This window comes from Symphalangus syndactylus, chromosome 14 (genome assembly GCF_028878055.3).
Source record: "Symphalangus syndactylus isolate Jambi chromosome 14, NHGRI_mSymSyn1-v2.1_pri, whole genome shotgun sequence".
Lineage (NCBI taxonomy): Eukaryota > Metazoa > Chordata > Mammalia > Primates > Hylobatidae > Symphalangus > Symphalangus syndactylus.
In genome coordinates, this window is record NC_072436.2 from 5492728 (window position 1) to 5564816 (window position 72089).

Genomic DNA, 72089 nt, shown 5'->3' on the forward strand with positions numbered 1-72089 from the left:
TATTTTTCCCAATAGATGCCACTTCGCGCTCAGAATGTCCAATTGCTGTTTCTACAGAAAGAGTGTTTCAGAAAGGCTCAATCAAAAGTAAGGTTCAACTCTGTTAGTTGAATGCACAGAACAGAAAGAAGTTTCATACAATGCTTCTGTGTAGTTTATATTTGAACATATTTTTTTTCCACTATTACCCACTTAGCGCTACGAATGTCCAGTTGCATTTTCTACAGACAGAGTGTTTCAAAACTGCTCAATCAAAAGTATGGTTTACCTCTGTTAGCTGAATGCTCAGATCAGAAAGAAGTTTCACAGAATGCTTCTGTGTAGTTTATATTTGAATATATTCCTTTTTCCACTACTACTCTCTTAGCGCTCCAAATGTCCAGTTGCATTTTCTACAGAAAGAGTGTTCAGATCTGCTCAATCAAAAGTATGGTTTAACTCTGTTAGCTGAATGCACAGATCAGAAAGAAGTTTCACAGAATGATTCTGTGTAGTTTATATTTGGAGACATTCCTTTTTCCACTATTACCATCTTAGCGCTCCGAATCTCCACTTGCATTTTCGACAGAAAGAGTGTTTCAGAACGGCTAAATCAAAACTAAGGTTCAACTCTTTTAGTTGAACAAACAGAACAGAAAGAAGTTTCACACAATTCTTCTGTGTAGTTTTTATTTGTAGATATTCTTTTTCCCAATATAGGCCTCTTAGCGCTCAGAATGTCCAATTGCAGTTTCTACAGAAAAAGTGTTTCAGAACGGCTCAATCAAAAGTAAGGTTCAACTCTGTTAGTTGAATGCACAGAAAAGAAAGAAGTTTCACAGAATGCTTCTGTGTAGTTTATATTTGAATATATTCCTTTTTCCACTACTACGCTCTTAGCGCTCCAAATGTCCAGTTGCATTTTCTACAGAAAGAGTGTTCAGATCTGCTCAATCAAAAGTATGGTTTAACTCTGTTAGCTGAATGCACAGATCAGAAAGAAGTTTCACAGAATGATTCTGTGTAGTTTATATTTGGAGACATTCCTTTTTCCACTATTACCCTCTTAGCGCTCCGAATCTCCACTTGCATTTTCTACAGAAAGAGTGTTTCAGAACGGCTCAATCAAAACTAAGGTTCAACTCTTTTAGTTGAACAAACAGAACAGAAAGAAGTTTCACACAATTCTTCTGTGTAGTTTTTATTTGTAGACATTCTTTTTCCCAATATAGGCCTCTTAGCGCTCAGAATGTCCAATTGCAGTTTCTACAGAAAGAGTGTTTCAGAACGGGTCAATCAAAAGTAAGGTTCAACTCTGTTAGTTGAATGCACAGAACAGAAAGAAGTTTCATTCAATGCTTCTGTGTAGTTCATATTTGAACATATTCTTTTTTCCACTATTACCCACTTAGCGCTACGAATGTCCAGTTGCATTTTCTACAGACAGAGTGTTTCAAAACTGCTCAATCAAAAGTATGGTTTAACTCTGTTAGCTGAATGCTCAGATCAGAAAGAAGTTTCACAGAATGCTTCTGTGAAGTTTATATTTGAATATATTCCTTTTTCCACTACTACGCTCTTAGCGCTCCAAATGTCCAGTTGCATTTTCAACAGAAAGAGTGTTCAGATCTGCTCAATCAAAAGTATGGTTTAACTCTGTTAGCTGAATGCACAGATCAGAAAGAAGTTTCACCGAATGATTCTGTGTAGTTTATATTTGAAGACATTCCTTTTTCCACTATTACCCTCTTAGCGCTCCGAATCTCCACTTGCATTTTCTACAAAAAGAGTGTTTCATAATTGCTCAATCAAAAATATGTTTTATCTCTGTTAACTGAATTTACAGATCAGAAATAAGTTTCACAGAATGCATCTGTGTAGTTTTTATTTGAAGATATTCTTTTTCCCAATGTAGGCCTCTTAGCGCTTAGCATGTCCAATTGCAGTTTCTACAGAAAGAGTGTTTCAGAACGGCTCAATCAAAAGTAAGGTTCAACTCTGTTAGTTGAATGCACAGAACAGAAAGAATTTTCACAGAATGCTACTGTGTAGTTTATATTTGAATATATTCCTTTTTCAACTATTACCCTCTTAGCGCTCCAAATGTACACTTGCATTTTCTACAGAAAGAGTGTTCAGAAGTGCGCAATGAAAAGTATGGTTTAACTCTGTTAGCTTAATGAACATATCAGAAATAAGTTTCACACAATGCTTCTGTGTAGTTTTTATTTGAAGATATTATTTTTCCCAATATAGGCCTCTTAGCGCTCAGAATGTCCAATTGCAGTTTCTACAGAAAGAGTGTTTCAGAACGGATCAATCAAAAGTAAGGTTCAACTCTGTTAGTTGAATGCACAGAACAGAAAGAAGTTTCATACAATGCTTCTGTGTAGTTTATATTTGAAAATATTCTTTTTTCCACTATTACCCACTTAGCGCTACGAATGTCCAGTTGCATTTTCTACAGACAGAGTGTTTCAAAACTGCTCAATCAAAAGTATGGTTTAACTCTGTTAGCTGAATGCTCAGATCAGAAAGAAGTTTCACAGAATGCTTCTGTGTAGTTTATATTTGAATATATTCCTTTTTCCACTACTACGCTCTTAGCGCTCCAATTGTCCAGTTGAATTTTCTACAGAAAGAGTGTTCAGATCTGCTCAATCAAAAGTATGGTTTAACTCTGTTAGCTGAATGCACAGATCAGAAAGAAGTTTCACCGAATGATTCTGTGTAGTTTATATTTGAAGACATTCCTTTTTCCACTATTACCCACTTAGAGCTCCGAATCTCCACTTGCATTTTCTACAAAAAGAGTGTTTCATAACTGCTCAAACAAAAATATGTTTTATCTCTGTTAACTGAATTTACAGATCAGAAATAAGTTTCACAGAATGCATTTGTGTAGTTTTTATTTGAAGATATTCTTTTTCCCAATGTAGGCCTCTTAGCGCTTAGCATGTCCAATTGCAGTTTCTACAGAACGAGTGTTTCAGAACGGCTCAATCAAAAGTAAGGTTCAACTCTCTTAGTTGAATGCACAGAACAGAAAGAATTTTCACAGAATGCTACTGTGTAGTTTATATTTGAATATATTCCTTTTTCCACTATTACCCTCTTAGCGCTCCAAATGTCCACTTGCATTTTCTACAGAAAGAGTGTTCAGAACTGCGCAATCAAAAGTATGGTTTAACTCTGTTAGCTTAATGAACATATCAGAAATAAGTTTCACACAATGCTTCTGTGTAGTTTTTATTTGAAGATATTATTTTTCCCAATAGAGGCCTCTTCGCGCTCAGAATGTCCAATTGCAGTTTCTACAGAACGAGTGTTTCAGAAAGGCTCAATCAAAAGTAAGGTTCAACTCTGTTAGTTGAATGCACAGAACAGAAAGAAGTTTCATACAATGCTTCTGTGTAGTTTATATTTGAACATATTCTTTTTTCCACTATTACCCACTTAGCGCTACGAATGTCCAGTTGCATTTTCTACAGACAGAGTGTTTCAAAACTGCTCAATCAAAAGTATGGTTTAACTCTGTTAGCTGAATGCTCAGATCAGAAAGAAGTTTCACAGAATGCTTCTGTGTAGTTTATATTTGAATATATTCCTTTTTCCACTACTACGCTCTTAGCGCTCCAAATGTCCAGTTGCATTTTCAACAGAAAGAGTGTTCAGATCTGCTCAATCAAAAGAATGGTTTAACTCTGTTAGCTGAATGCACAGATCAGAAAGAAGTTTCACCGAATGATTCTGTGTAGTTTATATTTGAAGTCATTCCTTTTTCCACTATTACCCTCTTAGCGCTCCGAATCTAAACTTGCATTTTCTACGAAAAGAGTGTTTCATAACTGCTCAATCAAAAATATGTTTTATCTCTGTTAACTGAATTTACAGATCAGAAATAAGTTTCACAGAATGCATCTGTGTAGTTTTTATTTGAAGATATTCTTTTTCCCAATGTAGGCCTCTTAGCGCTTAGCATGTCCAATTGCAGTTTCTACAGAAAGAGTGTTTCAGAACGGCTCAATCAAAAGTAAGGTTCAACTCTGTTAGTTGAATGCACAGAACAGAAAGAATTTTCACAGAATGCTACTGTGTAGTTTATATTTGAATATATTCCTTTTTCCACTATTACCCTCTTAGCGCTCCGAATGTCCACTTGCATTTTCTACAGAAAGAGTGTTCAGAACTACGCAATCAAAAGTATGGTTTAACTCTGTTAGCTTAATGAACATATCAGAAATAAGTTTCACACAATGCTTCTGTGTAGTTTTTATTTGAAGATATTATTTTTCCCAATAGAGGCCTCTTAGCGCTCAGAATGTCCAATTGCAGTATCTACAGAAAGAGTGTTTCAGAAAGGCTCAATCAAAAGTAAGGTTCAACTCTGTTAGTTGAATGCACAGAACAGAAAGTAGTTTCATACAATGCTTCTGTGTAGTTTATATTTGAACATATTCTTTTTTCCACTATTACCCACTTAGCGCTACGAATGTCCAGTTGCATTTTCTACAGACAGAGTGTTTCAAAACTGCTCAATCAAAAGTATGGTTTAACTCTGTTAGCTGAATGCTCAGATCAGAAAGAAGTTTCACAGAATGCTTCTGTGTAGTTTATATTTGAATATATTCCTTTTTCCACTACTACTCTCTTAGCGCTCCAAATGTCCAGTTGCATTTTCTACAGAAAGAGTGTTCAGATCTGCTCAATCAAAAGTATGTTTTAACTCTGTTAGCTGAATGCACAGATCAGAAAGAAGTTTCACAGAATGATTCTGTGTAGTTTATATTTGGAGACATTCCTTTTTCCACTATTACCCTCTTAGCGCTCCGAATCTCCACTTGCATTTTCTACAGAAAGAGTGTTTCAGAACGGCTCAATCAAAACTAAAATTCAACTCTTTTAGTTGAACAAACAGAACAGAAAGAAGTTTCACACAATACTTTTGTGTAGTTTTTATTTGTAGACATTCTTTTTCCCAATATAGGCCTCTTAGCGCTCAGAATGTCCAATTGCAGTTTCTACAGAAAGAGTGTTTCAGAACGGCTCAATCAAAAGTAAGGTTCAACTCTGTTAGTTGAATGCACAGAACAGAAAGAAGTTTCATACAATGTTTCTGTGTAGTTTATATTTGAAAATATTCTTTTTTCCACTATTACCCACTTAGCGCTACGAATGTCCAGTTGCATTTTCTACAGACAGAGTGTTTCAAAACTGCTCAATCAAAAGTATGGTTTAACTCTGTTAGCTGAATGATCAGATCAGAAAGAAGTTTCACAGAATGCTTCTGTGTAGTTTATATTTGAATATATTCCTTTTTCCACTAATACGCTCTTAGCGCTCCAAATGTCCAGTTCCATTTTCAACAGAAAGAGTGTTCAGATCTGCTCAATCAAAAGTATGGTTTAACTCTGTTAGCTGAATGCACAGATCAGAAAGAAGTTTCACCGAATGATTCTGTGTAGTTTATATTTGGAGACATTCCTTTTTCCACTATTACCCTCTTAGCGCTCCGAATCTCCACTTGCATTTTCTACAGAGAGAGTGTTTCAGAACGGCTCAATCAAAACTAAGGTTCAACTCTTTTAGTTGAACAAACAGAACAGAAAGAAGTTTCACACAATTCTTCTGTGTAGTTTTTATTTGTAGACATTCTTTTTCCCAATATAGGCCTCTTAGCGCTCAGAATGTCCAATTGCAGTTTCTACAGAAAGAGTGTTTCAGAACGGCTCAATCAAAAGTAAGGTTCAACTCTGTTAGTTGAATGCACAGAACAGAAAGAAGTTTCATACAATGCTTCTGTGTAGTTCATATTTGAACATATTCTTTTTTCCACTATTACCCACTTAGCGCTACGAATGTCCAGTTGCATTTTCTACAGACAGAGTGTTTCAAAACTGCTCAATCAAAAGTATGGTTTAACTCTGTTAGCTGAATGCTCAGATCAGAAAGAAGTTTCACAGAATGCTTCTGTGAAGTTTATATTTGAATATATTCCTTTTTCCACTACTACGCTCTTAGCGCTCCAAATGTCCAGTTGCATTTTCAACAGAAAGAGTGTTCAGATCTGCTCAATCAAAAGTATGGTTTAACTCTGTTAGCTGAATGCACAGATCAGAAAGAAGTTTCACCGAATGATTCTGTGTAGTTTATATTTGAAGACATTCCTTTTTCCACTATTACCCTCTTAGCGCTCCGAATCTCCACTTGCATTTTCTACAAAAAGAGTGTTTCATAACTGCTCAATCAAAAATATGTTTTATCTCTGTTAACTGAATTTACAGATCAGAAATAAGTTTCACAGAATGCATCTGTGTAGTTTTTATTTGAAGATATTCTTTTTCCCAATGTAGGCCTCTTAGCGCTTAGCATGTCCAATTGCAGTTTCTACAGAAAGAGTGTTTCAGAACGGCTCAATCAAAAGTAAGGTTCAACTCTGTTAGTTGAATGCACAGAAGAGAAAGAATTTTCACAGAATGCTACTGTGTAGTTTATATTTGAATATATTCCTTTTTCCACTATTACCCTCTTAGCGCTCCGAATGTCCACTTGCATTTTCTACAGAAAGTGTGTTCAGAACTGCGCAATCAAAAGTATGGTTTAACTCTGTTAGCTTAATGAACATATCAGAAATAAGTTTCACACAATGCTTCTGTGTAGTTTTTATTTGAAGATATTATTTTTCCCAATAGAGGCCTCTTAGCGCTCAGAATGTCCAATTGCAGTTTCTACAGAAAGAGTTTCAGAAAGGCTCAATCAAAAGTAAGCTTCAACTCTGTTAGTTGAATGCACAGAACAGAAAGAAGTTTCATACAATGCTTCTGTGTAGTTTATATTTGAACATATTCTTTTTTCCACTATTACCCACTTAGCGCTACGAATGTCCAGTTGCATTTTCTACAGACAGAGTGTTTCAAAACTGCTCAATCAAAAGTATGGTTTACCTCTGTTAGCTGAATGCTCAGATCAGAAAGAAGTTTCACAGAATGCTTCTGTGTAGTTTATATTTGAATATATTCCTTTTTGCACTACTACTCTCTTAGCGCTCCAAATGTCCAGTTGCATTTTCTACAGAAAGAGTGTTCAGATCTGCTCAATCAAAAGTATGGTTTAACTCTGTTAGCTGAATGCACAGATCAGAAAGAAGTTTCACAGAATGATTCTGTGTAGTTTATATTTGGAGACATTCCTTTTTCCACTATTACCCTCTTAGCGCTCCGAATCTCCAGTTGCATTTTCTACAGAGAGAGTGTTTCAGAACGGCTCAATCAAAACTAAGGTTCAACTCTTTTAGTTGAACAAACAGAACAGAAAGTAGTTTCACACAATTCTTCTGTGTAGTTTTTATTTGTAGACATTCTTTTTCCCAATATAGGCCTCTTAGCGCTCAGAATGTCCAATTGCAGTTTCTACAGAAAGAGTGTTTCAGAACGGCTCAATCAAAAGTAAGGTTCAACTCTGTTAGTTGAATGCACAGAACAGAAAGAAGTTTCATACAATGCTTCTGTGTAGTTCATATTTGAACATATTCTTTTTTCCACTATTACCCACTTAGCGCTACGAATGTCCAGTTGCATTTTCTACAGACAGAGTGTTTCAAAACTGCTCAATCAAAAGTATGGTTTAACTCTGTTAGCTGAATGCTCAGATCAGAAAGAAGTTTCACAGAATGCTTCTGTGAAGTTTATATTTGAATATATTCCTTTTTCCACTACTACGCTCTTAGCGCTCCAAATGTCCAGTTGCATTTTCAACAGAAAGAGTGTTCAGATCTGCTCAATCAAAAGTATGCTTTAACTCTGTTAGCTGAATGCACAGATCAGAAAGAAGTTTCACCGAATGATTCTGTGTAGTTTATATTTGAAGACATTCCTTTTTCCACTATTACCCTCTTAGCGCTCCGAATCTCCACTTGCATTTTCTACAAAAAGAGTGTTTCATAACTGCTCAATCAAAAATATGTTTTATCTCTGTTAACTGAATTTACAGATCAGAAATAAGTTTCACAGAATGCATCTGTGTAGTTTTTATTTGAAGATATTCTTTTTCCCAATGTAGGCCTCTTAGCGCTTAGCATGTCCAATTGCAGTTTCTACAGAAAGAGTGTTTCAGAACGGCTCAATCAAAAGTAAGGTTCAACTCTGTTAGTTGAATGCACAGAAGAGAAAGAATTTTCACAGAATGCTACTGTGTAGTTTATATTTGAATATATTCCTTTTTCCACTATTACCCTCTTAGCGCTCCGAGTGTCCACTTGCATTTTCTACAGAAAGAGTGTTCAGAACTGCGCAATCAAAAGTATGGTTTAACTCTGTTAGCTTAATGAACATATCAGAAATAAGTTTCACACAATGCTTCTGTGTAGTTTTTATTTGAAGATATTATTTTTCCCAATAGAGGCCTCTTTGCGCTCAGAATGTCCAATTGCAGTTTCTACAGAAAGAGTTTCAGAAAGGCTCAATCAAAAGTAAGGTTCAACTCTGTTAGTTGAATGCACAGAACAGAAAGAAGTTTCATACAATGCTTCTGTTTAGTTTATATTTGAAAATATTCTTTTTTCCACTATTACCCACTTAGCGCTACGAATGTCCAGTTGCATTTTCTACAGACAGAGTGTTTCAAAACTGCTCAATCAAAAGTATGGTTTAACTCTGTTAGCTGAATGCTCAGATCAGAAAGAAGTTTCACAGAATGCTTCTGTGTAGTTTATATTTGAATATATTCCTTTTTCCACTACTACGCTCTTAGCGCTCCAAATGTCCAGTTGCATTTTCTACAGAAAGAGTGTTCAGATCTGCTCAATGAAAAGTATGGTTTAACTCTGTTAGCTGAATGCACAGATCAGAAAGAAGTTTCACCGAATGATTCTGTGTAGTTTATATTTGAAGACATTCCTTTTTCCACTATTACCCTCTTAGCGCTCCGAATCTCCACTTGCATTTTCTACAAAAAGAGTGTTTCATAACTGCTCAATCAAAAATATGTTTTATCTCTGTTAACTGAATTTACAGATCAGAAATAAGTTTCACAGAATGCATCTGTGTAGTTTTTATTTGAAGATATTCTTTGTCCCAATGTAGGCCTCTTAGCGCTTAGCATGTCCAATTGCAGTTTCTACAGAAAGAGTGTTTCAGAACGGCTCAATCAAAAGTAAGGTTCAACTCTGTTAGTTGAATGCACAGAAGAGAAAGAATTTTCACAGAATGCTACTGTGTAGTTGATATTTGAATATATTCCTTTTTCCACTATTACCCTCTTAGCGCTCCGAATGTCCACTTGCATTTTCTACAGAAAGAGTGTTCAGAACTGCGCAATCAAAAGTATGGTTTAACTCTGTTAGCTTAATGAACATATCAGAAATAAGTTTCACACAATGCTTCTGTGTAGTTTTTATTTGAAGATATTATTTTTCCCAATAGAGGCCTCTTAGCGCTCAGAATGTCCAATTGCAGTTTCTACAGAAAGAGTGTTTCAGAAAGGCTCAATCAAAAGTAAGGTTCAACTCTGTTAGTTGAATGCACAGAACAGAAAGAAGTTTCATACAATGCTTCTGTGTAGTTTATATTTGAAAATATTCTTTTTTCCACTATTACCCACTTAGCGCTACGAATGTCCAGTTGCATTTTCTACAGACAGAGTGTTTCAAAACTGCTCAATCAAAAGTATGGTTTAACTCTGTTAGCTGAATGCTCAGATCAGGAAGAAGTTTCACAGAATGCTTCTGTGTAGTTTATATTTGAATATATTCCTTTTTCCACTACTACTCTCTTAGCGCTCCAAATGTCCAGTTGCATTTTCTACAGAAAGAGTGTTCAGATCTGCTCAATCAAAAGTATGGTTTAACTCTGTTAGCTGAATGCACAGATCAGAAAGAAGTTTCACAGAATGATTCTGTGTAGTTTATATTTGGAGACATTCCTTTTTCCACTATTACCCTCTTAGCGCTCCGAATCTCCACTTGCATTTTCTACAGAAAGATTGTTTCAGAACGGCTCAATCAAAACTAAGGTTCAACTCTTTTAGTTGAACAAACAGAAGAGAAAGGAGTTTCACACAATTCTTCTGTGTAGCTTTTATTTGCAGACATTCTTTTTCCCAATATAGGCCTCTTAGCGCTCAGAATGTCCAATTGCAGTTTCTACAGAAAGAGTGTTTCAGAACGGCTCAATCAAAAGTAAGGTTCAACTCTGTTAGTAGAATGCACAGAACAGAAAGAAGTGTCATACAATGCTTCTGTGTAGTTCATATTTGAACATATTCTTTTTTCCACTATTACCCACTTAGTGCTACGAATGTCCAGTTGCATTTCCTACAGACAGAGTGTTTCAAAACTGCTCAATCAAAAGTATGGTTTAACTCTCTTAGCTGAATGCTCAGATCAGAAAGAAGTTTCACAGAATGCTTCTGTGTAGTTTATATTTGAATATATTCCTTTTTCCACTACTACGCTCTTAGCGCTCCAAATGTCCAGTTGCATTTTCTACAGAAAGAGTGTTCAGATCTGCTCAATCAAAAGTATGGTTTAACTCTGTTAGCTGAATGCACAGATCAGAAAGAAATTTCACCGAATGATTCTGTGTAGTTTATATTTGAAGACATTCCTTTTTCCACTATTACCCTCTTAGCGCTCCGAATCTCCACTTGCATTTTCTACAAAAAGAGTGTTTCATAACTGCTCAATCAAAAATATGTTTTATCTCTGTTAACTGAATTTACAGATCAGAAATAAGTTTCACAGAATGCATCTGTGTAGTTTTTATTTGAAGATATTCTTTTTCCCAATGTAGGCCTCTTAGCGCTTAGCATGTCCAATTGCAGTTTCTACAGAAAGAGTGTTTCAGAACGGCTCAATCAAAAGTAAGGTTCAACTCTGTTAGTTGAATGCACAGAACAGAAAGAATTTTCACAGAATGCTACTGTGTAGTTTATATTGGAATATATTCCTTTTTCCACTATTACCCTCTTATCGCTCCGAATGTCCACTTGCATTTTCTACAGAAAGAGTGTTCAGAACTGCGCAATCAAAAGTATGGTTTAACTCTGTTAGCTTAATGAACATATCAGAAATAAGTTTCACACAATGCTTCTGTGTACTTTTTATTTGAAGATATTATTTTTCCCAATATAGGCCTCTTAGCGCTCAGAATGTCCAATTGCAGTTTCTACAGAAAGAGTGTTTCAGAAAGTCTCAATCAAAAGTAAGGTTCAACTCTGTTAGTTGAATGCACAGAACAGAAAGAAGTTTCATACAATGCTTCTGTGTAGTTTATATTTGAACATATTCTTTCTTCCACTATTACCCACTTAGCGCTACGAATGTCCAGTTGCATTTTCTACAGACAGAGTGTTTCAAAACTGCACAATCAAAAGTATGGTTTAACTCTGTTAGCTGAATGCTCAGATCAGAAAGAAGTTTCACAGAATGCTTCTGTGTAGTTTATATTTGAATATATTACTTTTTCACTACTACTCTCTTAGCGCTCCAAATGTCCAGGTGCATTTTCTACAGAAAGAGTGTTCAGATCTGCTCAATCAAAAGTATGGTTTAACTCTGTTAGCTGAATGCACAGATCAGAAAGAAGTTTCACAGAATGATTCTGTGTAGTTTATATTTGGAGACATTCCTTTTTCCACTATTACCATCTTAGCGCTCCGAATCTCCACTTGCATTTTCGACAGAAAGAGTGTTTCAGAACGGCTAAATCAAAACTAAGGTTCAACTCTTTTAGTTGAACAAACAGAACAGAAAGAAGTTTCACACAATTCTTCTGTGTAGTTTTTATTTGTAGACATTCTTTTTCCCAATATAGGCCTCTTAGCGCTCAGAATGTCCAATTGCAGTTTCTACAGAAAGAGTGTTTCAGAACGGCTCAATCAAAAGTAAGGTTCAACTCTGTTAGTTGAATGCACAGAACAGAAAGAAGTTTCATACAATGCTTCTGTGTAGTTCATATTTGAACATATTCTTTTTTCCACTATTACCCACTTAGCGCTACGAATGTCCAGCTGCATTCTCTACAGACAGAGTGTTTCAAAACTGCTCAATCAAAAGTATGGTTTAACTCTGTTAGCTGTAAGCTCAGATCAGAAAGAAGTTTCACATAATGCTTCTGTGTAGTTTATATTTGAATATATTCCATATTCCACTACTACTCTCTTAGCGCTCCAAATGTCCAGTTGCATTTTCTACAGAAAGAGTGTTCAGAACTGCTGAATCAAAAGTATGGTTTAACTCTGTTAGCTGAATGCACAGATCAGAAAGAAGTTTCACCGAATGATTCTGTGTAGTTTATATTTGAAGACATTCCTTTTTCCACTATTACCCACTTAGCGCTCCGAATCTCCACTTGCATTTTCTACAAAAAGAGTGTTTCATAACTGCTCAAACAAAAATAGGTTTTATCTCTGTTAAGTGAATTTACAGATCAGAAATAATTTTCACAGAATGCATCTGTGTAGTTTTTATTTGAGGATATTCTTTTTCCTAATGTAGGCCTCTTAGCGCTTAGCATGTCCAATTGCAGTTTCTACAGAACGAGTTTTTCAGAAGGGCTCAATCAAAAGTAAGGTTCAACTCTCTTAGTTGAATGCACAGAACAGAAAGAATTTTCACAGAATGCTACTGTGTAGTTTATATTTGAATATATTCCTTTTTCCACTATTACCCTCTTAGCGCTCCGAATGTGCACTTGCATTTTCTACAGAAAGAGTGTTCAGAACTGCGCAATCAAAAGTATGGTTTAACTCTGTTAGCTTAATGAACATATCAGAAATAAGTTTCACACAATGCTTCTGTGTAGTTTTTATTTGAAGATATTATTTTTCCCAATAGAGGCCACTTCGCGCTCAGAATGTCCAATTGCAGTTTCTACAGAAAGAGTGTTTCAGAAAGGCTCAATCAAAAGTAAGGTTCAACTCTGTTAGTTGAATGCACAGAACAGAAAGAAGTTTCATACAATGCTTCTGTGTAGTTTATATTTGAACATATTTTTTTTCCACTATTACCCACTTAGCGCTACGAATGTCCAGTTGCATTTTCTACAGACAGAGTGTTTCAAAACTGCTCAATCAAAAGTATGGTTTACCTCTGTTAGCTGAATGCTCAGATCAGAAAGAAGTTTCACAGAATGCTTCTGTGTAGTTTATATTTGAATATATTCCTTTTTCCACTACTACTCTCTTAGCGCTCCAAATGTCCAGTTGCATTTTCTACAGAAAGAGTGTTCAGATCTGCTCAATCAAAAGTATGGTTTAACTCTGTTAGCTGAATGCACAGATCACAAAGAAGTTTCACAGAATGATTCTGTGTAGTTTATATTTGGAGACATTCCTTTTTCCACTATTACCCTCTTAGCGCTCCGAATCTCCACTTGCATTTTCTACAGAGAGAGTGTTTCAGAACGGCTCAATCAAAACTAAGGTTCAACTCTTTTAGTTGAACAAACAGAACAGAAAGAAGTTTCACACAATTCTTCTGTGTAGTTTTTATTTGTAGACATTCTTTTTCCCAATATAGGCCTCTTAGCGCTCAGAATGTCCAGTTGCAGTTTCTACAGAAAGAGTGTTTCAGAACGGCTCAATCAAAACTAAGGTTCAACTCTGTTAGTTGAATGCACAGAACAGAAAGAAGTTTCATACAATGCTTCTGTGTAGTTCATATTTGAACATATTCTTTTTTCCACTATTACCCACTTAGCGCTATGAATGTCCAGTTGCATTTTCTACAGACAGAGTGTTTCAAAACTACTCAATCAAAAGTATGGTTTAACTCTGTTAGCTGAATGCTCAGATCAGAAAGAAATTTCACAGAATGCTTCTGTGAAGTTTATATTTGAATATATTCCTTTTTCCACTACTACGCTCTTAGCGCTCCAAATGTCCAGTTGCATTTTCAACAGAAAGAGTGTTCAGATCTGCTCAATCAAAAGTATGGTTTAACTCTGTTAGCTGAATGCACAGATCAGAAAGAAGTTTCACCGAATGATTCTGTGTAGTTTATATTTGAAGACATTCCTTTTTCCACTATTACCCTATTAGCGCTCCGAATCTCCACTTGCATTTTCTACAAAAAGAGTGTTTCATAACTGCTCAATCAAAAATATGTTTTATCTCTGTTAAGTGAATTTACAGATCAGAAATAAGTTTCACAGAATGCATCTGTGTAGTTTTTATTTGAAGATATTCTTTTTCCCAATGTAGGCCTCTTAGTGCTTAGCATGTCCAATTGCAGTTTCTTCAGAAAGAGTGTTTCAGAACGGCTCAATCAAAAGTAAGGTTCAACTCTGTTAGTTGAATGCACAGAACAGAAAGAATTTTCACAGAATGGTACTGTGTAGTTTATATTTGAATATATTCCTTTTTCCACTATTACCCTCTTATCGCTCCGAATGTCCACTTGCATTTTCTACAGAAAGAGTGTTCAGAACTGCGCAATCAAAAGTATGGTTTAACTCTGTTAGCTTAATGAACATATCAGAAATAAGTTTCACACAATGCTTCTGTGTAGTTTTTATTTGAAGATATTATTTTTCCCAATATAGGCCTCTTAGCGCTCAGAATGTCCAATTGCAGTTTCTACAGAAAGAGTGTTTCAGAAAGGCTCAATCAAAAGTAAGGTTCAACTCTGTTAGTTGAATGCACAGAAAAGAAAGAAGTTTCATACAATGCTTCTGTGTAGTTTATATTTGAACATATTCTTTCTTCCACTATTACCCACTTAGCGCTACGAATGTCCAGTTGTATTTTCTACAGACAGAGTGTTTCAAAACTGCTCAATCAAAAGTATGGTTTAACTCTGTTAGCTGAATGCTCAGATCAGAAAGAAGTTTCACAGAATGCTTCTGTGTAGTTTATATTTGAATATATTCCTTTTTCCACTACTACTCTCTTAGCGCTCCAAATGTCCAGGTGCATTTTCTACAGAAAGAGTGTTCAGATCTGCTCAATCAAAAGTATGGTTTAACTCTGTTAGCTGAATGCACAGATCAGAAAGAAGTTTCACAGAATGATTCTGTGTAGTTTATATTTGGAGACATTCCTTTTTCCACTATTACCATCATAGCGCTCCGAATCTCCACTTGCATTTTCGACAGAAAGAGTGTTTCAGAACGGCTAAATCAAAACTAAGGTTCAACTCTTTTAGTTGAACAAACAGAACAGAAAGAAGTTTCACACAATTCTTCTGTGTAGTTTTTATTTGTAGACATTCTTTTTCCCAATATAGGCCTCTTAGCGCTCAGAATGTCCAATTGCAGTTTCTACAGAAAAAGTGTTTCAGAACGGCTCAATCAAAAGTAAGGTTCAACTCTGTTAGTTGAATGCACAGAAAAGAAAGAAGTTTCACAGAATGCTTCTGTGTAGTTTATATTTGAATATATTCCTTTTTCCACTACTACGCTCTTAGCGCTCCAAATGTCCAGTTGCATTTTCTACAGAAAGAGTGTTCAGATCTGCTCAATCAAAAGTATGGTTTAACTCTGTTAGCTGAATGCACAGATCAGAAAGAAGTTTCACAGAATGATTCTGTGTAGTTTATATTTGGAGACATTCCTTTTTCCACTATTACCCTCTTAGCGCTCCGAATCTCCACTTGCATTTTCTACAGAAAGAGTGTTTCAGAACGGCTCAATCAAAACTAAGGTTCAACTCTTTTAGTTGAACAAACAGAACAGAAAGAAGTTTCACACAATTCTTCTGTGTAGTTTTTATTTGTAGACATTCTTTTTCCCAATATAGGCCTCTTAGCGCTCAGAATGTCCAATTGCAGTTTCTACAGAAAGAGTGTTTCAGAACGGGTCAATCAAAAGTAAGGTTCAACTCTGTTAGTTGAATGCACAGAACAGAAAGAAGTTTCATTCAATGCTTCTGTGTAGTTCATATTTGAACATATTCTTTTTTCCACTATTACCCACTTAGCGCTACGAATGTGCAGTTGCATTTTCTACAGACAGAGTGTTTCAAAACTGCTCAATCAAAAGTATGGTTTAACTCTGTTAGCTGAATGCTCAGATCAGAAAGAAGTTTCACAGAATGCTTCTGTGAAGTTTATATTTGAATATATTCCTTTTTCCACTACTACGCTCTTAGCGCTCCAAATGTCCAGTTGCATTTTCAACAGAAAGAGTGTTCAGATCTGCTCAATCAAAAGTATGGTTTAACTCTGTTAGCTGAATGCACAGATCAGAAAGAAGTTTCACCGAATGATTCTGTGTAGTTTATATTTGAAGACATTCCTTTTTCCACTATTACCCTCTTAGCGCTCCGAATCTCCACTTGCATTTTCTACAAAAAGAGTGTTTCATAATTGCTCAATCAAAAATATGTTTTATCTCTGTTAACTGAATTTACAGATCAGAAATAAGTTTCACAGAATGCATCTGTGTAGTTTTTATTTGAAGATATTTTTTTTCCCAATGTAGGCCTCTTAGCGCTTAGCATGTCCAATTGCAGTTTCTACAGAAAGAGTGTTTCAGAACGGCTCAATCAAAAGTAAGGTTCAACTCTGTTAGTTGAATGCACAGAACAGAAAGAATTTTCACAGAATGCTACTGTGTAGTTTATATTTGAATATATTCCTTTTTCCACTATTACCCTCTTAGCGCTCCAAATGTGCACTTGCATTTTCTACAGAAAGAGTGTTCAGAACTGCGCAATCAAAAGTATGGTTTAACTCTGTTAGCTTAATGAACATATCAGAAATAAGTTTCACACAATGCTTCTGTGTAGTTTTTATTTGAAGATATTATTTTTCCCAATATAGGCCTCTTAGCGCTCAGAATGTCCAATTGCAGTTTCTACAGAAAGAGTGTTTCAGAACGGCTCAATCAAAAGTAAGGTTCAACTCTGTTAGTTGAATGCACAGAACAGAAAGAAGTTTCATACAATGCTTCTGTGTAGTTTATATTTGAAAATATTCTTTTTTCCACTATTACCCACTTAGCGCTACGAATGTCCAGTTGCATTTTCTACAGACAGAGTGTTTCAAAACTGCTCAATCAAAAGTATGGTTTAACTCTGTTAGCTGAATGCTCAGATCAGAAAGAAGTTTCACAGAATGCTTCTGTGTAGTTTATATTTGAATATATTCCTTTTTCCACTACTACGCTCTTAGCGCTCCAATTGTCCAGTTGAATTTTCTAGAGAAAGAGTGTTCAGATCTGCTCAATCAAAAGTATGGTTTAACTCTGTTAGCTGAATGCACAGATCAGAAAGAAGTTTCACCGAATGATTCTGTGTAGTTTATATTTGAAGACATTCCTTTTTCCACTATTACCCACTTAGAGCTCCGAATCTCCACTTGCATTTTCTACAAAAAGAGTGTTTCATAACTGCTCAAACAAAAATATGTTTTATCTCTGTTAACTGAATTTACAGATCAGAAATAAGTTTCACAGAATGCATCTGTGTAGTTTTTATTTGAAGATATTCTTTTTCCCAATGTAGGCCTCTTAGCGCTTAGCATGTCCAATTGCAGTTTCTACAGAACGAGTGTTTCAGAACGGCTCAATCAAAAGTAAGGTTCAACTCTCTTAGTTGAATGCACAGAACAGAAAGAATTTTCACAGAATGCTACTGTGTAGTTTATATTTGAATATATTCCTTTTTCCACTATTACCCTCTTAGCGCTCCAAATGTCCACTTGCATTTTCTACAGAAAGAGTGTTCAGAACTGCGCAATCAAAAGTATGGTTTAACTCTGTTAGCTTAATGAACATATCAGAAATAAGTTTCACACAATGCTTCTGTGTAGTTTTTATTTGAAGATATTATTTTTCCCAATAGAGGCCTCTTCGCACTCAGAATGTCCAATTGCAGTTTCTACAGAACGAGTGTTTCAGAAAGGCTCAATCAAAAGTAAGGTTCAACTCTGTTAGTTGAATGCACAGAACAGAAAGAAGTTTCATACAATGCTTCTGTGTAGTTTATATTTGAACATATTCTTTTTTCCACTATTACCCACTTAGCGCTACGAATGTCCAGTTGCATTTTCTACAGACAGAGTGTTTCAAAACTGCTCAATCAAAAGTATGGTTTACCTCTGTTAGCTGAATGCTCAGATCAGAAAGAAGTTTCACAGAATGCTTCTGTGTAGTTTATATTTGAATATATTCCTTTTTCCACTACTACTCTCTTAGCGCTCCAAATGTCCATTTGAATTTTCTACAGAAAGAGTGTTCAGATCTGCTCAATCAAAAGTATGGTTTAACTCTGTTAGCTGAATGCACAAATCAGAAAGAAGTTTCACAGAATGATTCTGTGTAGTTTATATTTGGAGACATTCCTTTTTCCACTATTACCCTCTTAGCGCTCCGAATCTCCACTTGAATTTTCTACAGAAAGAGTGTTTCAGAACGGCTCAATCAAAACTAAGGTTCAACTTTTTTAGTTGAACAAACAGAACAGAAAGAAGTTTCACACAATTCTTCTGTGTAGTTTTTATTTGTAGACATTCTTTTTCCCAATATAGGCCTCTTAGCGCTCAGAATGTCCAATTGCAGTTTCTACAGAAAGATCTTTTCAGAACGGCTCAATCAAAAGTAAGGTTCAACTCTGTTAGTTGAATGCACAGAACAGAAAGAAGTTTCATACAATGCTTCTGTGTAGTTCATATTTGAACATATTCTTTTTTCCACTATTACCCACTTAGCGCTACGAATGTCCAGTTGCATTTTCTACAGACAGAGTGTTTCAAAACTGCTCAATCAAAAGTATGGTTTAACTCTGTTAGCTGAATGCTCAGATCAGAAAGAAGTTTCACAGAATGCTTCTGTGAAGTTTATATTTGAATATATTCCTTTTTCCACTACTACGCTCTTAGCGCTCCAAATGTCCAGTTGCATTTTCTACAGAAAGAGTGTTCAGATCTGCTCAATGAAAAGTATGGTTTAACTCTGTTAGCTGAATGCACAGATCAGAAAGAAGTTTCACCGAATGATTCTGTGTAGTTTATATTTGAAGACATTCCTTTTTCCACTATTACCTTCTTAGCGCTCCGAATCTCCACTTGCATTTTCTACAAAAAGAGTGTTTCATAACTGCTCAATCAAAAATATGTTTTATCTCTGTTAACTGAATTTACAGATCAGAAATAAGTTTCACAGAATGCATCTGTGTAGTTTTTATTTGAAGATATTCTTTTTCCCAATGTAGGCCTCTTAGCGCTTAGCATGTCCAATTGCAGTTTCTACAGAAAGAGTGTTTCAGAACGGCTCAATCAAAAGTAAGGTTCAACTCTGTTAGTTGAATGCACAGAACAGAAAGAATTTTCACAGAATGCTACTGTGTAGTTTATATTTGAATATTTTCCTTTTTCCACTATTACCCTCTTAGCGCTCCGAATGTCCACTTGCATTTTCTACAGAAAGAGTGTTCAGAACTGCGCAATCAAAAGTATGGTTTAACTCTGTTAGCTTAAAGAACATATCAGAATTACGTTTCACACAATGCTTCTGTGTAGTTTTTATTTGAAGATATTATTTTTCCCAATAGAGGCCTCTTAGCGCTCAGAATGTCCAATTGCAGTTTCTACAGAAAGAGTGTTTCAGAAAGGCTCAATGAAAAGTAAGGTTCAACTCTGTTAGTTGAACGCACAGAACAGAAAGAAGTTTCATACAATGCTTCTGTGTAGTTTATATTTGAACATATTCTTTTTTCCACTATTACCCACTTAGCGCTACGAATGTCCAGTTGCATTTTCTACAGACAGAGTGTTTCAAAACTGCTCAATTAAAAGTATGGTTTAACTCTGTTAGCTGAATGCTCAGATCAGAAAGAAGTTTCACAGAATGCTTCTGTGTAGTTTATATTTGAATATATTCCTTTTTCCACTACTACTCTCTTAGCGCTCCAAATGTCCAGTTGCATTTTCTACAGAAAGAGTGTTCAGATCTGCTCAATCAAAAGTATGGTTTAACTCTGTTAGCTGAATGCACAGATCAGAAAAAAGTTTCACAGAATGATTCTGTGTAGTTTATATTTGGAGACATTCCTTTTTCCACTATTACCCTCTTAGCGCTCCGAATCTCCACTTGCATTTTCTACAGAAAGAGTGTTTCAGAACGGCTCAAACAAAACTAAGGTTCAACTCTTTTAGTTGAACAAACAGAACAGAAAGAAGTTTCACACAATTCTTCTGTGTAGTTTTTATTTGTAGACATTCTTTTTCCCAATATAGGCCTCTTAGCGCTCAGAATGTCCAATTGCAGTTTCTACAGAAAGATCTTTTCAGAACGGCTCAATCAAAAGTAAGGTTCAACTCTGTTAGTTGAATGCACAGAACAGAAAGAAGTTTCATACAATGCTTCTGTGTAGTTTATATTTGAACATATTCTTTTTTCCACTATTACCCACTTAGCGCTACGAATGTCCAGTTGCATTTTCTACAGACAGAGTGTTTCAAAACTGCTCAATCAAAAGTATGGTTTAACTCTGTTAGCTGAATGCTCAGATCAGAAAGAAGTTTCACAGAATGCTTCTGTGTAGTTTATATTTGAATATATTCCTTTTCCCACTACTACGCTCTTAGCGCTCCAAATGTCCAGTTGCATTTTCTACAGAAAGAGTGTTCAGATCTGCTCAATCAAAAGTATGGTTTAACTCTGTTAGCTGAATGCACAGATCAGAAAGAAGTTTCACCGAATGATTCTGTGTAGTTTATATTTGGAGACATTCCTTTTTCCACTATTACCCTCTTAGCGCTCCGAATCTCCACTTGCATTTTCTACAGAAAGAGTGTTTCAGAACGGCTCAAACAAAACTAAGGTTCAACTCTTTTAGTTGAACAAACAGAACAGAAAGAAGTTTCACACAATTCTTCTGTGTAGTTTTTATTTGTAGACATTCTTTTTCCCAATATAGGCCTCTTAGCGCTCAGAATGTCCAATTGCAGTTTCTACAGAAAGAGTGTTTCAGAACGGCTCAATCAAAAGTAAGGTTCAACTCTGTTAGTTGAATGCACAGAACAGAAAGAAGTTTCATACAATGCTTCTGTGTAGTTTATATTTGAACATATTCTTTTTTCCACTATGACCCACTTAGCGCTACGAATGTCCAGTTGCATTTTCTACAGACAGAGTGTTTCAAAACTGCTCAATCAAAAGTATGGTTTAACTCTGTTAGCTGAATGCTCAGATCAGAAAGAAGTTTCACAGAATGCTTCTGTGTAGTTTATATTTGAATATATTCCTTTTCCCACTACTACGCTCTTAGCGCTCCAAATGTCCAGTTGCATTTTCTACAGAAAGAGTGTTCAGATCTGCTCAATGAAAAGTATGGTTTAACTCTGTTAGCTGAATGCACAGATCAGAAAGAAGTTTCACTGAATGATTCTGTGTAGTTTATATTTGAAGACATTCCTTTTTCCACTATTACCTTCTTAGCGCTCCGAATCTCCACTTGCATTTTCTACAAAAAGAGTGTTTCATAACTGCTCAATCAAAAATATGTTTTATCTCTGTTAACTGAATTTACAGATCAGAAATAAGTTTCACAGAATGCATCTGTGTAGTTTTTATTTGAAGATATTCTTTTTCCCAATGTAGGCCTCTTAGCGCTTAGCATGTCCAATTGCAGTTTCTACAGAAAGAGTGTTTCAGAACGGCTCAATCAAAAGTAAGGTTCAACTCTGTTAGTTGAATGCACAGAACAGAAAGAATTTTCACAGAATGCTACTGTGTAGTTTATATTTGAATATTTTCCTTTTTCCACTATTACCCTCTTAGCGCTCCGAATGTCCACTTGCATTTTCTACAGAAAGAGTGTTCAGAACTGCGCAATCAAAAGTATGGTTTAACTCTGTTAGCTTAAAGAACATATCAGAATTACGTTTCACACAATGCTTCTGTGTAGTTTTTATTTGAAGATATTATTTTTCCCAATAGAGGCCTCTTAGCGCTCAGAATGTCCAATTGCAGTTTCTACAGAAAGAGTGTTTCAGAAAGGCTCAATCAAAAGTAAGGTTCAACTCTGTTAGTTGAACGCACAGAACAGAAAGAAGTTTCATACAATGCTTCTGTGTAGTTTATATTTGAACATATTCTTTTTTCCACTATTACCCACTTAGCGCTACGAATGTCCAGTTGCATTTTCTACAGACAGAGTGTTTCAAAACTGCTCAATTAAAAGTATGGTTTAACTCTGTTAGCTGAATGCTCAGATCAGAAAGAAGTTTCACAGAATGCTTCTGTGTAGTTTATATTTGAATATATTCCTTTTTCCACTACTACTCTCTTAGCGCTCCAAATGTCCAGTTGCATTTTCTACAGAAAGAGTGTTCAGATCTGCTCAATCAAAAGTATGGTTTAACTCTGTTAGCTGAATGCACAGATCAGAAAAAAGTTTCACAGAATGATTCTGTGTAGTTTATATTTGGAGACATTCCTTTTTCCACTATTACCCTCTTAGCGCTCCGAATCTCCACTTGCATTTTCTACAGAAAGAGTGTTTCAGAACGGCTCAAACAAAACTAAGGTTCAACTCTTTTAGTTGAACAAACAGAACAGAAAGAAGTTTCACACAATTCTTCTGTGTAGTTTTTATTTGTAGACATTCTTTTTCCCAATATAGGCCTCTTAGCGCTCAGAATGTCCAATTGCAGTTTCTACAGAAAGATCTTTTCAGAACGGCTCAATCAAAAGTAAGGTTCAACTCTGTTAGTTGAATGCACAGAACAGAAAGAAGTTTCATACAATGCTTCTGTGTAGTTTATATTTGAACATATTCTTTTTTCCACTATTACCCACTTAGCGCTACGAATGTCCAGTTGCATTTTCTACAGACAGAGTGTTTCAAAACTGCTCAATCAAAAGTATGGTTTAACTCTGTTAGCTGAATGCTCAGATCAGAAAGAAGTTTCACAGAATGCTTCTGTGTAGTTTATATTTGAATATATTCCTTTTCCCACTACTACGCTCTTAGCGCTCCAAATGTCCAGTTGCATTTTCTACAGAAAGAGTGTTCAGATCTGCTCAATCAAAAGTATGGTTTAACTCTGTTAGCTGAATGCACAGATCAGAAAGAAGTTTCACCGAATGATTCTGTGTAGTTTATATTTGGAGACATTCCTTTTTCCACTATTACCCTCTTAGCGCTCCGAATCTCCACTTGCATTTTCTACAGAAAGAGTGTTTCAGAACGGCTCAAACAAAACTAAGGTTCAACTCTTTTAGTTGAACAAACAGAACAGAAAGAAGTTTCACACAATTCTTCTGTGTAGTTTTTATTTGTAGACATTCTTTTTCCCAATATAGGCCTCTTAGCGCTCAGAATGTCCAATTGCAGTTTCTACAGAAAGAGTGTTTCAGAACGGCTCAATCAAAAGTAAGGTTCAACTCTGTTAGTTGAATGCACAGAACAGAAAGAAGTTTCATACAATGCTTCTGTGTAGTTTATATTTGAACATATTCTTTTTTCCACTATGACCCACTTAGCGCTACGAATGTCCAGTTGCATTTTCTACAGACAGAGTGTTTCAAAACTGCTCAATCAAAAGTATGGTTTAACTCTGTTAGCTGAATGCTCAGATCAGAAAGAAGTTTCACAGAATGCTTCTGTGTAGTTTATATTTGAATATATTCCTTTTCCCACTACTACGCTCTTAGCGCTCCAAATGTCCAGTTGCATTTTCTACAGAAAGAGTGTTCAGATCTGCTCAATCAAAAGTATGGTTTAACTCTGTTCGCTGAATGCACAGATCAGAAAGAAGTTTCACCGAATGATTCTGTGTAGTTTATATTTGAAGACATTACTTTTTCCACTATTACCCTCTTAGCGCTCCGAATCTCCACTTGCATTTTCTACAAAAAGAGTGTTTCATAACTGCTCAATCAAAAATATGTTTTATCTCTGTTAACTGAATTTACAGATCAGAAATAAGTTTCACAGAATGCATCTGTGTAGTTTTTATTTGAAGATATTCTTTTTCCCAATGTAGGCCTCTTAGCGCTTAGCATGTCCACTTGCAGTTTCTACAGAAAGAGTGTTTAAGAGCGACTCAATCAAAAGTAAGGTTCAACTCTGTTAGTTGAATGCACAGAACAGAAAGAATTTTCACAGAATGCTACTGTGTAGTTTATATTTGAATATATTCCTTTTTCCACTATTACCCTCTTAGCGCTCCAAATGTCCACTTGCATTTTCTACAGAAAGAGTGTTCAGAACTGCGCAATCAAAAGTATGGTTTAACTCTGTTAGCTTAATGAACATATCAGAAATAAGTTTCACACAATGCTTCTGTGTAGTTTTTATTTGAAGATATTGTTTTTCCCAATAGAGGCCTCTTCGCGCTCAGAATGTCCAATTGCAGTTTCTACAGAACGAGTGTTTCAGAAAGGCTCAATCAAAAGTAAGGTTCAACTCTGTTAGTTGAATTCACAGAACAGAAAGAAGTTTCATACAATGCTTCTGTGTAGTTTATATTTGAACATATTCTTTTTTCCACTATTACCCACTTAGCGCTACGAATGTCCAGTTGCATTTTCTACAGACAGAGTGTTTCAAAACTGCTCAATCAAAAGTATGGTTTACCTCTGTTAGCTGAATGCTCAGATCAGAAAGAAGTTTCACAGAATGCTTCTGTGTAGTTTATATTTGAATATATTCCTTTTTCCACTACTACTCTCTTAGCGCTCCAAATGTCCAGTTGAATTTTCTACAGAAAGAGTGTTCAGATCTGCTCAATCAAAAGTATGGTTTAACTCTGTTAGCTGAATGCACAAATCAGAAAGAAGTTTCACAGAATGATTCTGTGTAGTTTATATTTGGAGACATTCCTTTTTCCACTATTACCCTCTTAGCGCTCCGAATCTCCACTTGAATTTTCTACAGAAAGAGTGTTTCAGAACGGCTCAATCAAAACTAAGGTTCAACTCTTTTAGTTGAACAAACAGAACAGAAAGAAGTTTCACACAATTCTTCTGTGTAGTTTTTATTTGTAGACATTCTTTTTCCCAATATAGGCCTCTTAGCGCTCAGAATGTCCAATTGCAGTTTCTACAGAAAGATCTTTTCAGAACGGCTCAATCAAAAGTAAGGTTCAACTCTGTTAGTTGAATGCACAGAACAGAAAGAAGTTTCATACAATGCTTCTGTGTAGTTCATATTTGAACATATTCTTTTTTCCACTATTACCCACTTAGCGCTACGAATGTCCAGTTGCATTTTCTACAGACAGAGTGTTTCAAAACTGCTCAATCAAAAGTATGGTTTAACTCTGTTAGCTGAATGCTCAGATCAGAAAGAAGTTTCACAGAATGCTTCTGTGAAGTTTATATTTGAATATATTCCTTTTTCCACTACTACGCTCTTAGCGCTCCAAATGTCCAGTTGCATTTTCAACAGAAAGAGTGTTCAGATCTGCTCAATGAAAAGTATGGTTTAACTCTGTTAGCTGAATGCACAGATCAGAAAGAAGTTTCACCGAATGATTCTGTGTAGTTTATATTTGAAGACATTCCTTTTTCCACTATTACCCTCTTAGCGCTCCGAATCTCCACTTGCATTTTCTACAAAAAGAGTGTTTCATAACTGCTCAATCAAAAATATGTTTTATCTCTGTTAACTGAATTTACAGATCAGAAATAAGTTTCACAGAATGCATCTGTGTAGTTTTTATTTGAAGATATTCTTTTTCCCAATGTAGGCCTCTTAGCGCTTAGCATGTCCAATTGCAGTTTCTACAGAAAGAGTGTTTCAGAACGGCTCAATCAAAAGTAAGGTTCAACTCTGTTAGTTGAATGCACAGAACAGAAAGAATTTTCACAGAATGCTACTGTGTAGTTTATATTTGAATATATTCCTTTTTCCACTATTACCCTCTTAGCGCTACGAATGTCCACTTGCATTTTCTACAGAAAGAGTGTTCAGAACTGCGCAATCAAAAGTATGGTTTAACTCTGTTAGCTTAAAGAACATATCAGAATTACGTTTCACACAATGCTTCTGTGTAGTTTTTATTTGAAGATATTATTTTTCCCAATAGAGGCCTCTTAGCGCTCAGAATGTCCAATTGCAGTTTCTACAGAAAGAGTGTTTCAGAAAGGCTCAATCAAAAGTAAGGTTCAACTCTGTTAGTTGAACGCACAGAACAGAAAGAAGTTTCATACAATGCTTCTGTGTAGTTTATATTTGAACATATATTTTTTCCACTATTACCCACTTAGCGCTACAAATGTCCAGTTGCATTTTCTACAGACAGAGTGTTTCAAAACTGCTCAATTAAAAGTATGGTTTAACTCTGTTAGCTGAATGCTCAGATCAGAGAGAAGTTTCACAGAATGCTTCTGTGTAGTTTATATTTGAATATATTCCTTTTTCCACTACTACTCTCTTAGCGCTCCAAATGTCCAGTTGCATTTTCTACAGAAAGAGTGTTCAGATCTGCTCAATCAAAAGTATGGTTTAACTCTGTTAGCTGAATGCACAGATCAGAAAAAAGTTTCACAGAATGATTCTGTGTAGTTTATATTTGGAGACATTCCTTTTTCCACTATTACCCTCTTAGCGCTCCGAATCTCCACTTGCATTTTCTACAGAAAGAGTGTTTCAGAACGGCTCAAACAAAACTAAGGTTCAACTCTTTTAGTTGAACAAACAGAACAGAAAGAAGTTTCACACAATTCTTCTGTGTAGTTTTTATTTGTAGACATTCTTTTTCCCAATATAGGCCTCTTAGCGCTCAGAATGTCCAATTGCAGTTTCTACAGAAAGATCTTTTCAGAACGGCTCAATCAAAAGTAAGGTTCAACTCTGTTAGTTGAATGCACAGAACAGAAAGAAGTTTCATACAATGCTTCTGTGTAGTTTATATTTGAACATATTCTTTTTTCCACTATTACCCACTTAGCGCTACGAATGTCCAGTTGCATTTTCTACAGACAGAGTGTTTCAAAACTGCTCAATCAAAAGTATGGTTTAACTCTGTTAGCTGAATGCTCAGATCAGAAAGAAGTTTCACAGAATGCTTCTGTGTAGTTTATATTTGAATATATTCCTTTTCCCACTACTACGCTCTTAGCGCTCCAAATGTCCAGTTGCATTTTCTACAGAAAGAGTGTTCAGATCTGCTCAATCAAAAGTATGGTTTAACTCTGTTAGCTGAATGCACAGATCAGAAAGAAGTTTCACCGAATGATTCTGTGTAGTTTATATTTGGAGACATTCCTTTTTCCACTATTACCCTCTTAGCGCTCCGAATCTCCGCTTGCATTTTCTACAGAAAGAGTGTTTCAGAACGGCTCAAACAAAACTAAGGTTCAACTCTTTTAGTTGAACAAACAGAACAGAAAGAAGTTTCACACAATTCTTCTGTGTAGTTTTTATTTGTAGACATTCTTTTTCCCAATATAGGCCTCTTAGCGCTCAGAATGTCCAATTGCAGTTTCTACAGAAAGAGTGTTTCAGAACGGCTCAATCAAAAGTAAGGTTCAACTCTGTTAGTTGAATGCACAGAACAGAAAGAAGTTTCATACAATGCTTCTGTGTAGTTTATATTTGAACATATTCTTTTTTCCACTATGACCCACTTAGCGCTACGAATGTCCAGTTGCATTTTCTACAGACAGAGTGTTTCAAAACTGCTCAATCAAAAGTATGGTTTAACTCTGTTAGCTGAATGCTCAGATCAGAAAGAAGTTTCACAGAATGCTTCTGTGTAGTTTATATTTGAATATATTCCTTTTCCCACTACTACGCTCTTAGCGCTCCAAATGTCCAGTTGCATTTTCTACAGAAAGAGTGTTCAGATCTGCTCAATCAAAAGTATGGTTTAACTCTGTTCGCTGAATGCACAGATCAGAAAGAAGTTTCACCGAATGATTCTGTGTAGTTTATATTTGAAGACATTACTTTTTCCACTATTACCCTCTTAGCGCTCCGAATCTCCACTTGCATTTTCTACAAAAAGTGTGTTTCATAACTGCTCAATCAAAAATATGTTTTATCTCTGTTAACTGAATTTACAGATCAGAAATAAGTTTCACAGAATGCATCTGTGTAGTTTTTATTTGAAGATATTCTTTTTCCCAATGTAGGCCTCTTAGCGCTTAGCATGTCCACTTGCAGTTTCTACAGAAAGAGTGTTTAAGAGCGACTCAATCAAAAGTAAGGTTCAACTCTGTTAGTTGAATGCACAGAACAGAAAGAATTTTCACAGAATGCTAGTGTGTAGTTTATATTTGAATATATTCCTTCTTCCACTAATACCCTCTTAGCGCTCCGAATGTCCACTTGCATTTTCTACAGAAAGAGTGTTCAGAACTGCGCAATCAAAAGTATGGTTTAACTCTGTTAGCTTAATGAACATATCAGAAATAAGTTTCACACAATGCTTCTGTGTAGTTTTTATTTGAAGATATTATTTTTCCCAATAGAGGCCTCTTAGCGCTCAGAATGTCCAATTGCAGTTTCTACAGAAAGAGTGTTTCAGAAAGGCTCAATCAAAAGTGAGGTTCAACTCTGTTAGTTGAATGCACAGAACAGAAAGAAGTTTCATACAATGCTTCTGTGTAGTTTATATTTGAACATATTCTTTTTTCCACTATTACCCACTTAGCGCTACGAATGTCCAGTTGCATTTTCTACAGACAGAGTGTTTCAAAACTGCTCAATCAAAAGTATGGTTTAACTCTGTTAGCTGAATGCTCAGATCAGAAAGAAGTTTCACAGAATGCTTCTGTGTAGTTTATATTTGAATATATTCCTTTTTCCACTACTACTCTCTTAGCGCTCCAAATGTCCAGTTGCATTTTCTACAGAAAGAGTGTTCATGTCTGCTCAATCAAAAGTATGGTTTAACTCTGTTAGCTGAATGCACAGATCAGAAAGAAGTTTCACAGAATGATTCTGTGTAGTTTATATTTGGAGACATTCCTTTTTCCACTATTACCCTCTTAGCGCTCCGAATCTCCACTTGCATTTTCTACAGAAAGAGTGTTTCAGAACGGCTCAATCAAAACTAAGGTTCAACTCTTTTAGTTGAACAAACAGAACAGAAAGGAGTTTCACACAATTCTTCTGTGTAGTTTTTATTTGTAGACATTCTTTTTCACAATATAGGCCTCTTAGCGCTCAGAATGTCCAATTGCAGTTTCTACAGAAAGAGTGTTTCAGAACGGCTCAATCAAAAGTAAGGTTCAACTCTGTTAGTTGAATGCACAGAACAGAAAGAAGTTTCATACAATGCTTCTGTGTAGTTTATATTTGAACATATTCTTTTTTCCACTATTACCCACTTAGCGCTAAGAATGTCCAGTTGCATTTTCTACAGACAGAGTGTTTCAAAACTGCTCAATCAAAAGTATGGTTTAACTCTGTTAGCTGAATGCTCAGATCAGAAAGAAGATTCACAGAATGCTTCTGTGTAGTTTATATTTGAATATATTCCTTTTTCCACTACTACGCTCTTAGCGCTCCAAATGTCCAGTTGCATTTTCTACAGAAAGAGTGTTCAGATCTGCTCAATCAAAAGTATGATTTAACTCTGTTAGCTGAATGCACAGATCAGAAAGAAGTTTCACCGAATGATTCTGTGTAGTTTATATTTGAAGACATTCCTTTTTCCACTATTACCCACTTAGCGCTCCGAATCTCCACTTGCATTTTCTACAAAAAGAGTGTTTCATAACTGCTCAATCAAAAATATGTTTTATCTCTGTTAACTGAATTTACAGATGAGAAATAAGTTTCACAGAATGCATCTGTGTAGTTTTTATTTGAAGATATTCTTTTTCCCAATGTAGGCCTCTTAGCGCTTAGCATGTCCAATTGCAGTTTCTACAGAAAGAGTGTTTCAGAACGGCTCAATCAAAAGTAAGGTTCAACTCTGTTAGTTGAATGCACAGAACAGAAAGAATTTTCACAGAATGCTACTGTGTAGTTTATATTTGAATATATTCCTTTCTCCACTATTACCCTCTTAGCGCTCCGAATGTCCACTTGAATTTTCTACAGAAAGAGTGTTCAGAACTGCGCAATCAAAAGTATGGTTTAACTCTGTTAGCTTAATGAACATATCAGAAATAAGTTTCACAGAATGCATCTGTGTAGTTTTTATTTGAAGATATTCTTTTTCCCAATGTAGGCCTCTTAGCGCTTAGCATGTCCACTTGCAGTTTCTACAGAAAGAGTGTTTCAGAACGGCTCAATCAAAAGTAAGGTTCAACCCTGTTAGTTGAATGCACAGAACAGAAAGAATTTTCACAGAATGCTACTGTGTAGTTTATATTTGAATATATTCCTTTTTCCACTAATACCCTCTTAGCGCTCCGAATGTCCACTTGCATTTTCTACAGAAAGAGTGTTCAGAACTGCGCAATCAAAAGTATGGTTTAACTCTGTTAGCTTAATGAACATATCAGAAATAAGTTTCACACAATGCTTCTGTGTAGTTTTTATTTGAAGATATTATTTTTCCCAATAGAGGCCTCTTAGCGCTCAGAATGTCCAATTGCAGTTTCTACAGAAGAGTGTTTCAGAAAGGCTCAATCAAAAGTAAGGTTCAACTCTGTTAGTTGAATGCACAGAACAGAAAGAAGTTTCATACAATGCTTCTGTGTAGTTTATATTTGAACATATTCTTTTTTCCACTATTACCCACTTAGCGCTACGAATGTCCAGTTGCATTTTCTACAGACAGAGTGTTTCAAAACTGCTCAATTAAAAGTATGGTTTAACTCTGTTAGCTGAATGCTCAGATCAGAAAGAAGTTTCACAGAATGCTTCTGTGTAGTTTATATTTGAATATATTCCTTTTTCCACTACTACTCTCTTAGCGCTCCAAATGTCCAGTTGCATTTTCTACAGAAAGAGTGTTCAGATCTGCTCAATCAAAAGTATGGTTTAACTCTGTTAGCTGAATGCACAGATCAGAAAGAAGTTTCACAGAATGATTCTGTGTAGTTTATATTTGGAGACATTCCTTTTTCCACTATTACCCTCTTAGCGCTCCGAATCTCCACTTGCATTTTCTACAGAAAGAGTGTTTCAGAACGGCTCAAACAAAACTAAGGTTCAACTCTTTTAGTTGAACAAACAGAACAGAAAGAAGTCTCACACAATTCTTCTGTGTAGTTTTTATTTGTAGACATTATTTTTCCCAATATAGGCCTCTTAGCGCTCAGAATGTCCAATTGCAGTTTCTACAGAAAGAGTGTTTCAGAATGGCTCAATCAAAAGTAAGGTTCACCTCTGTTAGTTGAATGCACAGAACAGAAAGAAGTTTCATACAATGCTTCTGTGTAGTTTATATTTGAACATATTCTTTTTTCCACTATTACCCACTTAGTGCTAGGAATGTCCAGTTGCATTTTCTACAGACAGAGTGTTTCAAAACTGCTCAATCAAAAGTATGGTTTAACTCTGTTAGCTGAATGCTCAGATCAGAAAGAAGTTTCACAGAATGCTTCTGTGTAGTTTATATTTGAATATATTCCTTTTTCCACTACTACGCTCTTAGCGCTCCAAATGTCCAGTTGCATTTTCTACAGAAAGAGTGTTCAGATCTGCTCAATCAAAAGTATGGTTTAACTCTGTTAGCTGAATGCACATATCAGAAAGAAGTTTCACCGAATGATTCTGTGTAGTTTATATTTGAAGACATTCCTTTTTCCACTATTACCCTGTTAGCGCTCCGAATCTCCACTTGCATTTTCTACAAAAAGAGTGTTTCATAACTGCTCAATCAAAAATATGTTTTATCTCTGTTAACTGAATTTACAGATCAGAAATAAGTTTCACAGAATGCATCTGTGTAGTTTTTATTTGAAGATATTCTATTTCCCAATGTAGGCCTCTTAGCGCTTAGCATGTCCACTTGCAGTTTCTACAGAAAGAGTGTTTCAGAACGGCTCAATCAAAAGTAAGGTTCAACTCTGTTAGTTGAATGCACAGAACAGAAAGTATTTTCACAGAATGCTACTGCGTAGTTTATATTTGAATATATTCCTTTTTCCACTATTACCCTCTTATCGCTCCGAATGTCCACTTGCATTTTCTACAGAAAGAGTGTTCAGAACTGCACAATCAAAAGTATGGTTTAACTCTGTTAGCTTAATGAACATATCAGAAATAAGTTTCACACAATGCTTCTGTGTAGTTTTTATTTGAAGATATTATTTTTCCCAATAGAGGCCTCTTAGCGCTCAGAATGTCCAATTGTAGTTTCTACAGAAAGAGTGTTTCAGAAAGGCTCAATCAAAAGTAAGGTTCAACTCTGTTAGTTGAATGCACAGAACAGAAAGAAGTTTCATACAATGCTTCTGTGTAGTTTATATTTGAACATATTCTTTTTTCCACTATTACCCACTTAGCGCTACGAATGTCCAGTTGCATTTTCTACAGACAGAGTGTTTCAAAACTGCTCAATCAAAAGTATGGTTTAACTCTGTTAGCTGAATGCACAGATCAGAAATAAGTTTCACAGAATGATTCTGTGTAGTTTATATTTGTAGACATTCCTTTTTCCACTATTACCCTCTTAGCGCTCCGAATCTCCACTTGCATTTTCTACAGAAAGAGTGTTTCAGAACGGCTCAATCAAAACTAAGGTTCAACTCTTTTAGTTGAACAAACAGAACAGAAAGAAGTTTCACACAATTCTTCTGTGTAGTTTTTATTTGTAGACATCCTTTTTCCCAATATAGGCCTCTTAGCGCTCAGAATGTCCAATTGCAGTTTCTACAGAAAGAGTGTTTCAGAACGGCTCAATCAAAAGTAAGGTTCAACTCTGTTAGTTGAATGCACAGAACAGAAAGAAGTTTCATACAATGCTTCTGTGTAGTTTATATTTGAACATATTCTTTTTTCTTCTATTACCCACTTAGCGCTACGAATGTCCAGTTGCATTTTCTACAGACAGAGTGTTTCAAAACTGCTCAATCAAAAGTATGTTTTAACTCTGTTAGCTGAATGCTCAGATCAGAAAGAAGTTTCACAGAATGCTTCTGTGTAGTTTATATTTGAATATATTCCTTTTTCCACTACTACGCTCTTAGCGCTCCAAATGTCCAGTTGCATTTTCTACAAAAAGAGTGTTCAGATCTGCTCAATCAAAACTATGGTTTAACTCTGTTAGCTGAATGCACAGATCAGAAAGAAGTTTCACCGAGTGAATCTGTGTAGTTTATATTTGAAGACATTCCTTTTTCCACTATTACCCTCTTAGCGCTCCGAATCTCCACTTGCATTTTCTACAAAAAGAGTGTTTCATAACTGCTCAATCAAAAATATGTTTTATCTCTGTTAACTGAATTTACAGATCAGAAATAAGTTTCACAGAATGCATCTGTGTAGTTTTTATTTGAAGATATTCTTTTTCCCAATGTAGGCCTCTTAGCGCTTAGCATGTCCAATTGCAGTTTCTACAGAAAGAGTGTTTCAGAACGGCTCAATCAAAAGTAAGGTTCAACTCTGTTAGTTGAATGCACAGAACAGCAAGAATTTTCACAGAATGCTACTGTGTAGTTTATATTTGAATATATTCCTTTTTCCACTATTACCCTCTTATCGCTCCGAATGTCCACTTGCATTTTCTACAGAAAGAGTGTTCAGAACTGCGCAATCAAAAGTATGGTTTAACTCTGTTAGCTTAATGAACATATCAGAAATAAGTTTCACACAATGCTTCTGTGTAGTTTTTATTTGAAGATATTATTTTTCCCAATATAGGCCTCTTAGCGCTCAGAATGTCCAATTGCAGTTTCTACAGAAAGAGTGTTTCAGAAAGGCTCAATCAAAAGTAAGGTTCAACTCTGTTAGTTGAATGCACGGAACAGAAAGAAATTTCATACAATGCTTCTGTGTAGTTTATATTTGAAGATATTCTTTTTTCCACTGTTACCCACTTGTCGCTACGAATGTCCAGTTGCATTTTCTACAGACAGAGTGTTTCAAAACTGCTCAATCAAAAGTATGGTTTAACTCTGTTAGCTGAATGCTCAGATCAGAAAGAAGTTTCACAGAATGCTTCTGTGTAGTTTATATTTGAATATATTCCTTTTTCCACTACTACTCTCTTAGCGCTCCAAATGTCCAGTTGCATTTTCTACAGAAAGAGTGTTCAGATCTGCTCAATCAAAAGTATGGTTTAACTCTGTTAGCTGAATGCACAGATCAGAAAGAAGTTTCACAGAATGATTCTGTGTAGTTTATATTTGTAGACATTCCTTTTTCCACTATTACCCTCTTAGCGCTCCGAATCTCCACTTGCATTTTCTACAGAAAGAGTGTTTCAGAACGGCTCAATCAAAACTAAGGTTCAACTCTTTTAGTTGAACAAACAGAACAGAAAGAAGTTTCACACAATTCTTCTGTGTAGTTTTTATTTGTAGACATTCTTTTTCCCAATATAGGCCTCTTTGCGCTCAGAATGTCCAATTGCAGTTTCTACAGAAAGAGTGTTTCAGAACGGCTCAATCAAAAGTAAGGTTCAACTCTGTTAGTTGAATGCACAGAACAGAAAGAAGTTTCATACAATGCTTCTGTGTAGTTTATATTTGAACATATTCTTTTTTCCTCTATTACCCACTTAGCGCTACGAATGTCCAGTTGCATTTTCTACAGACAGAGTGTTTCAAAACTGCTCAATCAAAAGTATGGTTTAACTCTGTTAGCTGAATGCTCAGATCAGAAAGAAGTTTCACAGAATGCTTCTGTGTAGTTTATATTTGTATATATTCCTTTTTCCACTACTACGCTCTTAGCGCTCCAATTGTCCAGTTGCATTTTCTACAGAAAGAGTGTTCAGATCTGCTCAATCAAAAGTATGGTTTAACTCTGTTAGCTGAATGCACAGATCAGAAAGAAGTTTCACCGAATGATTCTGTGTAGTTTATATTTGAAGACATTCCTTTTTCCACTATTACCCTCTTAGCGCTCCGAATCTCCACTTGCATTTTCTACAAAAAGAGTGTTTCATAACTGCTCAATCAAAAATATGTTTTATCTCTGTTAACTGAATTTACAGATCAGAAATAAGTTTCACAGAATGCATCTGTGTAGTTTTTATTTGAAGATATTCTTTTTCCCAATGTAGGCCTCTTAGCGCTTAGCATGTCCAATTGCAGTTTATACAGAAAGAGTGTTTCAGAACGGCTCAATCAAAAGTAAGGTTCAACTCTGTTAGTTGAATGCACAGAACAGAAAGAATTTTCACAGAATGCTACTGTGTAGTTTATATTTGAATATATTCCTTTTTCCAATATTACCCTCTTAGCGCTCCGAATGTCCACTTGCATTTTCTACAGAAATAGTGTTCAGAACTGCGCAATCAAAAGTATGGTTTAACTCTGTTAGCTTAATGAACATATCAGAAATAAGTTTCACACAATGCTTCCGTGTAGTTTTTATTTGAAGATATTATTTTTCCCAATATAGGCCTCTTAGCGCTCAGAATGTCCAATTGCAGTTTCTACAGAAAGAGTGTTTCAGAAAGGCTCAATCAAAACTAAGGTTCAACTCTGTTAGTTGAATGCACAGAACAGAAAGAAATTTCAAACAATGCTTCTGTGTAGTTTATATTTGAACATATTGTTTTTTCCACTATTACCCACTTGGCGCTATGAATGTCCAGTTGCATTTTCTACAGACAGAGTGTTTCAAAACTGCTCAATCAAAATTATGGTTTAACTCTGTTAGCTGAATGCTCAGATCAGAAAGAATTTTCACAGAATGCCTCTGTGTAGTTTATATTTGAATATATTCCTTTTTCCACTACTACTCTCTTAGCGCTCCAAATGTCCATTTGCATTTTCTACAGAAAGAGTGTTCAGATCTGCTCAATCAAAAGTATGGTTTAACTCTGTTAGCTGAATGCACAGATCAGAAAGACGTTTCACAGAATGATTCTGTGTAGTTTATATTTGGAGACATTCCTTTTTCCACTATTACCCTCTTAGCGCTCCGAATCTCCACTTGCATTTTCTACAAAAATAGTGTTTCATAACTCCTCAATCAAAAATATGTTTTATCTCTGTTAACTGAATTTACAGATCAGAAATAAGTTTCACAGAATGCATCTGTGTAGTTTTTATTTGAAGATATTCTTTTTCCCAATGTAGGCCTCTTAGCGCTTAGCATGTCCAATTGCAGTTTATACAGAAAGAGTGTTTCAGAACGGCTCAATTAAAAGTAAGGTTCAACTCTGTTAGTTGAATGCACAGAACAGAAAGTATTTTCACAGAATGCTACTGTGTAGTTTATATTTGAATATATTCCTTTTTCCACTATTACCCTCTTAGCGCTCCGAATCTCCACTTGCATTTTCTACAGAAATAGTGTTTCAGAACGGCTCAATCAAAACTAATGTTCAACTCTTTTAGTTGAACAAACAGAACAGAAAGAAGTTTCACACAATTCTTCTGTGTAGTTTTTATTTGTAGACATTCTTTTTCCCAATATAGGCCTCTTAGCGCTCAGAATGTCCAATTGCAGTTTCTACAGAAAGAATGTTTCAGAACGGCTCAATCAAAAGTAAGGTTCAACTCTGTTAGTTGAATGCACAGAACAGAAAGAAGTTTCATACAATGCTTCTGTGTAGTTTATATTTGAACATATTCTTTTTTCCACTATTACCCACTTAGCGCTACGAATGTCCAGTTGCATTTTGTACAGACAGAGTGTTTCAAAACTGCTCAATCAAAAGTATGGTTTAACTCGGTTAGCTGAATGCTCAGATCAGAAAGAAGTTTCACAGAATGCTTCTGTGTAGTTTATATTTGAATATATTCCTTTTTCCACTACTACTCTCTTAGCGCTCCAAATGTCCAGTTGCATTTTCTGCAGAAAGAGTGTTCAGATCTGCTCAATCAAAAGTATGGTTTAACTCTGTTAGCTGAATGCACAGATCAGAAAGAAGTTTCACAGAATGATTATGTGTAGTTTATATTTGGAGACATTACTTTTTCCACTATTACCCTCTTAGCGCTCCGAATCTCCACTTGCATTTTCTACAGAAAGAGTGTTTCAGAACGGCTCCATCAAAACTAAGGTTCAACTCTTTTAGTTGAACAAACAGAACAGAAAGAAGTTTCACACAATTCTTCTGTGTAGTTTTTATTTGTAGACATTCTTTTTCCCAATATAGGCCCCTTAGCGCTCAGAATGTCCAATTGCAGTTTCTACAGAAAGAGTGTTTCAGAACGGCTCAATCAAAAGTAAGGTTCAACTCTGTTAGTTGAATGCACAGAACAGAAAGAAGTTTCATACAATGCTTCTGTGTAGTTTATATTTGAACATATTCTTTTTTCCACTATTACCCACTTAGCGCTACGAATGTCCAGTTGCATTTTCTACAGACAGAGTGTTTCAAAACTGCTCAATCAAAAGTATGGTTTAACTCTGTTAGCTGAATGCTCAGATCAGAAAGAAGTTTCACAGAATGCTTCTGTGTAGTTTATATTTGAATATATTCCTTTTTCCACTACTACGCTCTTAGCGCTCCAAATGTCCAGTTGCATTTTCTACAGAAAGAGTGTTCAGATCTGCTCAATCAAAAGTATGGTTTAACTCTGTTAGCTGAATGCACAGATCAGAAAGAAGTTTCACCGAATGATTCTGTGTAGTTTATATTTGAAGACATTCCTTTTTCCACTATTACCCTCTTAGCGCTCCGAATCTCCACTTGCATTTTCTACAAAAAGAGTGTTTCATAACTGCTCAATCAAAAATATGTTTTATCTCTGTTAACTGAATTTACAGATCAGAAATAAGTTTCACAGAATGCATCTGTGTAGTTTTTATTTGAAGATATTCTTTTTCCCAATGTAGGCCTCTTAGCGCTTAGCATGTCCAATTGCAGTTTCTACAGAAAGAGTGTTTCAGAACGGCTCAATCAAAAGTAAGGTTCAACTCTGTTAGTTGAATGCACAGAACAGAAAGAATTTTCACAGAATGCTACTGTGTAGTTTATATCTGAATATATTCCTTTTTCCACTATTACCCTCTTAGGGCTCCGAATGTCCACTTGCATTTTCTACAGAAAGAGTGTTCAGAACTGCGCAATCAAAAGTATGGTTTAACTAGGTTAGCTTAATGAACATATCAGAAATAAGTTTCACACAATGCTTCTGTGTAGTTTTTATTTGAAGATATTATTTTTCCCAATGGATTCATCTTAGAGCTCAGAATGTCCAATTGCAGTTTCTACAGAAAGAGTGTTTCAGAAAGGCTCAATCAAAAGTAAGGTTCAACTCTGTTAGTTGAATGCACAGAACAGAAAGTAGTTTCATACAATGCTTCTGTGTAGTTTATATTTGAACATATTCTTTTTTCCACTATTACCCACTTAGCGCTACGAATGTCCAGTTGCATTTTCTACAGACAGAGTGTTTCAAAACTGCTCAATCAAAAGTATGGTTTAACTCTGTTAGCTGAATGCTCAGATCAGAAAGAAGTTTCACAGAATGCTTCTGTGTAGTTTATATTTGAATATATTCCTTTTTCCACTACTACTCTCTTAGCGCTCCAAATGTCCAGTTGCATTTTCTACAGAAAGAGTGTTCAGATCTGCTCAATCAAAAGTATGGTTTAACTCTGTTAGCTGAATGCACAGATCAGAAAGAAGTTTCACAGAATGATTCTGTGTAGTTTATATTTGGAGACATTCCTTTTTCCACTATTACCCTCTTAGCGCTCCGAATCTCCACTTGCATTTTCTACAGAAAGAGTGTTTCAGAACGGCTCCATCAAAACTAAGGTTCAACTCTTTTAGTTGAACAAACAGAACAGAAAGAAGTTTCACACAATTCTTCTGTGTAGTTTTTATTTGTAGACATTCTTTTTCCCAATATAGGCCCCTTAGCGCTCAGAATGTCCAATTGCAGTTTCTACAGAAAGAGTGTTTCAGAACGGCTCAATCAAAAGTAAGGTTCAACTCTGTTAGTTGAATGCACAGAACAGAAAGAAGTTTCATACAATGCTTCTGTGTAGTTTATATTTGAACATATTCTTTTTTCCACTATTACCCACTTAGCGCTACGAATGTCCAGTTGCATTTTCTACAGACAGAGTGTTTCAAAACTGCTCAATCAAAAGTATGGTTTAACTCTGTTAGCAGAATGCTCAGATCAGAAAGAAGTTTCACAGAATGCTTCTGTGTAGTTTATATTTGAATATATTCCTTTTTCCACTACTATGCTCTTAGCGCTCCAAATGTCCAGTTGCATTTTCTACAGAAAGAGTGTTCAGATCTGCTCAATCAAAAGTATGGTTTAACTGTGTTAGCTGAATGCACAGATCAGGAAGAAGTTTCACCGAATGATTCTGTGTAGTTTATATTTGAAGACATTCCTTTTTCCACTATTACCCTCTTAGCGCTCCGAATCTCCACTTGCATTTTCTACAAAAAGAGTGTTTCATAACTGCTCAATCAAAAATATGTTTTATCTCTGTTAACTGAATTTACAGATCAGAAATAAGTTTCACAGAATGCATCTGTGTACTTTTTATTTGAAGATATTCTTTTTCCCAATGTAGGCCTCTTAGCGCTTAGCATGTCCAATTGCAGTTTCTACAGAAAGAGTGTTTCAGAACGGCTCAATCAAAAGTAAGGTTCAACTCTGTTAGTTGAATGCACAGAACAGAAAGAATTTTCACAGAATGCTACTGTGTAGTTTATATTTGAATATATTCCTTTCTCCACTATTAACCTCTTAGCGCTCCGAATGTCCACTTGCATTTTCTACAGAAAGAGTGTTCAGAACTGCGCAATCAAAAGTATGATTTAACTCTGTTAGCTTAATGAACATATCAGAAATAAGTTTCACACAATGCTTCTGTGTAGTTTTTATTTGAAGATATTATTTTTCCCAATATAGGCCTTTTAGCGCTCAGAATGTCCAATTGCAGTTTCTACAGAAAGAGTGTTTCAGAAAGGCTCAATCAAAAGTAAGGTTCAACTCTGTTATTTGAATGCGCAGAACAGAAAGAAATTTCATACAATGCTTCCGTGTAGTTTATATTTGAAGATATTCTTTTTTCCACTATTACCCACTTGGCGCTACGAATGTCCAGTTGCATTTTCTACAGACAGAGTGTTTCAAAACTGCTCAATCAAAAGTATGGTTTAAATCTGTTAGCTGAATGCTCAGATCAGAAAGAAGTTTCACAGAATGCTTCTGTGTAGTTTATATTTGAATATATTCCTTTTTCCACTACTACTCTCTTAGCGCTCCAAATGTCCAGTTGCATTTTCTACAGAAAGAGTGTTCAGATCTGCTCAATCAAAAGTATGGTTTAACTCTGTTAGCTGAATGCACAGATCAGAAAGAAGTTTCACAGAATGATTCTGTGTAGTTTATATTTGGAGACATTCCTTTTTCCACTATTACCCTCTTAACGCTCCGAATCTCCACTTGCATTTTCTACAGAAAGAGTGTTTCAGAACGGCTCAATCAAAACTATGGTTCAACTCTTTTAGTTGAACAAACAGAACAGAAAGAAGTTTCACACAATTCTTCTGTGTAGTTTTTATTTGTAGACATTCTTTTTCCCAATATAGGCCTCTTAGCGCTCAGAATGTCCAATTGCAGTTTCTACAGAAAGAGTGTTTCAGAACGGCTCAATCAAAAGTATGGTTCAACTCTGTTAGTTGAATGCACAGAACAGAAAGAAGTTTCATACAATGCTTCTGTGTAGTTTATATTTGAACAAATTCTTTTTTTCCACTATTACCCACTTAGCGCTACGAATGTCCAGTTGCATTTTCTACAGACAGAGTGTTTCAAAACTGCTCAATCAAAAGTATGGTTTAACTCTGTTAGCTGAATGCTCAGATCAGAAAGAAGTTTCACAGAATGCTTCTGTGTAGTTTATATTTGAATATATTCCTTTTTCCACTACTACGCTCTTAGCGCTCCAAATGTCCAGTTGCATTTTCTACAGAAAGAGTGTTCAGATCTGCACAATCAAAAGTATGGTTTAACTCTGTTAGCTGAATGCACAGATCAGAAAGAAGTTTCACCGAATGATTCTGTGTAGTTTATATTTGAAGACATTCCTTTTTCCACTATTACCCTCTTAGCGCTCCGAATCTCCACTTGCATTTTCTACAAAAAGAGTGTTTCATAACTGCTCAATCAAAAATATGTTTTATCTCTGTTAACTGAATTTACAGATCAGAAATATGTTTCACAGAATGCATCTGTGTAGTTTTTATTTGAAGATATTCTTTTTCCCAATGTAGGCCTCTTAGCGCTTAGCATGTCCAATTGCAGTTTCTACAGAAAGAGTGTTTCAGAACGGCTCAATCAAAAGTAAGGTTCAACTCTGTTAGTTGAATGCACAGAACAGAAAGTATTTTCACAGAATGCTACTGTGTAATTTATATCTGAATATATTCCTTTTTCCACTATTACCCTCTTAGCGCTCCGAATGTCCACTTGCATTTTCTACAGAAAGAGTGTTCAGAACTGCACAATCAAAAGTATGGTTTAACTCTGTTAGCTTAATGAACATATCAGAAATAAGTTTCACACAATGCTTCTGTGTAGTTTTTATTTGAAGATATTATTTTTCCCAATAGAGGCCTCTTAGCGCTCAGAATGTCCAATTGCAGTTTCTACAGAAAGAGTGTTTCAGAAAGGCTCAATAAAAAGTAAGGTTCAACTCTGTTAGTTGAATGCACAGAACAGAAAGAAGTTTCATACAATGCTTCTGTGTAGTTTATATTTGAACATATTCTTTTTTCCACTATTACCCACTTAGCGCTACGAATGTCCAGTTGCATTTTCTACAGACAGAGTGTTTCAAAACTGCTCAATCAAAAGTATGGTTTAACTCTGTTAGCTGAATGCTCAGATCAGAAAGAAGTTTCACAGAATGCTTCTGTGTAGTTTATATTTGAATATATTCCTTTTTCCACTACTACGCTCTTAGCGCTCCAATTGTCCAGTTGCATTTTCTACAGAAAGAGTGTTCAGATCTGCTCAATCAAAAGTATGGTTTAACTCTGTTAGCTGAATGCACAGATCAGAAAGAAGTTTCACCGAATGATTCTGTGTAGTTTATATTTGAAGACATTCCTTTTTCCACTATTACCCTCTTAGCGCTCCGAATCTCCACTTGCATTTTCTACAAAAAGAGTGTTTCATAACTGCTCAATCAAAAATATGTTTTATCTCTGTTAACTGAATTTACAGATCAGAAATATGTTTCACAGAATGCATCTGTGTAGTTTTTATTTGAAGATATTCTTTTTCCCAATGTAGGGCTCTTAGCGCTTAGCATGTCCAATTGCAGTTTCTACAGAAAGAGTGTTTCAGAACGGCTCAATCAAAAGTAAGGTTCAACTCTGTTAGTTGAATGCACAGAACAGAAAGTATTTTCACAGAATGCTACTGTGTAATTTATATCTGAATATATTCCTTTTTCCACTATTACCCTCTTAGCGCTCCGAATGTCCACTTGCATTTTCTACAGAAAGAGTGTTCAGAACTGCACAATCAAAAGTATGGTTTAACTCTGTTAGCTTAATGAACATATCAGAAATAAGTTTCACACAATGCTTCTGTGTAGTTTTTATTTGAAGATATTATTTTTCCCAATAGAGGCCTCTTAGCGCTCAGAATGTCCAATTGCAGTTTCTACAGAAAGAGTGTTTCAGAAAGGCTCAATAAAAAGTAAGGTTCAACTCTGTTAGTTGAATGCACAGAACAGAAAGAAGTTTCATACAATGCTTCTGTGTAGTTTATATTTGAACATATTCTTTTTTCCTCTATTACCCACTTAGCGCTACGAATGTCCAGTTGCATTTTCTACAGACAGAGTGTTTCAAAACTGCTCAATCAAAAGTATGGTTTAACTCTGTTAGCTGAATGCTCAGATCAGAAAGAAGTTTCACAGAATGCTTCTGTGTAGTTTATATTTGAATATATTCCTTTTTCCACTACTACGCTCTTAGCGCTCCAATTGTCCAGTTGCATTTTCTACAGAAAGAGTGTTCAGATCTGCTCAATCAAAAGTATGGTTTAACTCTGTTAGCTGAATGCACAGATCAGAAAGAAGTTTCACCGAATGATTCTGTGTAGTTTATATTTGAAGACATTCCTTTTTCCACTATTACCCTCTTAGCGCTCCGAATCTCCACTTGCATTTTCTACAAAAAGAGTGTTTCATAACTGCTCAATCAAAAATATGTTTTATCTCTGTTAACTGAATTTACAGATCAGAAATATGTTTCACAGAATGCATCTGTGTAGTTTTTATTTGAAGATATTCTTTTTCCCAATGTAGGCCTCTTAGCGCTTAGCATGTCCAATTGCAGTTTCTACAGAAAGAGTGTTTCAGAACGGCTCAATCAAAAGTAAGGTTCAACTCTGTTAGTTGAATGCACAGAACAGAAAGTATTTTCACAGAATGCTACTGTGTAATTTATATCTGAATATATTCCTTTTTCCACTATTACCCTCTTAGCGCTCCGAATGTCCACTTGCATTTTCTACAGAAAGAGTGTTCAGAACTGCACAATCAAAAGTATGGTTTAACTCTGTTAGCTTAATGAACATATCAGAAATAAGTTTCACACAATGCTTCTGTGTAGTTTTTATTTGAAGATATTATTTTTCCCAATAGAGGCCTCTTAGCGCTCAGAATGTCCAATTGCAGTTTCTACAGAAAGAGTGTTTCAGAAAGGCTCAATAAAAAGTAAGGTTCAACTCTGTTAGTTGAATGCACAGAACAGAAAGAAGTTTCATACAATGCTTCTGTGTAGTTTATATTTGAACATATTCTTTTTTCCTCTATTACCCACTTAGCGCTACGAATGTCCAGTTGCATTTTCTACAGACAGAGTGTTTCAAAACTGCTCAATCAAAAGTATGGTTTAACTCTGTTAGCTGAATGCTCAGATCAGAAAGAAGTTTCACAGAATGCTTCTGTGTAGTTTATATTTGAATATATTCCTTTTTCCACTACTACGCTCTTAGCGCTCCAATTGTCCAGTTGCATTTTCTACAGAAAGAGTGTTCAGATCTGCTCAATCAAAAGTATGGTTTAACTCTGTTAGCTGAATGCACAGATCAGAAAGAAGTTTCACCGAATGATTCTGTGTAGTTTATATTTGAAGACATTCCTTTTTCCACTATTACCCTCTTAGCGCTCCGAATCTCCACTTGCATTTTCTACAAAAAGAGTGTTTCATAACTGCTCAATCAAAAATATGTTTTATCTCTGTTAACTGAATTTACAGATCAGAAATATGTTTCACAGAATGCATCTGTGTAGTTTTTATTTGAAGATATTCTTTTTCCCAATGTAGGCCTCTTAGCGCTTAGCATGTCCAATTGCAGTTTCTACAGAAAGAGTGTTTCAGAACGGCTCAATCAAAAGTAAGGTTCAACTCTGTTAGTTGAATGCACAGAACAGAAAGTATTTTCACAGAATGCTACTGTGTAATTTATATCTGAATATATTCCTTTTTCCACTATTACCCTCTTAGCGCTCCGAATGTCCACTTGCATTTTCTACAGAAAGAGTGTTCAGAACTGCACAATCAAAAGTATGGTTTAACTCTGTTAGCTTAATGAACATATCAGAAATAAGTTTCACACAATGCTTCTGTGTAGTTTTTATTTGAAGATATTATTTTTCCCAATAGAGGCCTCTTAGCGCTCAGAATGTCCAATTGCAGTTTCTACAGAAAGAGTGTTTCAGAAAGGCTCAATAAAAAGTAAGGTTCAACTCTGTTAGTTGAATGCACAGAACAGAAAGAAGTTTCATACAATGCTTCTGTGTAGTTTATATTTGAACATATTCTTTTTTCCTCTATTACCCACTTAGCGCTACGAATGTCCAGTTGCATTTTCTACAGACAGTGTTTCAAAACTGCTCAATCAAAAGTATGGTTTAACTCTGTTAGCTGAATGCTCAGATCAGAAAGAAGTTTCACAGAATGCTTCTGTGTAGTTTATATTTGAATATATTCCTTTTTCCACTACTACGCTCTTAGCGCTCCAATTGTCCAGTTGCATTTTCTACAGAAAGAGTGTTCAGATCTGCTCAATCAAAAGTATGGTTTAACTCTGTTAGCTGAATGCACAGATCAGAAAGAAGTTTCACCGAATGATTCTGTGTAGTTTATATTTGAAGACATTCCTTTTTCCACTATTACCCTCTTAGCGCTCCGAATCTCCACTTGCATTTTCTACAAAAAGAGTGTTTCATAACTGCTCAATCAAAAATATGTTTTATCTCTGTTAACTGAATTTACAGATCAGAAATAAGTTTCACAGAATGCATCTGTGTAGTTTTTATTTGAAGATATTCTTTTTCCCAATGTAGGCCTCTTAGCGCTTAGCATGTCCAATTGCAGTTTCTAAAGAAAGAGTGTTTCAGAACGGCTCAATCAAAAGTAAGGTTCAACTCTGTTAGTTGAATGCACAGAACAGAAAGAATTTTCACAGAATGCTACTGTGTAGTTTATATTTGAATATATTCCTTTTTCCACTATTACCCTCTTAGCGCTCCGAATGTCCACTTGCATTTTCTACAGAAATAGTGTTCAGAACTGCGCAATCAAAAGTATGGTTTAACTCTGTTAGCTTAATGAACATATCAGAAATAAGTTTCACACAATGCTTCCGTGTAGTTTTTATTTGAAGATATTATTTTTCCCAATATAGGCCTCTTAGCGCTCAGAATGTCCAATTGCAGTTTCTACAGAAAGAGTGTTTCAGAAAGGCTCAATCAAAACTAAGGTTCAACTCTGTTAGTTGAATGCACAGAACAGAAAGAAATTTCAAACAATGCTTCTGTGTAGTTTATATTTGAACATATTTTTTTTTCCACTATTACCCACTTGGCGCTACGAATGTCCAGTTGCATTTTCTACAGACAGAGTGTTTCAAAACTGCTCAATCAAAATTATGGTTTAACTCTGTTAGCTGAATGCTCAGATCAGAAAGAATTTTCACAGAATGCTTCTGTGTAGTTTATATTTGAATATATTCCTTTTTCCACTACTACTCTCTTAGCGCTCCAAATGTCCATTTGCATTTTCTACAGAAAGAGTGTTCAGATCTGCTCAATCAAAAGTATGGTTTAACTCTGTTAGCTGAATGCACAGATCAGAAAGAAGTTTCACAGAATGATTCTGTGTAGTTTATATTTGGAGACATTCCATTTTCCACTATTACCCTCTTAGCGCTCCGAATCTCCACTTGCATTTTCTACAAAAATAGTGTTTCATAACTCCTCAATCAAAAATATGTTTTATCTCTGTTAACTGAATTTACAGATCAGAAATAAGTTTCACAGAATGCATCTGTGTAGTTTTTATTTGAAGATATTCTTTTTCCCAATGTAGGCCTCTTAGCGCTTAGCATGTCCAATTGCAGTTTATACAGAAAGAGTGATTCAGAACGGCTCAATTAAAAGTAAGGTTCAACTCTGTTAGTTGAATGCACAGAACAGAAAGTATTTTCACAGAATGCTACTGTGTAGTTTATATTTGAATATATTCCTTTTTCCACTATTACCCTCTTAGCGTTCCGAATCTCCACTTGCATTTTCTACAGGAATAGTGTTTCAGAACGGCTCAATCAAAACTAATGTTCAACTCTTTTAGTTGAACAAACAGAACAGAAACAAGTTTCACACAATTCTTCTGTGTAGTTTTTATTTGTAGACATTCTTTTTCCCAATATAGGCCTCTTAGCGCTCAGAATGTCCAATTGCAGTTTCTACAGAAAGAATGTTTCAGAACGGCTCAATCAAAAGTAAGGTTCAACTCTGTTAGTTGAATGCACAGAACAGAAAGAAGTTTCATACAATGCTTCTGTGTAGTTTATATTTGAACATATTCTTTTTTCCACTATTACCCACTTAGCGCTACGAATGTCCAGTTGCATTTTCTACAGACAGAGTGTTTCAAAACTGCTCAATCAAAAGTATGGTTTAACTCGGTTAGCTGAATGCTCAGATCAGAAAGAAGTTTCACAGAATGCTTCTGTGTAGTTTATATTTGAATATATTCCTTTTTCCACTACTACTCTCTTAGCGCTCCAAATGTCCAGTTGCATTTTCTGCAGAAAGAGTGTTCAGATCTGCTCAATCAAAAGTATGGTTTAACTCTGTTAGCTGAATGCACAGATCAGAAAGAAGTTTCACAGAATGATTTTGTGTAGTTTATATTTGGAGACATTCCTTTTTCCACTATTACCCTCTTAGCGCTCCGAATCTCCACTTGCATTTTCTACAGAAAGAGTGTTTCAGAACGGCTCCATCAAAACTAAGGTTCAACTCTTTTAGTTGAACAAACAGAACAGAAAGAAGTTTCACACAATTCTTCTGTGTAGTTTTTATTTGTAGACATTCTTTTTCCCAATATAGGCCCCTTAGCGCTCAGAATGTCCAATTGCAGTTTCTACAGAAAGAGTGTTTCAGAACGGCTCAATCAAAAGTAAGGTTCAACTCTGTTAGTTGAATGCACAGAACAGAAAGAAGTTTCATACAATGCTTCTGTGTAGTTTATATTTGAACATATTCTTTTTTCCACTATTACCCACTTAGCGCTACGAATTTCCAGTTGCATTTTCTACAGACAGAGTGTTTCAAAACTGCTCAATCAAAAGTATGGTTTAACTCTGTTAGCTTAATGAACATATCAGAAATAAGTTTCACACAATGCTTCTGTGTAGTTTTTATTTGAAGATATTATTTTTCCCAATAGAGGCCTCTTAGCGCTCAGAATGTCCAATTGCAGTTTCTACAGAAAGAGTGTTTCAGAAAGGCTCAATAAAAAGTAAGGTTCAACTCTGTTAGTTGAATGCACAGAACAGAAAGAAGTTTCATACAATGCTTCTGTGTAGTTTATATTTGAACATATTCTTTTTTCCACTATTACCCACTTAGCGCTACGAATGTCCAGTTGCATTTTCTACAGACAGAGTGTTTCAAAACTGCTCAATCAAAAGTATGGTTTAACTCTGTTAGCTGAATGCTCAGATCAGAAAGAAGTTTCACAGAATGCTTCTGTGTAGTTTATATTTGAATATATTCCTTTTTCCACTACTACTCTCTTAGCGCTCCAAATGTCCAGTTGCATTTTCTGCAGAAAGAGTGTTCAGATCTGCTCAATCAAAAGTATGGTTTAACTCTGTTAGCTGAATGCACAGATCAGAAAGAAGTTTCACAGAATGATTTTGTGTAGTTTATATTTGGAGACATTCCTTTTTCCACTATTACCCTCTTAGCGCTCCGAATCTCCACTTGCATTTTCTACAGAAAGAGTGTTTCAGAACGGCTCCATCAAAACTAAGGTTCAACTCTTTTAGTTGAACAAACAGAACAGAAAGAAGTTTCACACAATTCTTCTGTGTAGTTTTTATTTGTAGACATTCTTTTTCCCAATATAGGCCCCTTAGCGCTCAGAATGTCCAATTGCAGTTTCTACAGAAAGAGTGTTTCAGAACGGCTCAATCAAAAGTAAGGTTCAACTCTGTTAGTTGAATGCACAGAACAGAAAGAAGTTTCATACAATGCTTCTGTGTAGTTTATATTTGAACATATTCTTTTTTCCACTATTACCCACTTAGCGCTACGAATTTCCAGTTGCATTTTCTACAGACAGAGTGTTTCAAAACTGCTCAATCAAAAGTATGGTTTAACTCTGTTAGCTTAATGAACATATCAGAAATAAGTTTCACACAATGCTTCTGTGTAGTTTTTATTTGAAGATATTATTTTTCCCAATAGAGGCCTCTTAGCGCTCAGAATGTCCAATTGCAGTTTCTACAGAAAGAGTGTTTCAGAAAGGCTCAATAAAAAGTAAGGTTCAACTCTGTTAGTTGAATGCACAGAACAGAAAGAAGTTTCATACAATGCTTCTGTGTAGTTTATATTTGAACATATTCTTTTTTCCACTATTACCCACTTAGCGCTACGAATGTCCAGTTGCATTTTCTACAGACAGAGTGTTTCAAAACTGCTCAATCAAAAGTATGGTTTAACTCTGTTAGCTGAATGCTCAGATCAGAAAGAAGTTTCACAGAATGCTTCTGTGTAGTTTATATTTGAATATATTCCTTTTTCCACTACTACGCTCTTAGCGCTCCAATTGTCCAGTTGCATTTTCTACAGAAAGAGTGTTCAGATCTGCTCAATCAAAAGTATGGTTTAACTCTGTTAGCTGAATGCACAGATCAGAAAGAAGTTTCACCGAATGATTCTGTGTAGTTTATATTTGAAGACATTCCTTTTTCCACTATTACCCTCTTAGCGCTCCGAATCTCCACTTGCATTTTCTACAAAAAGAGTGTTTCATAACTGCTCAATCAAAAATATGTTTTATCTCTGTTAACTGAATTTACAGATCAGAAATATGTTTCACAGAATGCATCTGTGTAGTTTTTATTTGAAGATATTCTTTTTCCCAATGTAGGGCTCTTAGCGCTTAGCATGTCCAATTGCAGTTTCTACAGAAAGAGTGTTTCAGAACGGCTCAATCAAAAGTAAGGTTCAACTCTGTTAGTTGAATGCACAGAACAGAAAGTATTTTCACAGAATGCTACTGTGTAATTTATATCTGAATATATTCCTTTTTCCACTATTACCCTCTTAGCGCTCCGAATGTCCACTTGCATTTTCTACAGAAAGAGTGTTCAGAACTGCACAATCAAAAGTATGGTTTAACTCTGTTAGCTTAATGAACATATCAGAAATAAGTTTCACACAATGCTTCTGTGTAGTTTTTATTTGAAGATATTATTTTTCCCAATAGAGGCCTCTTAGCGCTCAGAATGTCCAATTGCAGTTTCTACAGAAAGAGTGTTTCAGAAAGGCTCAATAAAAAGTAAGGTTCAACTCTGTTAGTTGAATGCACAGAACAGAAAGAAGTTTCATACAATGCTTCTGTGTAGTTTATATTTGAACATATTCTTTTTTCCTCTATTACCCACTTAGCGCTACGAATGTCCAGTTGCATTTTCTACAGACAGAGTGTTTCAAAACTGCTCAATCAAAAGTATGGTTTAACTCTGTTAGCTGAATGCTCAGATCAGAAAGAAGTTTCACAGAATGCTTCTGTGTAGTTTATATTTGAATATATTCCTTTTTCCACTACTACGCTCTTAGCGCTCCAATTGTCCAGTTGCATTTTCTACAGAAAGAGTGTTCAGATCTGCTCAATCAAAAGTATGGTTTAACTCTGTTAGCTGAATGCACAGATCAGAAAGAAGTTTCACCGAATGATTCTGTGTAGTTTATATTTGAAGACATTCCTTTTTCCACTATTACCCTCTTAGCGCTCCGAATCTCCACTTGCATTTTCTACAAAAAGAGTGTTTCATAACTGCTCAATCAAAAATATGTTTTATCTCTGTTAACTGAATTTACAGATCAGAAATATGTTTCACAGAATGCATCTGTGTAGTTTTTATTTGAAGATATTCTTTTTCCCAATGTAGGCCTCTTAGCGCTTAGCATGTCCAATTGCAGTTTCTACAGAAAGAGTGTTTCAGAACGGCTCAATCAAAAGTAAGGTTCAACTCTGTTAGTTGAATGCACAGAACAGAAAGTATTTTCACAGAATGCTACTGTGTAATTTATATCTGAATATATTCGTTTTTCCACTATTACCCTCTTAGCGCTCCGAATGTCCACTTGCATTTTCTACAGAAAGAGTGTTCAGAACTGCACAATCAAAAGTATGGTTTAACTCTGTTAGCTTAATGAACATATCAGAAATAAGTTTCACACAATGCTTCTGTGTAGTTTTTATTTGAAGATATTATTTTTCCCAATAGAGGCCTCTTAGCGCTCAGAATGTCCAATTGCAGTTTCTACAGAAAGAGTGTTTCAGAAAGGCTCAATAAAAAGTAAGGTTCAACTCTGTTAGTTGAATGCACAGAACAGAAAGAAGTTTCATACAATGCTTCTGTGTAGTTTATATTTGAACATATTCTTTTTTCCTCTATTACCCACTTAGCGCTACGAATGTCCAGTTGCATTTTCTACAGACAGTGTTTCAAAACTGCTCAATCAAAAGTATGGTTTAACTCTGTTAGCTGAATGCTCAGATCAGAAAGAAGTTTCACAGAATGCTTCTGTGTAGTTTATATTTGAATATATTCCTTTTTCCACTACTACGCTCTTAGCGCTCCAATTGTCCAGTTGCATTTTCTACAGAAAGAGTGTTCAGATCTGCTCAATCAAAAGTATGGTTTAACTCTGTTAGCTGAATGTACAGATCAGAAAGAAGTTTCACCGAATGATTCTGTGTAGTTTATATTTGAAGACATTCCTTTTTCCACTATTACCCTCTTAGCGCTCCGAATCTCCACTTGCATTTTCTACAAAAAGAGTGTTTCATAACTGCTCAATCAAAAATATGTTTTATCTCTGTTAACTGAATTTACAGATCAGAAATAAGTTTCACAGAATGCATCTGTGTAGTTTTTATTTGAAGATATTCTTTTTCCCAATGTAGGCCTCTTAGCGCTTAGCATGTCCAATTGCAGTTTCTAAAGAAAGAGTGTTTCAGAACGGCTCAATCAAAAGTAAGGTTCAACTCTGTTAGTTGAATGCACAGAACAGAAAGAATTTTCACAGAATGCTACTGTGTAGTTTATATTTGAATATATTCCTTTTTCCACTATTACCCTCTTAGCGCTCCGAATGTCCACTTGCATTTTCTACAGAAATAGTGTTCAGAACTGCGCAATCAAAAGTATGGTTTAACTCTGTTAGCTTAATGAACATATCAGAAATAAGTTTCACACAATGCTTCCGTGTAGTTTTTATTTGAAGATATTATTTTTCCCAATATAGGCCTCTTAGCGCTCAGAATGTCCAATTGCAGTTTCTACAGAAAGAGTGTTTCAGAAAGGCTCAATCAAAACTAAGGTTCAACTCTGTTAGTTGAATGCACAGAACAGAAAGAAATTTCAAACAATGCTTCTGTGTAGTTTATATTTGAACATATTTTTTTTTCCACTATTACCCACTTGGCGCTACGAATGTCCAGTTGCATTTTCTACAGACAGAGTGTTTCAAAACTGCTCAATCAAAATTATGGTTTAACTCTGTTAGCTGAATGCTCAGATCAGAAAGAATTTTCACAGAATGCTTCTGTGTAGTTTATATTTGAATATATTCCTTTTTCCACTACTACTCTCTTAGCGCTCCAAATGTCCATTTGCATTTTCTACAGAAAGAGTGTTCAGATCTGCTCAATCAAAAGTATGGTTTAACTCTGTTAGCTGAATGCACAGATCAGAAAGAAGTTTCACAGAATGATTCTGTGTAGTTTATATTTGGAGACATTCCATTTTCCACTATTACCCTCTTAGCGCTCCGAATCTCCACTTGCATTTTCTACAAAAATAGTGTTTCATAACTCCTCAATCAAAAATATGTTTTATCTCTGTTAACTGAATTTACAGATCAGAAATAAGTTTCACAGAATGCATCTGTGTAGTTTTTATTTGAAGATATTCTTTTTCCCAATGTAGGCCTCTTAGCGCTTAGCATGTCCAATTGCAGTTTATACAGAAAGAGTGTTTCAGAACGGCTCAATTAAAAGTAAGGTTCAACTCTGTTAGTTGAATGCACAGAACAGAAAGTATTTTCACAGAATGCTACTGTGTAGTTTATATTTGAATATATTCCTTTTTCCACTATTACCCTCTTAGCGTTCCGAATCTCCACTTGCATTTTCTACAGAAATAGTGTTTCAGAACGGCTCAATCAAAACTAATGTTCAACTCTTTTAGTTGAACAAACAGAACAGAAACAAGTTTCACACAATTCTTCTGTGTAGTTTTTATTTGTAGACATTCTTTTTCCCAATATAGGCCTCTTAGCGCTCAGAATGTCCAATTGCAGTTTCTACAGAAAGAATGTTTCAGAACGGCTCAATCAAAAGTAAGGTTCAACTCTGTTAGTTGAATGCACAGAACAGAAAGAAGTTTCATACAATGCTTCTGTGTAGTTTATATTTGAACATATTCTTTTTTCCACTATTACCCACTTAGCGCTACGAATGTCCAGTTGCATTTTCTACAGACAGAGTGTTTCAAAACTGCTCAATCAAAAGTATGGTTTAACTCGGTTAGCTGAATGCTCAGATCAGAAAGAAGTTTCACAGAATGCTTCTGTGTAGTTTATATTTGAATATATTCCTTTTTCCACTACTACTCTCTTAGCGCTCCAAATGTCCAGTTGCATTTTCTGCAGAAAGAGTGTTCAGATCTGCTCAATCAAAAGTATGGTTTAACTCTGTTAGCTGAATGCACAGATCAGAAAGAAGTTTCACAGAATGATTTTGTGTAGTTTATATTTGGAGACATTCCTTTTTCCACTATTACCCTCTTAGCGCTCCGAATCTCCACTTGCATTTTCTACAGAAAGAGTGTTTCAGAACGGCTCCATCAAAACTAAGGTTCAACTCTTTTAGTTGAACAAACAGAACAGAAAGAAGTTTCACACAATTCTTCTGTGTAGTTTTTATTTGTAGACATTCTTTTTCCCAATATAGGCCCCTTAGCGCTCAGAATGTCCAATTGCAGTTTCTACAGAAAGAGTGTTTCAGAACGGCTCAATCAAAAGTAAGGTTCAACTCTGTTAGTTGAATGCACAGAACAGAAAGAAGTTTCATACAATGCTTCTGTGTAGTTTATATTTGAACATATTCTTTTTTCCACTATTACCCACTTAGCGCTACGAATTTCCAGTTGCATTTTCTACAGACAGAGTGTTTCAAAACTGCTCAATCAAAAGTATGGTTTAACTCTGTTAGCTGAATGCTCAGATCAGAAAGAAGTTTCACAGAATGCTTCTGTGTAGTTTATATTTGAATATATTCCTTTTTCCACTACTACGCTCTTAGCGCTCCAAATGTCCAGTTGCATTTTCTACAGAAAGAGTGTTCAGATCTGCTCAATCAAAAGTATGGTTTAACTCTGTTAGCTGAATGCACAGATCAGAAAGAAGTTTCACCGAATGATTCTGTGTAGTTTATATTTGAAGACATTCCTTTTTCCACTATTACCCCCTTAGCGCTCCGAATCTCCACTTGCATTTTCTACAAAAAGAGTGTTTCATAACTGCTCAATCAAAAATATGTTTTATCTCTGTTAACTGAATTTACAGATCAGAAATAAGTTTCACAGAATGCATCTGTGTAGTTTTTATTTGAAGATATTCTTTTTCCCAATGTAGGCCTCTTAGCGCTTAGCATGTCCAATTGCAGTTTCTACAGAAAGAGTGTTTCAGAACGGCTCAATCAAAAGTAAGGTTCAACTCTGTTAGTTGAATGCACAGAACAGAAAGAATTTTCACAGAATGCTACTGTGTAGTTTATATTTGAATATATTCCTTTTTCCACTATTACCCTCTTAGGGCTCCGAGTGTCCACTTGCATTTTCTACAGAAAGAGTGTTCAGAACTGCGCAATCAAAAGTATGGTTTAACTAGGTTAGCTTAATGAACATATCAGAAATAAGTTTCACACAATGCTTCTGTGTAGTTTTTATTTGAAGATATTATTTTTCCCAATGGAGGCATCTTAGAGCTCAGAATGTCCAATTGCAGTTTCTACAGAAAGAGTGTTTCAGAAAGGCTCAATCAAAAGTAAGGTTCAACTCTGTTAGTTGAATGCACAGAACAGAAATTAGTTTCATACAATGCTTCTGTGTAGTTTATATTTGAACATATTCTTTTTTCCACTATTACCCACTTAGCGCTACGAATGTCCAGTTGCATTTTCTACAGACAGAGTGTTTCAAAACTGCTCAATCAAAAGTATGGTTTAACTCTGTTAGCTGAATGCTCAGATCAGAAAGAAGTTTCACAAAATGCTTCTGTGTAGTTTATATTTGAATATATTCCTTTTTCCACTACTACTCTCTTAGCACTCCAAATGTCCAGTTGCATTTTCTACAGAAAGAGTGTTCAGATCTGCTCAATCAAAAGTATGGTTTAACTCTGTTAGCTGAATGCACAGATCAGAAAGAAGTTTCACAGAATGATTCTGTGTAGTTTATATTTGGAGACATTCCTTTTTCCACTATTACCCTCTTAGCGCTCCGAATCTCCACTTGCATTTTCTACAGAAAGAGTGTTTCAGAACGGCTCCATCAAAACTAAGGTTCAACTCTTTTAGTTGAACAAACAGAACAGAAAGAAGTTTCACAAAATTCTTCTGTGTAGTTTTTATTTGTAGACATTCTTTTTCCGAATATAGGCCCCTTAGCGCTCAGAATGTCCAATTGCAGTTTCTACAGAAAGAGTGTTTCAGAACGGCTCAATCAAAAGTAAGGTTCAACTCTGTTAGTTGAATGCACAGAACAGAAAGAAGTTTCATACAATGCTTCTGTGTAGTTTATATTTGAACATATTCTTTTTTCCACTATTACCCACTTAGCGCTACGAATGTCCAGTTGCATTTTCTACAGACAGAGTGTTTCAAAACTGCTCAATCAAAAGTATGGTTTAACTCTGTTAGCAGAATGCTCAGATCAGAAGGAAGTTTCACAGAATGCTTCTGTGTAGTTTATATTTGAATATATTCCTTTTTCCACTACTATGCTCTTAGCGCTCCAAATGTCCAGTTGCATTTTCTACAGAAAGAGTGTTCAGATCTGCTCAATCAAAAGTATGGTTTAACTCTGTTAGCTGAATGCACAGATCAGAAAGAAGTTTCACCGAATGATTCTGTGTAGTTTATATTTGAAGACATTCCTTTTTCCACTATTACCCTCTTAGCGCTCCGAATCTCCACTTGCATTTTCTACAAAAAGAGTGTTTCATAACTGCTCAATCAAAAATATGTTTTATCTCTGTTAACTGAATTTACAGATCAGAAATAAGTTTCACAGAATGCATCTGTGTACTTTTTATTTGAAGATATTCTTTTTCCCAATGTAGGCCTCTTAGCGCTTAGCATGTCCAATTGCAGTTTCTACAGAAAGAGTGTTTCAGAACGGCTCAATCAAAAGTAAGGTTCAACTCTGTTAGTTGAATGCACAGAACAGAAAGAATTTTCACAGAATGCTACTGTGTAGTTTATATTTGAATATATTCCTTTCTCCACTATTAACCTCTTAGCGCTACGAATGTCCACTTGCATTTTCTACAGAAAGAGTGTTCAGAACTGCACAATCAAAAGTATGGTTTAACTCTGTTAGCTTAATGAACATATCAGAAATAAGTTTCACACAATGCTTCTGTGTAGTTTTTATTTGAAGATATTATTTTTCCCAATAGAGGCCTCTTAGCGCTCAGAATGTCCAATTGCAGTTTCTACAGAAAGAGTGTTTCAGAAAGGCTCAATCAAAAGTAAGGTTCAACTCTGTTAGTTGAATGCACAGAACAGAAAGAAGTTTCATACAATGCTTCTGTGTAGTTTATATTTGAATATATTCCTTTTTCCACTATTACCCTCTTAGCGCTCCGAATGTCCACTTGCATTTTCTACAGAAATAGTGTTCAGAACTGCGCAATCAAAAGTATGGTTTAACTCTGTTAGCTTAATGAACATATCAGAAATAAGTTTCACACAATGCTTCCGTGTAGTTTTTATTTGAAGATATTATTTTTCCCAATATAGGCCTCTTAGCGCTCAGAATGTCCAATTGCAGTTTCTACAGAAAGAGTGTTTCAGAAAGGCTCAATCAAAACTAAGGTTCAACTCTGTTAGTTGAATGCACAGAACAGAAAGAAATTTCAAACAATGCTTCTGTGTAGTTTATATTTGAACATATTTTTTTTTCCACTATTACCCACTTGGCGCTACGAATGTCCAGTTGCATTTTCTACAGACAGAGTGTTTCAAAACTGCTCAATCAAAATTATGGTTTAACTCTGTTAGCTGAATGCTCAGATCAGAAAGAATTTTCACAGAATGCTTCTGTGTAGTTTATATTTGAATATATTCCTTTTTCCACTACTACTCTCTTAGCGCTCCAAATGTCCATTTGCATTTTCTACAGAAAGAGTGTTCAGATCTGCTCAATCAAAAGTATGGTTTAACTCTGTTAGCTGAATGCACAGATCAGAAAGAAGTTTCACAGAATGATTCTGTGTAGTTTATATTTGGAGACATTCCATTTTCCACTATTACCCTCTTAGCGCTCCGAATCTCCACTTGCATTTTCTACAAAAATAGTGTTTCATAACTCCTCAATCAAAAATATGTTTTATCTCTGTTAACTGAATTTACAGATCAGAAATAAGTTTCACAGAATGCATCTGTGTAGTTTTTATTTGAAGATATTCTTTTTCCCAATGTAGGCCTCTTAGCGCTTAGCATGTCCAATTGCAGTTTATACAGAAAGAGTGTTTCAGAACGGCTCAATTAAAAGTAAGGTTCAACTCTGTTAGTTGAATGCACAGAACAGAAAGTATTTTCACAGAATGCTACTGTGTAGTTTATATTTGAATATATTCCTTTTTCCACTATTACCCTCTTAGCGTTCCGAATCTCCACTTGCATTTTCTACAGAAATAGTGTTTCAGAACGGCTCAATCAAAACTAATGTTCAACTCTTTTAGTTGAACAAACAGAACAGAAACAAGTTTCACACAATTCTTCTGTGTAGTTTTTATTTGTAGACATTCTTTTTCCCAATATAGGCCTCTTAGCGCTCAGAATGTCCAATTGCAGTTTCTACAGAAAGAATGTTTCAGAACGGCTCAATCAAAAGTAAGGTTCAACTCTGTTAGTTGAATGCACAGAACAGAAAGAAGTTTCATACAATGCTTCTGTGTAGTTTATATTTGAACATATTCTTTTTTCCACTATTACCCACTTAGCGCTACGAATGTCCAGTTGCATTTTCTACAGACAGAGTGTTTCAAAACTGCTCAATCAAAAGTATGGTTTAACTCGGTTAGCTGAATGCTCAGATCAGAAAGAAGTTTCACAGAATGCTTCTGTGTAGTTTATATTTGTATATATTCCTTTTTCCACTACTACTCTCTTAGCGCTCAAAATGTCCAGTTGCATTTTCTGCAGAAAGAGTGTTCAGATCTGCTCAATCAAAAGTATGGTTTAACTCTGTTAGCTGAATGCACAGATCAGAAAGAAGTTTCACAGAATGATTTTGTGTAGTTTATATTTGGAGACATTCCTTTTTCCACTATTACCCTCTTAGCGCTCCGAATCTCCACTTGCATTTTCTACAGAAAGAGTGTTTCAGAACGGCTCCATCAAAACTAAGGTTCAACTCTTTTAGTTGAACAAACAGAACAGAAAGAAGTTTCACACAATTCTTCTGTGTAGTTTTTATTTGTAGACATTCTTTTTCCCAATATAGGCCCCTTAGCGCTCAGAATGTCCAATTGCAGTTTCTACAGAAAGAGTGTTTCAGAACGGCTCAATCAAAAGTAAGGTTCAACTCTGTTAGTTGAATGCACAGAACAGAAAGAAGTTTCATACAATGCTTCTGTGTAGTTTATATTTGAACATATTCTTTTTTCCACTATTACCCACTTAGCGCTACGAATTTCCAGTTGCATTTTCTACAGACAGAGTGTTTCAAAACTGCTCAATCAAAAGTATGGTTTAACTCTGTTAGCTGAATGCTCAGATCAGAAAGAAGTTTCACAGAATGCTTCTGTGTAGTTTATATTTGAATATATTCCTTTTTCCACTACTACGCTCTTAGCGCTCCAAATGTCCAGTTGCATTTTCTACAGAAAGAGTGTTCAGATCTGCTCAATCAAAAGTATGGTTTAACTCTGTTAGCTGAATGCACAGATCAGAAAGAAGTTTCACCGAATGATTCTGTGTAGTTTATATTTGAAGACATTCCTTTTTCCACTATTACCCTCTTAGCGCTCCGAATCTCCACTTGCATTTTCTACAAAAAGAGTGTTTCATAACTGCTCAATCAAAAATATGTTTTATCTCTGTTAACTGAATTTACAGATCAGAAATAAGTTTCACAGAATGCATCTGTGTAGTTTTTATTTGAAGATATTCTTTTTCCCAATGTAGGCCTCTTAGCGCTTAGCATGTCCAATTGCAGTTTCTACAGAAAGAGTGTTTCAGAACGGCTCAATCAAAAGTAAGGTTCAACTCTGTTAGTTGAATGCACAGAACAGAAAGAATTTTCACAGAATGCTACTGTGTAGTTTATATTTGAATATATTCCTTTTTCCACTATTACCCTCTTAGGGCTCCGAGTGTCCACTTGCATTTTCTACAGAAAGAGTGTTCAGAACTGCGCAATCAAAAGTATGGTTTAACTAGGTTAGCTTAATGAACATATCAGAAATAAGTTTCACACAATGCTTCTGTGTAGTTTTTATTTGAAGATATTATTTTTCCCAATGGAGGCATCTTAGAGCTCAGAATGTCCAATTGCAGTTTCTACAGAAAGAGTGTTTCAGAAAGGCTCAATCAAAAGTAAGGTTCAACTCTGTTAGTTGAATGCACAGAACAGAAATTAGTTTCATACAATGCTTCTGTGTAGTTTATATTTGAACATATTCTTTTTTCCACTATTACCCACTTAGCGCTACGAATGTCCAGTTGCATTTTCTACAGACAGAGTGTTTCAAAACTGCTCAATCAAAAGTATGGTTTAACTCTGTTAGCTGAATGCTCAGATCAGAAAGAAGTTTCACAAAATGCTTCTGTGTAGTTTATATTTGAATATATTCCTTTTTCCACTACTACTCTCTTAGCGCTCCAAATGTCCAGTTGCATTTTCTACAGAAAGAGTGTTCAGATCTGCTCAATCAAAAGTATGGTTTAACTCTGTTAGCTGAATGCACAGATCAGAAAGAAGTTTCACAGAATGATTCTGTGTAGTTTATATTTGGAGACATTCCTTTTTCCACTATTACCCTCTTAGCGCTCCGAATCTCCACTTGCATTTTCTACAGAAAGAGTGTTTCAGAACGGCTCCATCAAAACTAAGGTTCAACTCTTTTAGTTGAACAAACAGAACAGAAAGAAGTTTCACAAAATTCTTCTGTGTAGTTTTTATTTGTAGACATTCTTTTTCCGAATATAGGCCCCTTAGCGCTCAGAATGTCCAATTGCAGTTTCTACAGAAAGAGTGTTTCAGAACGGCTCAATCAAAAGTAAGGTTCAACTCTGTTAGTTGAATGCACAGAACAGAAAGAAGTTTCATACAATGCTTCTGTGTAGTTTATATTTGAACATATTCTTTTTTCCACTATTACCCACTTAGCGCTACGAATGTCCAGTTGCATTTTCTACAGACAGAGTGTTTCAAAACTGCTCAATCAAAAGTATGGTTTAACTCTGTTAGCAGAATGCTCAGATCAGAAAGAAGTTTCACAGAATGCTTCTGTGTAGTTTATATTTGAATATATTCCTTTTTCCACTACTATGCTCTTAGCGCTCCAAATGTCCAGTTGCATTTTCTACAGAAAGAGTGTTCAGATCTGCTCAATCAAAAGTATGGTTTAACTCTGTTAGCTGAATGCACAGATCAGAAAGAAGTTTCACCGAATGATTCTGTGTAGTTTATATTTGAAGACATTCCTTTTTCCACTATTACCCTCTTAGCGCTCCGAATCTCCACTTGCATTTTCTACAAAAAGAGTGTTTCATAACTGCTCAATCAAAAATATGTTTTATCTCTGTTAACTGAATTTACAGATCAGAAATAAGTTTCACAGAATGCATCTGTGTACTTTTTATTTGAAGATATTCTTTTTCCCAATGTAGGCCTCTTAGCGCTTAGCATGTCCAATTGCAGTTTCTACAGAAAGAGTGTTTCAGAACGGCTCAATCAAAAGTAAGGTTCAACTCTGTTAGTTGAATGCACAGAACAGAAAGAATTTTCACAGAATGCTACTGTGTAGTTTATATTTGAATATATTCCTTTCTCCACTATTAACCTCTTAGCGCTACGAATGTCCACTTGCATTTTCTACAGAAAGAGTGTTCAGAACTGCACAATCAAAAGTATGGTTTAACTCTGTTAGCTTAATGAACATATCAGAAATAAGTTTCACACAATGCTTCTGTGTAGTTTTTATTTGAAGATATTATTTTTCCCAATAGAGGCCTCTTAGCGCTCAGAATGTCCAATTGCAGTTTCTACAGAAAGAGTGTTTCAGAAAGGCTCAATCAAAAGTAAGGTTCAACTCTGTTAGTTGAATGCACAGAACAGAAAGAAGTTTCATACAATGCTTCTGTGTAGTTTATATTTGAACATATTCTTTTTTCCACTATTACCCACTTGGCGCTACGAATGTCCAGTTGCATTTTCTACAGACAGAGTGTTTCAAAACTGCTCAATCAAAAGTATGGTTTAACTCTGTTAGCTGAATGCTCAGATCAGAAAGAAGTTTCACAGAATGCTTCTGTGTAGTTTATATTTGAATATATTCCTTTTTCCACTTCTACGCTCTTAGCGCTCCAAATGTCCAGTTGCATTTTCTAGAGAAAGAGTGTTCAGATCTGCTCAATCAAAAGTATGGTTTAACTCTGTTAGCTGAATGCACAGATCAGAAAGAAGCTTCACCGAATGATTCTGTGTAGTTTATATTTGAAGACATTCCTTTTTCCACTATTACCCACTTAGCGCTCCGAATCTCCACTTGCATTTTCTACAAAAAGAGTGTTTCATAACTGCTCAATCAAAAATATGTTTTACCTCTGTTAACTGAATTTACAGATCAGAAATAAGTTTCACAGAATGCATCTGTGTAGTTTTTATTTGAAGATATTCTTTTTCCCAATGTAGGCCTCTTAGCGCTTAGCATGTCCAATTGCAGTTTCTACAGAAAGAGTGTTTCAGAACGGCTCAATCAAAAGTAAGGTTCAACTCTGTTAGTTGAATGCACAGAACAGAAAGAATTTTCACAGAATGCTACTGTGTAGTTTATATTTGAATATATTCCTTTCTCCACTATTACGCTCTTAGCGCTACGAATGTCCACTTGCATTTTCTACAGAAAGAGTGTTCAGAACTGCGCAATCAAAAGTATGGTTTAACTCTGTTAGCTTAATGAACATATCAGAAATAAGTTTCACACAATGCTTCTGTGTAGTTTTTATTTGAAGATATTATTTTTCCCAATATAGGCCTCTTAGCGCTCAGAATGTCCAATTGCAGTTTCTACAGAAAGAGTGTTTCAGAAAGGCTCAATCAAAACTAAGGTTCAACTCTGTTAGTTGAATGCACAGAACAGAAAGAAATTTCAAACAATGCTTCTGTGTAGTTTATATTTGAACATATTCTTTTTTCCACTATTACCCACTTGGCGCTACGAATGTACAGTTGCATTTTCTACAGACAGAGTGTTTCAAAACTGCTCAATCAAAATTATGGTTTAACTCTGTTAGCTGAATGCTCAGATCAGAAAGAAGTTTCACAGAATGCTTCTGTGTAGTTTATATTTGAATATATTCCTTTTTCCACTACTACTCTCTTAGCGCTCCAAATGTCCATTTGCATTTTCTACAGAAAGAGTGTTCAGATCTGCTCAATCAAAAGTATGGTTTAACTCTGTTAGCTGAATGCACAGATCAGAAAGAAGTTTCACAGAATGATTCTGTGTAGTTTATATTTGGAGACATTCCTTTTTCCACTATTACCCACTTAGCGTTCCGAATCTCCACTTGCATTTTCTACAAAAATAGTGTTTCATAACTCCTCAATCAAAAATATGTTTTATCTCTGTTAACTGAATTTACAGATCAGAAATAAGTTTCACAGAATGCATCTGTGTAGTTTTTATTTGAAGATATTCTTTTTCCCAATGTAGGCCTCTTAGCGCTTAGCATGTCCAATTGCAGTTTCTACAGAAAGAGTGTTTCAGAACGGCTCAATTAAAAGTAAGGTTCAACTCTGTTAGTTGAATGCACAGAACAGAAAGTATTTTCACAGAATGCTACTGCGTAGTTTATATTTGAATATATTCCTTTTTCCACTATTACCCTCTTATCGCTCCGAATGTCCACTTGCATTTTCTACAGAAAGAGTGTTCAGAACTGCACAATCAAAAGTATGGTTTAACTCTGTTAGCTTAATGAACATATCAGAAATAAGTTTCACACAATGCTTCTGTGTAGTTTTTATTTGAAGATATTATTTTTCCCAATAGAGGCCTCTTAGCGCTCAGAATGTCCAATTGCAGTTTCTACAGAAAGAGTGTTTCAGAAAGGCTCAATCAAAGTAAGGTTCAACCCTGTTAGTTGAATGCACAGAACAGAAAGAAGTTTCATACAATGCTTCTGTGTAGTTTATATTTGAACATATTCTTTTTTCCACTATTACCAACTTAGCGCTACGAATGTCCAGTTGCATTTTCTACAGACAGAGTGTTTCAAAACTGCTCAATCAAAAGTATGGTTTAACTCTGTTAGCTGAATGCACAGATCAGAAATAAGTTTCACAGAATGATTCTGTGTAGTTTATATTTGTAGACATTCCTTTTTCCACTATTACCTTCTTAGCGCTCCGAATCTCCACTTGCATTTTCTACAGAAAGAGTGTTTCAGAACGGCTCAATCAAAACGAAGGTTCAACTCTTTTAGTTGAACAAACAGAACAGAAAGAAGTTTCACACAATTCTTCTGTGTAGTTTTTATTTGTAGACATTCTTTTTCCCAATATAGGCCTCTTAGCGCTCAGAATGTCCAATTGCAGTTTCTACAGAAAGAGTGTTTCAGAACGGCTCAATCAAAATTAAGGTTCAACTCTGTTAGTTGAATACACAGAACAGAAAGAAGTTTCATACAATGCTTCTGTGTAGTTTATATTTGAACATATTCTTTTTTCCTCTATTACCCACTTAGCGCTACGAATGTCCAGTTGCATTTTCTACAGACAGAGTGTTTCAAAACTGCTCAATCAAAAGTATGTTTTAACTCTGTTAGCTGAATGCTCAGATCAGAAAGAAGTTTCACAGAATGCTTCTGTGTAGTTTATATTTGAATATATTCCTTTTTCCACTACTACGCTCTTAGCGCTCCAAATGTCCAGTTGCATTTTCTACAGAAAGAGTGTTCAGATCTGCTCAATCAAAACTATGGTTTAACTCTGTTAGCTGAATGCACAGATCAGAAAGAAGTTTCACCGAGTGAATCTGTGTAGTTTATATTTGAAGACATTCCTTTTTCCACTATTACCCTCTTAGCGCTCCGAATCTCCACTTGCATTTTCTACAAAAAGAGTGTTTCATATCTGCTCAATCAAAAATATGTTTTATCTCTGTTAACTGAATTTACAGATCAGAAATAAGTTTCACAGAATGCATCTGTGTAGTTTTTATTTGAAGATATTCTTTTTCCCAATGTAGGCCTCTTAGCGCTTAGCATGTCCAATTGCAGTTTCTACAGAAAGAGTGTTTCAGAACGGCTCAATCAAAAGTAAGGTTCAACTCTGTTAGTTGAATGCACAGAACAGAAAGGATTTTCACAGAATGCTACTGTGTAGTTTATATTTGAATATATTCCTTTCTCCACTATTACCCTCTTAGCGCTCCGAATGTCCACTTGCATTTTCTACAGAAAGAGTGTTCAGAACTGCGCAATCAAAAGTATGGTTTAACTCTGTTAGCTTAATGAACATATCAGAAATAAGTTTCACACAATGTTTCTGTGTAGTTTTTATTTGAAGATATTATTTTTCCCAATATAGGCCTCTTAGTGCTCAGAATGTCCAATTGCAGTTTCTACAGAAAGAGTGTTTCAGAAAGGCTCAATCAAAAGTAAGGTTCAACTCTGTTAGTTGAATGCACAGAACAGAAAGAAATTTCATACAATGCTTCTGTGTAGTTTATATTTGAAGATATTCTTTTTTCCACTATTACCCACTTAGCGCTACGAATGTCCAGTTGCATTTTCTACAGACAGAGTGTATCAAAACTGCTCAATCAAAAGTATGGTTTAACTCTGTTAGCTGAATGCTCAGATCAGAAAGAAGTTTCACAGAATGCTTCTGTGTAGTTTATATTTGAATATATTCCTTTTTCCACTACTACTCTCTTAGCGCTCCAAATGTCCAGTTGCATTTTCTACAGAAAGAGTGTTCAGATCTGCTCAATCAAAAGTATGGTTTAACTCGGTTAGCTGAATGCACAGATCAGAAAGAAGTTTCACAGAATGGTTCTGTGTAGTTTATATTTGGAGACATTCCTTTTTCCACTATTACCCTCTTAGCGCTCCGAATCTCCACTTGCATTTTCTACAGAAAGAGTGTTTCAGAACGGCTCAATCAAAACTAAGGTTCAACTCTTTTAGTTGAACAAACAGAACAGAAAGAAGTTTCACACAATTCTTCTGTGTAGTTTTTATTTGTAGACATTCTTTTTCCCAATATAGGCCTCTTAGCGCTCAGAATGTCCAATTGCAGTTTCTACAGAAAGAGTGTTTCAGAACGGCTCAATCAAAAGTAAGGTTCAACTCTGTTAGTTGAATGTACAGAACAGAAAGAAGTTTCATACAATGCTTCTGTGTAGTTTATATTTGAACATATTCTTTTTTCCTCTATTACCCACTTAGCGCTACGAATGTCCAGTTGCATTTTCTACAGACAGAGTGTTTCAAAACTGCTCAATCAAAAGTATGGTTTAACTCTGTTAGCTGAATGCTCAGATCAGAAAGAAGTTTAACAGAATGCTTCTGTGTAGTTTATATTTGAATATATTCCTTTTTCCACTACTACGCTCTTAGCGCTCCAAATGTCCAGTTGCATTTTCTACAGAAAGAGTGTTCAGATCTGCTCAATCAAAAGTATGGTTTAACTCTGTTAGCTGCATGCACAGATCAGAAAGAAGTTTCACCGAATGATTCTGTGTAGTTTATATTTGAAGACATTAATTTTTCCACTATTACCCTCTTAGCGCTCCGAATCTCCACTTGCATTTTCTACAAAAAGAATGTTTCATAACTGCTCAATCAAAAATATGTTTTATCTCTGTTTACTGAATTTACAGATCAGAAATAAGTTTCACAGAATGCATCTGTGTAGTTTTTATTTGAAGATATTCTTTTTCCCAATGTAGGCCTCTTAGCGCTTAGCATGTCCAATTGCAGTTTCTACAGAAAGAGTGTTTCAGAACGGCTCAATCAAAAGTAAGGTTCAACTCTGTTAGTTGAATGCACGGAAGAGAAAGAAATTTCACATAATGCTACTGTGTAGTTTATATTTGAATATATTCCTTTCTCCACTATTACCCTCTTAGCGCTCCGAATGTCCACTTGCATTTTCTACAGAAAGAGTGTTCAGAACTGCGCAATCAAAAGTATGGTTTAACTCTGTTAGCTTAATGAACATATCAGAAATAAGTTTCACACAATGCTTCTGTGTAGTTTTTATTTGAAGATATTATTTTTCCCAATAGAGGCCTCTTAGCGCTCAGAATGTCCAATTGCAGTTTCTACAGAAAGAGTGTTTCAGAAAGGCTCAATCAAAAGTAAGGTTCAACTCTGTTAGTTGAATGCGCAGAACAGAAAGAAATTTCATACAATGCTTCTGTGTAGTTTATATTTGAAGATATTCTTTTTTCCACTATTACCCACTTGGCGCTACGAATGTCCAGTTGCATTTTCTACAGGCAGAGTGTTTCAAAACTGCTCAATCAAAAGTATGGTTTAACTCTGTTAGCTGAATGCTCAGATCATAAAGAAGTTTCACAGAATGCTTCTGTGTAGTTTATATTTGAATATATTCCTTTTCCACTACTACTCTCTTAGCGCTCCAAATGTCCAGTTGCATTTTCTACAGAAAGAGTGTTCAGATCTGCTCAATCAAAAGTATGGTTTAACTCTGTTAGCTGAATGCACAGATCAGAAAGAAGTTTCACAGAATGATTCTGTGTAGTTTATATTTGGAGACATTCCTTTTTCCACTATTACCCTCTTAGCGCTCCGAAACTCCACTTCCATTTTCTACAGAAAGAGTGTTTCAGAACGGCTCAATCAAAACTAAGGTTCAACTCTTTTAGTTGAACAAACAGAACAGAAAGAAGTTTCACACAATTCTTCTGTGTAGTTTTTATTTGTAGACATTCTTTTTCCCAATATAGGCCCCTTAGCGCTCAGAATGTTCAATTGCAGTTTCTACAGAAAGAGTGTTTCAGAACGGCTCAATCAAAAGTATGGTTCAACTCTGTTAGTTGAATGCACAGAACAGAAAGAAGTTTCATACAATGCTTCTGTGTAGTTTATATTTGAACATATTCTTTTTCCACTATTACCCACTTAGCGCTACGAATGTCCAGTTGCATTTTCTACAGACAGAGAGTTTCACAACTGCTCAATCAAAAGTATGGTTTAACTCTGTTAGCTGAATGCTCAGATCAGAAAGAAGTTTCACAGAATGCTTCTGTGTAGTTTATATTTGAATATATTCCTTTTTCCACTACTACGCTCTTAGCGCTCCAAATGTCCAGTTGCATTTTCTACAGAAAGAGTGTTCAGATCTGCACAATCAAAAGCATGGTTTAACTCTGTTAGCTGAATGCACAGATCAGAAAGAAGTTTCACCGAATGATTGTGTGTAGCTTATATTTGAAGACATTCCTTTTTCCACTATTACCCTCTTAGCGCTCCGAATCTCCACTTGCATTTTCTACAAAAAGAGTGTTTCATAACTGCTCAATCAAAAATATGTTTTATCTCTGTTAACTGAATTTACAGATCAGCAATAAGTTTCACAGAATGCATCTGTGTAGTTTTTATTTGAAGATATTCTTTTTCCCAATGTAGGCCTCTTAGCGCTTAGCATGTCCAATTGCAGTTTCTACAGAAAGAGTGTTTCAGAACGGCTCAATCAAAAGTAAGGTTCAACTCTGTTAGTTGAATGCACAGAACAGAAAGAATTTTCACAGAATGCTACTGTGTAGTTTATATTTGAATATATTCCTTTTTCCACTATTACCCTCTTAGCGTTCCGAATGTCCACTTGCATTTTCTACAGAAAGAGTGTTCAGAACTGCACAATCAAAAGTATGGTTTAACTCTGTTAGCTTAATGAATATATCAGAAATAAGTTTCACACAATGCTTCTGTGTAGTTTTTATTTGAAGATATTATTTTTCCCAATAGAGGCCTCTTAGCGCTCAGAATGTCCAATTGCAGTTTCTACAGAAAGAGTGTTTCAGAAAGGCTCAATCAAAAGTAAGGTTCAACTCTGTTAGTTGAATGCACAGAACAGAAAGAAGTTTCCTACAATGCTTCTGTGTAGTTTATATTTGAACATATTCTTTTTTCCACTATTACCCACTTGGCGCTACGAATGTCCAGTTGCATTTTCTACAGACAGAGTGTTTCAAAACTGCTCAATCAAAAGTATGGTTTAACTCTGTTAGGTGAATGCTCAGATCAGAAAGAAGTTTCACAGAATGCTTCTGTGTAGTTTATATTTGAATATATTCCTTTTTCCACTACTACGCTCTTAGCGCTCCAAATGTCCAGTTGCATTTTCTACAGAAAGAGTGTTCAGATCTGCTCAATCAAAAGTATGGTTTAACTCTGTTAGCTGAATGCACAGATCAGAAAGAAGTTTCACCGAATGATTCTGTGTAGTTTATATTTGAAGACATTCCTTTTTCCACTGTTACCCTCTTAGCGCTCCGAATCTCCACTTGCATTTTCTACAAAAAGAGTGATTCATAACTGCTCAATCAAAAATATGTTTTATCTCTGTTAACTGAATTTACAGATCAGCAATAAGTTTCACAGAATGCATCTGTGTAGTTTTTATTTGAAGATATTCTTTTTCCCAATGTATGCCTCTTAGCGCTTAGCATGTCCAATTGCAGTTTCTACAGAAAGAGTGTTTCAGAACGGCTCAATCAAAAGTAAGGTTCAACTCTGTTAGTTGAATGCACAGAACAGAAAGAATTTTCACAGAATGCTACTGTGTAGTTTATATTTGAATATATTCCTTTTTCCACTATTACCCTCTTAGCGTTCCGAATGTCCACTTGCATTTTCTACAGAAAGAGTGTTCAGAACTGCACAATCAAAAGTATGGTTTAACTCTGTTAGCTTAATGAATATATCAGAAATAAGTTTCACACAATGCTTCTGTGTAGTTTTTATTTGAAGATATTATTTTTCCCAATAGAGGCCTCTTAGCGCTCAGAATGTCCAATTGCAGTTTCTACAGAAAGAGTGTTTCAGAAAGGCTCAATCAAAAGTAAGGTTAAACTCTGTTAGTTGAATGCACAGAACAGAAAGAAGTTTCCTACAATGCTTCTGTGTAGTTTATATTTGAACATATTCTTTTTTCCACTATTACCCACTTGGCGCTACGAATGTCCAGTTGCATTTTCTACAGACAGAGTGTTTCAAAACTGCTCAATCAAAAGTATGGTTTAACTCTGTTAGCTGAATGCTCAGATCAGAAAGAAGTTTCACAGAATGCTTCTGTGTAGTTTATATTTGAATATATTCCTTTTTCCACTACTACGCTCTTAGCGCTCCAAATGTCCAGTTGCATTTTCTACAGAAAGAGTGTTCAGATCTGCTCAATCAAAAGTATGGTTTAACTCTGTTAGCTGAATGCACAGATCAGAAAGAAGTTTCACCGAATGATTCTGTGTAGTTTATATTTGAAGACATTCCTTTTTCCACTATTACCCTCTTAGCGCTCCGAATCTCCACTTGCATTTTCTACAAAAAGAGTGATTCATAACTGCTCAATCAAAAATATGTTTTATCTCTGTTAACTGAATTTACAGATCAGAAATAAGTTTCACAGAATGCATCTGTGTACTTTTTATTTGAAGATATTCTTTTTCCCAATGTAGGCCTCTTAGCGCTTAGCATGTCCAATTGCAGTTTCTACAGAAAGAGTGTTTCAGAACGGCTCAATCAAAAGTAAGGTTCAACTCTGTTAGTTGAATGCACAGAACAGAAAGAATTTTCACAGAATGCTACTGTGTAGTTTATATTTGAATATATTCCTTTCTCCACTATTACCCTCTTAGCGCTACGAATGTCCACTTGCATTTTCTACAGAAAGAGTGTTCAGAACTGCACAATCAAAAGTATGGTTTAACTCTGTTAGCTTAATGAACATATCAGAAATAAGTTTCACACAATGCTTCTGTGTAGTTTTTATTTGAAGATATTATTTTTCCCAATGGAGGCCTCTTAGCGCTCAGAATGTCCAATTGCAGTTTCTACAGAAAGAGTGTTTCAGAAAGGCTCAATCAAAAGTAAGGTTCAACTCTGTTAGTTGAATGCACAGAACAGAAAGAAGTTTCATACAATGCTTCTGTGTAGTTTATATTTGAACATATTCTTTTTTCCACTATTACCCACTTGGCGCTACGAATGTCCAGTTGCATTTTCTACAGACAGAGTGTTTCAAAACTGCTCAATCAAAAGTATGGTTTAACTCTGTTAGCTGAATGCTCAGATCAGAAAGAAGTTTCACAGAATGCTTCTGTGTAGTTTATATTTGAATATATTCCTTTTTCCACTACTACGCTCTTAGCGCTCCAAATGTCCAGTTGCATTTTCTACAGAAAGAGTGTTCAGATCTGCTCAATCAAAAGTATGGTTTAACTCTGTTAGCTGAATGCACAGATCAGAAAGAAGTTTCACCGAATGATTCTGTGTATTTTATATTTGAAGACATTCCTTTTTCCACTATTACACTCTTAGCGCTCCGAATCTCCACTTGCATTTTCTACAAAAAGAGTGTTTCATAACTGCTCAATCAAAAATATGTTTTATCTCTGTTAACTGAATTTACAGATCAGAAATAAGTTTCACAGAATGCATCTGTGTAGTTTTTATTTGAAGATATTCTTTTTCCCAATGTAGGCCTCTTAGCGCTTAGCATGTCCAATTGCAGTTTCTACAGAAAGAGTGTTTCAGAACGGCTCAATCAAAAGTAAGGTTCAACTCTGTTAGTTGAATGCACAGAACAGAAAGAATTTTCACAGAATGCTACTGTGTAGTTTATATTTGAATATATTCCTTTCTCCACTATTACCCTCTTAGCGCTACGAATGTCCACTTGCATTTTCTACAGAAAGAGTGTTCAGAACTGCGCAATCCAAAGTATAGTTTAACTCTGTTAGCTTAATGAACATATCAGAAATAAGTTTCACACAATTCTTCTGTGTAGTTTTTATTTGAAGATATTATTTTTCCCAATAGAGGCCTCTTAGCGCTCAGAGTGTCCAATTGCAGTTTCTACAGAAAGAGTGTTTCAGAAAGGCTCAATCAAAAGTAAGGTTCAACTCTGTTAGTTGAATGCACAGAACAGAAAGAAGTTTCCTACAATGCTTCTGTGTAGTTTATATTTGAACATATTCTTTTTTCCACTATTACCCACTTGGCGCTACGAATGTCCAGTTGCATTTTCTACAGACAGAGTGTTCCAAAACTGCTCAATCAAAAGTATGGTTTAACTCTGTTAGCTGAATGCTCAGATCAGAAAGACGTTTCACAGAATGATTCTGTGTAGTTTATATTTGGAGACATTCCTTTTTCCACTATTACCCTCTTAGCGCTCCGAATCTCCACTTTCATTCTCTACAGAAAGAGTGTTTCAGAACGGCTCAATCAAAACCAAGGTTCAACTCTTTTAGTTGAACAAACAGAACAGAAAGAAGTTTCACACAATTCTTCTGTGTAGTTTTTATTTGTAGACATTCTTTTTCCCAATATAGGCCTCTTAGCACTCAGAATGTCCAATTGCAGTTTCTACAGAAAGAGTGTTTCAGAAAGGCTCAATCAAAAGTAAGGTTCAACTCTGTTAGTTGAATGCGCAGAACAGAAAGAAATTTCATACAATGCTTCTGTGTAGTTTATATTTGAAGATATTCTTTTTTCCACTATTACCCACTTGGCGCTACGAATGTCCAGTTGCATTTTCTACAGGCAGAGTGTTTCAAAACTGCTCAATCAAAAGTATGGTTTAACTCTGTTAGCTGAATGCTCAGATCATAAAGAAGTTTCACAGAATGCTTCTGTGTAGTTTATATTTGAATATATTCCTTTTCCGCTACTACTCTCTTAGCGCTCCAAATGTCCAGTTGCATTTTCTACAGAAAGAGTGTTCAGATCTGCTCAATCAAAAGTATGGTTTAACTCTGTTAGCTGAATGCACAGATCAGAAAGAAGTTTCACAGAATGATTCTGTGTAGTTTATATTTGGAGACATTCCTTTTTCCACTATTACCCTCTTAGCGCTCCGAAACTCCACTTCCATTTTCTACAGAAAGAGTGT